Genomic DNA, 56,452 nt, shown 5'->3' with positions numbered 1-56,452 from the left:
TCGCAGAGCTTTTGAACTGTCTTGCTAGCTTTAGAAGGCTGAGAGCAGAGAATAGGAATGTATACAAATGGAAAGCTTAACTGCTAAATAAAATAAAATAAAATAATAAAATAAAACCTTCTCATTAAAGATGTTGGACAGTAGCCAGGCGTGATGGTGCACGCCTTCAATCCCAGCACTCAGCAGGAGGCAGAGGCAGGTGGATCGTTGTCAGTTCAAGGCCAGCCTGGTCTACAAAGCGAGTCCAGGACAGCCAGGGCTACACAGAGAAGATGTTGGATAGTGTTAAGTGCAGCATCTACAGGTCAAGCGAAGGATCTAGGAGAGGCCCCAGCCCCCGGCAGTATAGCCCACAGTGCATTCTGTTCTATGATCCACCACCACCTGCCTGGGCTTGTTGCATCCAGCTCAGTTCTCAGGACCAAATACAATAAAGGATGCTCATGGTGTGCTGATCACTCAAAGAATCACGAAGATTTGTTCCAGGAACTACAAGCAAAGACCAAAATATCTGCTTCTTGCTATGACTCACAGTATCGCGCTTTTTAAAAGCTGGGGTGGAGTGCGTAGATGCACCGATTTTCCTTAGCTCATCTAAAAGTCATTCACTGTCACTTAACTTCTATTGTTGCTACTGAGAATTTTGTCTTCGGGGGATCGAACACTAGGCACACGGCAGCCAAGGGCCTCTGTTGAGGCTCCCGGGCCTAACCCTGCTCCTTTGAAGAGCTGATACTTTTCTCTCTCATTCCTTCTGACGCCTTCGCTGTTCTGTCCTTGGGTCTGCTGGGGGACTTTGTAATATAAACGTTTGCATCTTGAGAGCTCCAAAATGCCAGCCACTGTCTCGTCGGTTGTAGCTCTGCCTCCTCGTATCCTCTTCCTCGCTCCCCCCACCCCCCGAGTCTTGTTTAGCCCGAGTTAGCTGTCCTCTCCTTGGGAGAGCATGAGGGGCTGGGTATCAAACCCAAAGCCCCACACAAGCTAAGCAAGCCCGAGCCACGCCTTTGCTTCCTGGTTAGAGGCTCTTCCTGTGCTTCCCTGGCCTCACAAACTTTGCTTTCAACTTTCTACTTTCCTCTGTCTACGCAAGACTTTATATAAGAGCTGTCTTCCTCCTAACCAAGCCTTTCTTCAGCCGTGTCTAAAACAGGCCATGAAAACCATCCATACCGTGTTTTAGATTTATTATATTTATTTTTACACGTCCAATTCCATCCTTTTTCAGAACTCCTCGGTCATTAAAGTTTCTCAGCCTTTTAACACAAAATCTTTTAATGTGTAATTCCGACACTAAGGGCCCCCACAAGACCTTCTCTGTGGTTTGCTGTTCCCATTGTGGCTCACTCGTGGTATTAAAAAACAAAAAATGTTTCCTGTAACTTGTGTTATGTCATCCTGTGAGTTAATTGTTTGCCTAAAAAGTTTATTGACACCAGCCAAAAACAATACAGGCCATAAACTTCAAACCCCTACCCTGATCTAGCCAATGGACAGGACATTCTCCACAGTTGAGTGGAGAGTGGGGTCTGACTTTCACATGTACTCTGGTGCCCCATATTTGACCACGTCCCCTGAATGGGGAGACCTGGGGCACTCAGAGGAAGGACAGCAGGTTACCAAGAAGAGACTTGATATCCTATGAGCATATACAGGGGGAGGAGGTCCCCCTCAGTCACAGTCATAGGGGAGGGGAGTAAGGGGAAAACGGGAGGGAGGGAGGAATGGGAGGATACAAGGGATGGGATAACCATTGAGGTGTAATATGAATAAATTAATAAAATAAAATTTTAAAAAAGTTTACTGAATGAAATCAATTTCTGAAGTCAAGGCATATTCCTTCCTAGAAGACCCACCCTCACTTCTACTGGGGGGCATGAAATGTCATGTCTAGTCTGGTGTCAGTAAAACTAACCATTCGCCCTTGTTTCACACATTTGTGAGTCTATATATAAGGACTGGCTGTGGTGCCAGCTTGATGTGGGTGGGTTTGCCTTTCCGGTTCCCACTAACGAGCTCGGCTATTTCCCCTGCAGTACTGAGGTGCAGTGTGGTGCGGTGCGGTGCGGTGCAGTGCTGTGTGGTGTGATGTGGTGCAGTGCAGTGCAGTGTGGTGCCGCGCAGTGCGGTGCAGTGCGGTGTGGTGCGGTGCGGTGAAGTGTGGTGCGGTATGGTGCGGTGTGGTGTGGTGCGGTATGGTGCGGTGTGGTGTGGTGTGGTGTGGTATGGTGTGGTGTGGTGTGGTGTGGTGTGGTGTGGTGTGGTGTGGTATGGTGTGGTGTGGTGTGGTGTGGTGTGGTGTGGTAAGGTGTGGTGTGGTGTGGTGTGGTGTGGTGTGGTGTGGTGCGGTGCGGTGCGGTGTGGTGCGGTGTGGTAAGGTGTGGTGTGGTGCGGTGTGGTGTGGTGTGGTGTGGTGTGGTGTGGTGTGGTGCGGTGTGGTGCGGTGTGGTAAGGTGTGGTGTGGTGTGGTGTGGTGTGGTGTGGTGTGGTGCGGTGTGGTGTGGTGTGGTGTGGTGTGGTAAGGTGTGGTGTGGTGTGGTGTGGTAAGGTGTGGTATGGTGTGGTGTGGTGTGGTGCGGTGCGGTGTGGTGCGGTGCGGTGTGGTGTGGTGTGGTGCGGTGCGGTGCGGTGTGGTGTGGTATGGTGTGGTGTAGTGTGGTGTGGTAAGGTGGTGGGTGGCACTGGGTGTGTCTCTAGGCTATGCTTGCTCTAGGGGAGGTTCACTAGTGTGGCGACTCAGTGGCAGAGGCACTGAGTTTCTGCACATTTTCCTTGACTCCGCCGTGCCTTGTCTCCTGGACATCCCTCAGAGCTACCCCGCACATACCCATGATCCTCATGGGCACATCTGACTGGGTATATATTCCAGCTTTGTTTCATAGCCAGAGCTCCCAGGAAGTGAGAACCAGAGCACAGGATTTGGCATGTTCCCCAGGTGGTAAGCTGACTGCTCACTTCCCTCAGCCCCCTTGCCCCTGGCTTTCCCCTGTGTATTTCTTGGTTTCTTGCCTGCTCACTGAAGCCTTAAGAAGGCTTTGATTTTTCAGCCTTTCAGTTATTTTCAACAGGAAGAGGGATCTGGGTAATTAGATTGCCATATTGCCAGGAAGCAAACCCTGCAGGGCTTGTTTTTGCAAAACATAAAGGGAAGAAAATGATATTAATAAAACGCACAGGTTGGTACATAGCAGTCTGCAATTCATCTCGTAAACAGGCCCGTCAATCACTTTATGTCCATATGCCCCAAAGGGGCTTTGCTTTCTTCTCAGGAGGTGCGGAATGCCGCAGGTCGCAGGTCGCTGATGTGACTTTCTGAAGAAGCCAGGGAAGAAGGATGCAGATGGCGGACTCGAAGGAGCGGAAGGGCTCTCCCACTTAGCACTGGGGCAGTCCAGGGAAAAGGCAATCACGCCTGTCAAACGGCGACCGGCAGGTGCAGGAACATGAACAAACAACCCTGAATAAATAGCTCACGTCCTCCACACCCCGCCTCAGCCTCATAAAAATAGAGCACCCGCCCGCCAGCTCCCAACTATATACATCTGAAGTGGGCTAAATTGAGCAGGGGTTCTCTTCTCTCCAATTGGGTATTTTTTGAGGGGAGGGTGGTAAAGTGTTTGCTACACAGCATGAGGACCTCAGTTTGAAAACCCAGAACCTATACAGAAGAGCTGGGCACAGGGGTGCGTGCTTGTTTGTTGGTTGGTTGGTTTGGTTTAGTTTTGTTTGTTTGTTTGTTGTTGTTTTTTTTGAGACACAGTTTCTCTGTATAACAACCCTCCCTTTGTAGACCAGGCTGGCCTCGAACTCACAGAGATCCACCTGCCTCTGCCTCCCGAGTGCTGGGATTACAGGCGTGCACCCTTGCCCAGCTGGTGGAGAGCTCTTACAGCTTGGGGAAGCAGAGGCACGGAGGACCTCTGAGGCTTGCTAGCCCGATGGCCTAGTGTGATGAGTGAGATTCAGGTAAAAAAAGGAGAGCCTGAGGAACGACCCCTAAGACTGGCCTTTGGTCCTCACGTGCGCACACGTGGCAAGGTACTTCAGTACAGGTGAAAAGACAAAATTCCTTTATCTAAAAGGGAACAAAGCACTTCACTGAGAGTCTCTTTTCCAAAGAGTCATGAGGTAATCCACACTCCCTCCAGTACTTACAGGTAGCTCCACCCCTGCAGGAGCACCCCACCCCACCCCACCCCACCCCCACACTCCCACCCCCACCCCAGGCTCCACCCTTCAAGAAAAGCAGAGAGATAAACACCAGGTTCCACTAGGCAGGCCCGGGCAGCCTAGGTGGAGACCAGGCCTTTCCCACAGGCTGCCCAGTTGCTAGCAAGACTGAGCCAGACCATGATGAGGGCCCTGCACACCACACAGACAGCAAGGGCGCTGTTTGCCCAGCTAGACCCATAGCTGCTCAGCGCTCTGGCAGAGGCCCGAACTCCTTCCTCAGATGTCTTTGTCACGTCCTCACCCGTCCTTCAGCCCACGAAGATTCTAGAGTGCTGTCGTAGAAACTCTCACAAGAGAGCAGGGCTGATGGGAAGAAACGAGATGACGCAGACACTGCGTGAGGTGACATGAGACCCTGCCCACCCTGAGCTGGGAGAGCAGCCAGAAGACAGGACGAGATCTGCTTTGTCAAACGACATTCCTGCGTTGGAAGTGAACCACGTCCCTCACTGGTTCATCTACTCAACCTCCAGCGCACGCATGGTGAGGCCGACGTTGCAGATGCCTCCGATCTGTGAGTCTCAGGGGAGCCACAAAATGCAGGCCACACACTTGTTCATGACAACACCGTGTCATGACGTCAGAAGGTTGGGTACCCCTGCTTCCTGCTGGTGTGCGGCCTTTACAAACAGTGAGAATAGCTCATGACTTTAAGTCGCTAAGCTCTAAGGTAAGTTGTTACACCGCTATAGGTAACACATACACTCATGACCCACATAGGGAACATAGTGTCTTTCCTGGGTAAATGTCAATCGAGGACTCGGGAAACAAACTCATGGGAGTTAAAGCCTCCTTGGGATGGGTGATCACCCATGATGATCGCCTAACCCCTGGGCCCAGAATCACCATGGCTACCTTCTGTTTGCCAATAAAGCTAATTGATCTTAGTGTCTGGCAGGGCTCCGGGGCCACATCCCACTTAGAACTGCTCCAATCCCGGAAGTACACATTGGTCCACACTTACTCTTTTATAGTAGAAAGGTTTTGTTGTTTGGACAGAGTTTCTCTGTGTAGCCTTGGCTGTCCTGGAACTAGCTCTGTAGACCAGGCTGGCCTCGAACTCACAGAGATCCGACAGCTTCTGCCTAAGGCTGGAATTAAAGGTATCACACACACACACACACACACACACACACACACACACACACACACACACACGGTTCCAAACTTACTCTTGAGAATCCGGCTGTGTCACGCAGTCCCACTGTCTTCTTCCTGTGCAACAGCAGGGACCTTGCTTTAGAGTTTGCTTCAATCTAAACAAGAAGAGATAGATGGGGTCAGTGCTGCCTCCACATTTGACCTCCAATACCGCGGTCCCTGTAAACCACGTTCACCCCATACCACGCTGTCACACCCACGCCCCTGGGATGTCCTGCTTCTAATCTCTGCACTTACTTCTGAAGCCCCAGGCCTCCCAAGGAGGCTTTAACTTCCATGAGTTTGTTTCTGAGTCCTTCACTGACATTTACCCAGCTAAGATACGCTCAATATGTGGGCCATACGTTTATGGGTTACCTACACCCCTGCAGCAAGTTACCTTAGAGCTTAGCAACTTAAAACCATGAGTTGTCCTCACTGTTTGTAAGGACCGCACACCTGTAGTCAGCTGGGTGATTCCCTCTCAGGGTCTCCTATGAGGAACTGTCAAAATGACAGTGGGCCTGGAAGCTGGGTCCCCCATATCCAAGGCCACTGTGTGACTGTGCAAAGCTCAGCTCTCTGCAGGCCAGAGAGCCTCAGTTGATCACCACAGAAGGCTCTCTAGCAGTGTCTGAGGAGGTAAGACATGAGCAAGTGTTCTCTCCCTCCTTCCGCCCTTCTCCTTTTCATGCGCGCGCACACACACACACACACACACACACACACACACACACATACACACACGGTGGAGCTGGGGGGAGACTGAGAAGGCAGCAGCACACTGTCCTTAAGCACAGTCTTGAACCTGAAGTGACCTATTGTCTGCCACACCCAACGTGGACAGCATCGTGACCAAGGGCACACAACCTCTGGGGTTCTCCTGGGTACCAGCCACACACTTCCTCTCCATATTCCAATATCTCGGAAATGAGGATACAGCTTGTGACCGATGGCAGGTCCCAGTTTACTTGGCAAAGTTCCCTGGCTTGGGGCATGTGAAGGTCTCAAGTGTGTCGTCAACGTCCTCTCCAGGGGACGTGCCCAGGCACCTTCAGGCCCTAAGATGTTCTGCAGACCCCAGCTACTTGTTCAGTCACACCTGCCCATGGCCTGTGGATGCTGCGATGACCCCGGGCTAGACACTAGGCAACACCTTCCCCATCCCCATTGCTCCTTCTGAGCGGCCCTCCTCTAACAGAACCGTAGCAGACCCGGCCCCACTGGGCACAGTCCTCTGGTCTCTGTGTCCCTGGCTCCTGTTGCTCTTGTCTATTCATTTGGCACTTACAGGCTCCTGGTGGCTTCTGGTAACAGACAAGTTCTCACGTGTGCAAATTCCTAGTGCACATATTGGATGTACATTCAACATGGACAGCATGTGTTGCTATGTGTACTTACAGCTCTGCAGTTTTATTTTGGTTTATTATTTTATTTTTAAACAGGGTTTCATGTAGCCTAGACTGGCCTTGAACTCCCTATGTAGCTGAAGATGACTTTGAACTTGCGATCCTCCTCCATTCACCCCCCAGGTGGTAGAATTCCAGATGTGTACCATCACACCTGATTTCTGTAGTCCTAGGGAATCCAACCGGCTCATGTGGCCCTGTTCTCTGTAATATCCAAGGGCTTATTGGAACGAGACCTCTGGATACTCCATTGTACCCCAGAATAGGAGGAGGGGTGACCGACATTTGTGAGATTTTTGTCTGGCAGTAGAGTTCAAAATGAAAACTCTTGTGAGTGGTTTAATGTGTTCTATTATCTTGGGGCTTAATTTAAACAGAAAAAGTGATTTGATCTGCAGAAGGCAATTGAAAAACTAAGGGAGGGGGCTCAGAATGCATGAACTTCAATTAAAACTAATTAGGAATCTAGTTGAGAATACAGCTAAGTTTAGGGATTTTCTCAGATCACTTTTCTATATCAAGTCCCCTCAGAAGACAAATAGCGCTGGACATTGCAGGGGTGCGTGGAATTGCAAGGGTGCATGGGCATTACAGGGGCACATGGGCATTGCAGGGGTGCATGGCATTACAGGGGTGCATGGGTATTGCAGGGTGCATGAACATTGCAGGGGTGAATGGCATTGCAAAGGTATATGGACGTTACAGAGGTGCATGGGCACAGAGCTCCTGGTACCTTCTGAGCTGGCTAGTAGCATCTCCGTCCTCAAATACACCTGCAACCACTCACAAAGGTTATTGAAAGTGGATGCAAAGGGCTGAGCAGTGGGCTGTCAACCAGGCCCTCCCTCTCAGTCCAAGGCAGGAAGGAGCTAAGCTGGGTGAGCACGAAATGGACACACTCTGACTCCAGTGTGTCTCTGTCCTCAGTCTAGGTGATACCTAGCTACAGAAATGACTTGGTGACCTCTTACCCTGACATCTAGCCGCACACAGGACAGACATCATCCAGTCTTTCCACAGAAAGGAACAATCTCAAGGCACCAGTGTAGGAGCTGTGTTTGGTCGTAAGGCTTTGGGGGACACATTAAGACACCTCTGATGGGGTCCCCACAGCCCGTCTTTGAACTGTTTGAGGATTTCTGATGCCTTCGCCCATTTGTTGCTCTTACACCATAACTCCACATAACTGCATAACCAACAGAGATTCCTACCTCACCATCCCAGAAACCAGGGCATCCCAGTGGAAGGGACCCACCCTTGTGGAAGCCTTCTTGCTGTGCTGCCCCCTGCTGGAAGGCAGAGGGCAAACCGTGCAGAGACAGAAAGACTGGTGGTTAACCTCAACTGTCAATTTGGCAGGATTGAGAGTCAATCGCCATGGAAACAAACCTCTGGGCATGGTGGGAGGGAGCGTCTACACAGGGTTAACTGAGGTGGGAAGGCCCACCCTATGTGTAGGCAGGGGTCCTAGACTGAATAAAAGAGGACAAGTGAACAAGAACACCAGCCTCTGCTTCCTGGCCAACCCACTGACCTATGGCCACGCCTTCCACACCATGGTGCATCTACCCCTTCCTAAGCTGTAAGCTAACTTAAGCCTTTCCTCCCTAACTTGCTTCTTGTCAGGTATTTGGTTGCAGCAATGACAAAAGTAACCAAGGCAGAGACTCAGCAATGTGAGACTAGAGCCCCAGGGCCTCTCCCCAGGCCCCACCCCCTCTCTCCCCAGGCTCCTCCCCTTCTCTCCCCAGGCCCCACCCCCTCTCTCCCCAGACCCCACCCCCTCTCTCCCCAGGCCCCACCCCTTCTCTGCTCAAGCCCAACCTCTTTCCTTGCCCATCCCACACCCCTTCTAGGCCCCACTGCACTGGGGATCACATTTGCAACACTTGCTTTCGGTGAATCAATTTGTGATCTGCATTTAGCCATTCACAGGTTATTTGCTGCTTGGAGTAAGGTGATGTGCCCGGTAGTTTAGTGCTTTAGTGCGGCAAGGCCTCCCACCCCGACCCCAGCTCCTCTTCTCTGCTGCCCTGGAGCGTGATGACAGGGGAGCATGCCTTAAATAAGGCAATCAAAGGACTCCTGCTCGCTAGGTCCCGGGGTGTCAGGAGAAACAGGGAAGCCGGCCTGTGAAGCACGCGGAGACCCCGGCTCAGCGATGCACAGACCTGCCTCTGTGCACCACGGGAAGCACTAATTGCACTCATCAGGGACCTCGAGGCAGGACACATATCATAGGAGGAGAACAGGAGAGAGAGGAAGAACAATTACAATTAACAAAGGAGCTAAAGCAATCGCGCAGACACCTGCTGAGAGCCGGCTGCAGCAGGATGGGGCCTCAGAAGATTCCAGAAGTCTTGGCACAGGTGAGTAGGCTGACGTCATTGGCAAGCAGAGGCTAAAGGAGGCCTGGTTGGCGGCATCCCAGGATATTTCTGAGACCCTCCACAGTTAGGAGGCCTGAAAACCCTGTACCAATATCCAAAACAAGACTACGGGAAAGAAGGTTGAAATCCTTCCAGAACTTTCTAAAAATCACAGCCCTGCTCAGTATTCCTTCCAGTGTGAGCCTGCTGCCCCCACTCTCCACAAGGTAATTCAGTCTAAGTTTCCTTAGCATATATACTCTGTATTTCAGTATAGTTTCCAGAGAACCTATGGTGTTTAAACTATTAAGACAATTTTTGTTTTGTTTTGTTTTGTTGTTTTTTGAGACAGGGTCTCTCTGTGTAGCCTTGGCTGTCCCAGACTCACTTTGTAGAGCAGGTTGGCCTCGAACTCACAGTGATCCACCTGTCTCTGCCTCCTGAGTGCTGGGATTAAAGGCGTGCGCCACCACACCCGGCTTCTATTAAGACATTTTAAAAGTGGCTGGAGAGGTGGCTCAGAAGTTAAGAGCACTGGCTGTTCTTCCAGAGGTCCTGAGTTCAATTCCCAGCAACCACAGGGTGACTCACAACCATCTACAATGTAATCTGATGCCCTCTTCTGGCGGGTAGGCACACATACTGGCAGAACATTGTATACACTATAATAAATAAATCTTAAAAAACGTTTTAGGGAGCTGGAAAGACGGCTGAGCAGTTAAGAGTACAAACTGCTCTTGTCTAGGGCCTGAGTTCTATTTCTAGTACCCATGTGAGAGCTCATAATGCCTGTAACTCCAGTACGGGGCGGGGGCAGGGGGGGTCCCATGCCCTCTGCTGGCCTATGTGTGCACTGCACTCACATGCACAGATACAGCATATGCACATCTTTTTTTTTTTTTAAAGAACAATTTCAGGAGGGGCTCATAAACCCATGTGTCACATTTTACCAAATCTTTTCTACTAGAACCATCAGGGAAGAAAAAATCATGAGCTTAGAGGGCAGGTGTCTCGATCACTGTCTGTCTTAATCAGTGTTAATTCTGTGAGGAGACACCATGACCACGGCAACTCTTAAAACAGAAAGCATTTCATCGGGGCTGGCTGATAGGTTCAGGGGTTTAGTCTGTTCTCATCATGGTGGGAAGCATGGCAGCATGCAGGTAGACACGGTGCTGGAGAGGGAGCTGAGAGCTTTACATCTGAGCCCAAAGGCAGCAGGAAAACACGGACACTGGCCTGCCCGAGCTTTTGAAACCCCAAAGCTCACCCCCAGAGGCACACATTCCTCCAACAAGGCCAAGCCTCCTAATCTCTCTCAAGTGGTGCCAGTCCCTGGTGATGAAGTTCTCAAGTATCTGAGCCCACGGGAGCCGTTCTGACTCAAACCACCACATTTCACACCCTCACCCCCATAGGCTTGTAGCCATATCATAGCACAAAACAAACAAACAAAAACAAGCAAACACACAAAAATGCATTGAGCCCAACCTCAAAAGTCCTCACAATCTCTAACATTCACAACCCTTCTTAAAAACCAAAGTCTCCTCTGAGACTCATGCAATCTCTTAACTGTAACCCCCTGTAAAATCAGAGTGAAAAAGCACATCACAGACTTCTAACTCACCATGGCACAGACTGCACGTTGCCATTCCAAGAGGACGGAAGGAACACAGAGAGGAAATACGGGATCCAAGAAAGACCAAAAAATCCAGCTGGGGACACCACACATGGGGCACCTCCAGGTCTGATGACGAGGTCCTCTCCAGACCTCCAACCCCTCCCTCTCAGCTTCGTGGGCTACAGCACATTTCTCTCTCTCTCTCTCTCTCTCTCTCTCTCTCTCTCTCTCTCTCCCTCTCTCCTTCTCTCCCTCTCTCCCTCCCTCTCTCCCTCCCTCTCTCTCTCCATCCCTCTCTCTCTCCCTCTCTCCCTCTCTCCCTCCCTCTCTCCCTCCCTCCCTCTCTCCATCCCTCTCTCTCTCTCTCTCCCTCCCTCCCTCTCCATCCCTCTCTCTCTCTCTCCCTCCCTCTCTCTCTCCCTCCTTCCCCCCCCCCCCTCTTTCGTGCTGGCTCCACACTTCGTCTGCAGCTCTCTTTGGCGGTGTCCCACGGCATCTCCGATATGCTGGCTTTCCCAGGGCAACCCAGGCTGCGCCTTCACAGCCTCTCACACAGGAGCCTCTCTGGGCCTCCATGCAGGGACACTTTGACACAGGTGGCCTCGGTGGCCATCAGCCTTGGAGGGGGATTCCACGGCCCTTTTCTTGTATCCTTGACTCTAAGGCCAGATCTGTATAGCCAAAGATGCCAAGATCTTCTGCTTTCGGGGGGGTGGTGGAACATGCCCCCTTGTTCAAATACATTCTCACCAGTTTTTTGTTGTTTTCTTCAAAGCTTAAGCTTTTCCCTTAATTCCCCTTCACACGTTGGGGCCTGCAGCTGATTAGGGTCTTGCCCTAGGTCACCGGTCTCTTTATTCTGTTCAGCTTCGGGCTTTCCCTTAACTCTTTATCTCCTTGAGCACTGGACTTGGCTCCATTGCCCTTCCTGGTGCTCCCTTTCTCCACAAACTGTACAGCATGTATTCTTTCTCCCTTCCCTCCTTCCTTCCTCCTTAACAACCAAGCAACACAGTCAACACTAGGCTTCTTGAAATCTCCTCTGCCAATGCTGTTGATGTAAAAGTCTTCGATTTAGTCTCAGGCAAATTTTTTGGACAAGGGCAGAAAGTAGCCAGATTCTTTGCCAAAATATCACAGGAAAGGTCTTCCGTCCACTCGCCAACATTCCTCTTCTCTGAAAGTTCTTGAAACAAGTCATTATATTCTGCGTTGCTCTCGGCACCACTGTCTTCCACACTCCGACTAGAGTGGCCCACCAGGCCCCACTTAAAACACTCAACATGTTTCCTAATAGAAAGTCCACACTCTGCCAACAAGAAGAAGCAAGGTCAGGCCCGTCATAGCAACACCCCACTCCTGGTACCAACTTCTGCCTTAGTCTGTGCTCTTTAGCTGAGAGGAGACGCCATGACCTTTTGGGGGATGGTCGAATGTATTTTGATGTAAATTACTGCTTGCTGTCTCTGTGGCCCACCTGGGCAGGGCAGAGGAGATGGAGGTGTGTGGCTAAGGATCCCAAGAAGGAGAGAGAAGAATCCTGGGAAGAAAAGGAGAGAGACCTGAAGGGAAGAGAGGAAGGCCGTCATGGGTTAGATGGAGGAGAAGCACATGGCCGACATGGATGGAAAATCCGGCCCAGATGAAGAACATTAACAAGTTTTTGGGATTATGGATGGGAGGTAACTTGATAGAAGGTATTAGGAGCAGATGGCATGGGATTGAGGCAGGGGTCCCATACCTGCCCCACTATGGGAAGTAGTTTAGAGGATTGATATCTGTCCTGCCCCAGGTTAACTAAGGCTATTTTAAAATATAGCAAGTGTCTAACTCTTAATTGATTGCCAGCTGGACATACTGATAATACAGATAATTTTAAAACAATAATGACCACAGAAACTCTTATGAAGGGAAGCATTTAATTGGGACTTGCTTACAGTTTCAGGGGTTTAGTTCATTTATCATCATGGCAGGAAGCTTGACAGCACATAGGCAGACACGGTGCTCGAGAAGCAGCCGAGATCTGAATAAAAGGCAACAGCAAAAGAGAGACACTGACCTAGCTGGAGCTTTTGAAAGCCCACCCCCAGTGACACACTTCCTCCAATAAGGCCACGCCTCCTAACCCCTCTCAGTTTACTGGATAACACACCTGAGAGTGTTGGTCTTATCGCTTTAGCAAAGAGTATATTTTTGAGACATTTGAAAGTATGTTAATGTGTTGTGTGATGGACTATGAATATAAAATAAGTCCCCGTAGCCAATCGACCTAAACAAAATGCCTTCTAGTTCCTACCTACATCCCAGTTGAGACACTGCAGCTGCCACCTTTTCGATTTTGGAGCCGCAAGGACAGATGGCTCAGCCTGATGAAAGGAGAGAAGCCGAAACTGCCGGGAAAGCCTCTTAGTCAGGGCGTGCTGAAGCTTTCATGGGGGCTGGAAAGATGTGAACAAACAACTCGTCATTCAAGACAGGGCGCCGCCACGGACCAAAGAAACAACTCGTCCAAGTCCAGCTTGGTGAACCAGTGAGGTCACTGGGGTAACTTGCAGAACCATGGGCAGTGCCGAGGCAGCCGTGCCACCAAAAGGCACACTTCAGGGCGCTGAACACACACACACACACACACACACACACACACACACACTGCATCCCTGGAGCTCCCTGGACAGCTAACGGGTGACTGCACCAGAGTCTCCTCTCCTCAGCAACTGTTATTGAGTTTATAACCTATTAGTAAAATGCTATCACTTGTTAACTTATCAAAGTAGACTAGGATCATGCACAGACATGGCTGTATTAATATCATAAGGGTAAAAAAAAGCTTGAGAATATATACCGAGTAATCTGACAAAGGGCGCCACACTTGGACCCCATAAAAAGGATACATAACACTGCAATGGTGTAGGGGTTGGAAAAAATGGCCCCCATAGGTTCAGGGAGTGGCACTACTACAAGGGATGACGTTATTGGAATAGGCGTGGCATTGTTGGAGGAACTGTGTCACTGAGGGTGGCCTTTGAAGTCTCAGATGCTCAAGTCAGGACCAGTGTGGCACTCTCTTCCCGCTGCCTGCCAATTGAGATGTAGGACTCTGCGGTTACTTCTCCAGCACCATGTCTGCCTGTGTCTGCCATGTTTTCTGCCATGCTGACAGTGGACTAAGCCTCTGAACTGTAAGCCAGCCACAATGAAAAGTTTTCTTTTGTAAGAGTTGCCTGCCGTGGTCATCGGGTCTCCTCACAGGAATAGAAACCCTAACACAAGTGGCAAGAGCGCCACTGGCCTGTCACTGAACCACCTGGGGTGTGTGTGTGTGTGTGTGTGTATGTGTGTGTGTGTGTGTGTGTGTGTGTGTGTGTGTGTGTGAAGGGACTGAAATTTTACAGATATCTTGGGGCTCTAGCCCAGTGTGGTCCCCACTGCTTTATGCACTCCACTGAATTACCACCCTTCCCTCCATCGCAGTCCCGCGCCTCCCAGGCTTGGCTCCTGCACCAGGCTCCCCAGGGGGTTAAGCTTGAAGTTTAAGTTGGAATGGGCAGAACTCGTGATGTCGGATATGCCAGAAATATTGGACTTTCTCTGAAAGAAACTGCAAGCCCCGAGTAAGCTGACTCAACGGAGAGGCAGCGTGTGTCAAAGGCGGTGGAGCTGAAGAGGCTAGCCAGCTGGGCTACAGGTGATGTCATTAGGAGCTCCTGATGCCAGGCGTCGAGCTGTGCAGTCTGGGTCTGTCCTGCTGGTCTGCAGCCTCAGTTTTGTCTGCTAGCCTGTGCTTCCTCCCTGTTGGAACGGGGACACTTGCTCTCTGTACTAGTGGACATTAAAAGGATGCGACCTTTCTTGTTTTAAAGATTTATTTGTTTTTATTTATTTATTTCTTTGTTTGTTTGTTTGTTTTGATCTTTTGTGACAGGGTTTCTCTGTGATAGCCTTGACTGTCCTGGACTTGCTTTTGTAGACCAGGCTGTCCTTGAACTCATGGCCTGTCTCTGCCTCCCCAGTGCTGGGATTAAAGGCGTGCACCACCATGCCCAGCCGATTTATTTTTAGTCGTGTGTGTATCTATGTCTGTGTTCTGGGTATGTATACAAGTGAGTGCAGGTCCCTCAGACATCTGGAATGGGGTGCCGAACCCCCTGAAGCTGGAGTTACAGGCAGTCGAGGGCTGCCTGACGTGGGTCTTGGAAACTGGACTCTGTTGGAGCAGCATGAACTGTTTGCCACAGGCCGTCTCCCCAGTGTCTGCAAGCGTGTGCCTTGGTTTTCTCCTAGAGCTCACGGTGAAGAGTTTGCCTTGAGTCATAAAAGAGACTTTGAGATCTTGAGCAGTGTTGTTGCTCTATAAAAAAAAAAACCTGGGGGGCTTTTAAAGGTCAGCTCAATGCATTTTATATTATGGAAGGAAAATCTGACTCAGAGTGGAGTGTTATCATTCCAAGAGGTATGTGAGTGGCAGCTGGTGTTGATAAGGGTGGGGCTTGTGGTGATTACTTTCCATTGTAAATTTACTTGGATTAAGAATTTCTTGAGGGCGGGTCTGGAGAGATGGCTCAGAGGCTAAGAGCACTGGCTGCTCTTTCAAAGGACCTGAGTTCAATTCCCAGCAACCACACGGTGGCTTACAACCACCTATAATAAGATCTGGTGCCCTCTTCTGCTACACAGGCATACATGCAGGCAAAACACTGTATATAATAAATGAATCTTTAAAAATTAGCTTAAAAAAAAAAAAGAATTTCCAGCTGGGCATGGTAGGGCACACCTTTAATCCCAGCACTCAGAGGCAGGAGAAAGAATCTCTGAGTTCAAGGCTGGCCTGGTCTCCAGAGTGAGTTCCAGGACAGTCAGAGCTACCCAGAGAAACCTTGTCTTGGGGGGTGGACAGAAAAGGAGGGAGGGGGAAAGGGAGGGAGGGAGGGAGGGGGGAAGGAAGAGAGGGAGGAAGGGGGGAAGGAAGGAAGGGAGGGAGGGGGAGAGAGAGAGAGAGAGAGAGAGAGAGAGAGAGAGAGAGAGAGAGAGAGAGAGAGATTAAAAACCACCAGCCATGAATGAAAGCACGAGGGTCTGAGTTTGGATCCCCAACATCCATGTAGGTGTGCTAGGACACACTTGTGACACTGAAGGGAATGCAGAAAAGAGCAGATAGGCCATTGGCCAGCCAGTTTAGCCAATCACTGATCTCTAAATTCAGGGAGCAGCCCCAACAGCATGGAGAGCAAGTGGAAGGCAGCTACCACCAACCTCACTTCCATATGCACAATCATGTGTGCATACACATACACACACACACACACACACACACACACACACACACACACACACTAAAGGAAGAAATGCCTGCGACATTACTGAGACACATGTTTGGGAGTGCCTAGGAGAGCATCCACAGATGGTCAGCTGAGGTGGATGTGGTTCTCTCCCACAGGGCTCCAGACTAATAAAAGAGGACTGTCCCTCAGCGCACTGACCCACTGCCATCCTCAGGAATGCTTTCCTTTTCTTAATAACGATTTCTGTTCCTCTTCTGAGAGGTAGCAGGGGTTGGGGTGGGGGTGGCTCTGAGCAGCATCACTCAGGCTGTTTCCTCATTCCCCAAATGCGAGCAAACACCCTCCCACTTCTCCCACCACAGCTGAGCACCTGCTCCTACTGCCCCACAGTCCCAGCCAGGACTGACCATTTCCTCAAACTGTTAACCAAAATAAGCTCCGCCCCCCATCCTCCATTGCTCCTCATCAGGGATTTGGCCACAGCAACAGGAAAACTAACCAACACTCAGCCGCAGCAAACAGTGATGGTTTGCCTATTTGTGTTTTTGAAGGTCCTTACCCAGAAGACAAGGAAGCCTTAGGAGGAAGTGAGTGACCTTAGGCAGAAGGACAGCAAAGGACACGTATTCTAGAATTGTTGTCTCATGGAGGATGAAGTGATGGAGGGAGAGACAAAGGCGGCAGATGGCTGGAGGTGGGAGGCTGACTGCAAGCGCGGAGTCACTTGGCAGAGGTGGTGCGCGCCCGCCCGAGCAGAAGGGAGAATGGGCCGTTGGAAACCACCAGGCTAATGGCTAGGCTTCTCACGCATTTATTTTAGAGTTTAACATTTTTTTTTAATGTCTAAAAATTAAAAACCAATTACATCTGGTGGTGATGACAGCACCATTGGCGGGCGGCGGGTGTGTGTGTGTGTGTGTGTGTGTGTGTGTGTGTGTGTTGGCATGGAATCTGGTTGGATCAGGCTGGCAAACAGGCAACTGAAGAACAAGAAAAGGACATCAAAGCTGTCCTCACCGTGTGGAAGGAGAACCTCCCCCCTTTTCCTTTGCTTTTTAAAAGGTCTGTTGGGCTGCTTTGTGGAAAATAGATGAGGTAAAGGCAGAGCAGAGACAAGGAGGCTGGACACTGTTCAACATTTGTGGGCACCTTACTGGGCGCCAGCTGCCATGCCGACGACAGAGGGGGACAAGTCAGCGCAGGGTCAAGGTGCTGTCTGGAGAAGCTTCTGTTTTATGGAGGTGTCAGACAGTTGGTAAACAGATACCCATCTTCCTGCCTGTCAATCATCTGTCTATCCATCTGTCCATCCATCCACCATCTATCTATCCCATTCTTCCGTCTATGTGTCCATCTGTCCGTCCATCCACCTATCTACCCATATATCTATTTACCTATTTATCTACCCATCACCTGTCTATCACATCCTCTGTTTTGTTAGGCAGTATTGGGTATCAAACCCAAGGCCTTAAGCATGTACATCTGAATGATGCCTCTAGCTCTATCATGTATCTATCCTGTATGCAGCTATCTGTATATATCTGTGTCTATGTATGTATATATGTATGTATGTATGCATGCATGTATGTACATATGTACGTACCTGAATATCTGTCTGTCTATTTCCTATCTGTCCCCTACCTCAGGAGTTGAAAGGAAAGGGAAACCGACTCAGAGGCAGAGAGGGCGCAAGTAGAACTGAGTTGGAAGTTTCTGCCACGCACGTAAGGTCCTAGGGAGATGATGCTAAGCCCTGATGACATTTGAAGGAGCACACCTCAGAGTGAGTGTCAGAGACAAGGCCAGGGAAGGCCAGTACATCTGATGACAGCCACAGAGGCCAGTGTAATACAGACAAGAGAGCCAGAGAGCCAGTGCTGCGAGGGGGCAAGAGAGGACGAAATGCCATGGAGGTCACGGCCCTGACTGATCCTCAGGGGGGATGCTTGAATCAGGTGAAGGCTGCCGTGAGGGATCAGAGAGCATCATCCTTCAGGCTTCTGTGGAGTGTTGGCTTCGAGGGCAGGAGCCCTTAGGAGCCTATGCATCTGCTATAGTACAGGAACTAGAGGCCAGGCAAGTTTTCTTCAGGGGACGTGAGCCAGCATTTCTGCTTTCTGACCTCCTCCAGAGGGCATGACCACACATTTCCCCAGCTGTGCTGATTCTAAATGTCTCCAGTCTTTGCTAAAACTCTGATGTGTGTGCATGTGTGTATGTATGTGTGTGTGTGTGAGACATCACGTGTGTGTGTGTGTGTGTGTGTGTGTGTGTGTGTGTGTGTACATCATCCTTAGCACTGCAGGAGCCAGAGTGAGGGTGACAGACAAGCAGCTTGGGAGGGGTGGGGAGGTTCCAGCTGTGTGTCCAAGCGTCTGTGGGACTGGGAAAAGAGGAGCGCCTGGGTGAGCAGGGCTGGGGTGGCTTTAAGGTTCTGGGCCCTGAGACACTAGAGAAACACAGTTTGTTTACCAAGGTAGGAAGGTCTAAGGAAGGAGCGATGGCAGCAGGAAGCCACAGGTCTAGCTGTGTTGTTGTTGTTGTTTTGTCTTTTTTTGAGACAGGGTTTCTCTGTGTAGCCCTGGCTGTCCTGTATTCACTTTGTAGACCAGGCTGGCCTCGAACTCACAGCGATCCGCCTGCCTCTCTCTGCCTCCTGAGTGCTGGGATTAAAGGTGTGTGCCACCATGCCTGGCTAGGTCTGGTTTCTAATGCATTAAATTTGAGTCGTGTCTTAAAGTCACATGGAGGAAATTAGTGGTAGCTAAATGTGCCAATCTAACTTCAAGGGATACCTAGGCAGCGTGCAAGCCACACTTGTTAAGACTGAGACAGTAAGCCAGGCGTGGTGGCACACTCTTATAATCCCAGCACTCGGGAGGCAGAGGCAGGCAGATCTCTGAGTTCCAGGTCAGCCTGGTCTACAAAGAGAGTCTAGAACAGCCAAGGCTACACAGAGAAACCCTGTCTCGGGAGAAAAAACAAACAAACAAAAAGGGCTGAGATAGTAGTCAGAGCTCAGGGACACCGCAAGTAAGGATGGAGTGCTGGCGACGTTCTTAAAGGGCCTTTTAAAATTTTTAAAGTATTTTTATCTTAAATTGTGGGTCTGTTTGGATGCATGTGCACTAAAGTGCAGTATCTGCAGAGGCCAGAGGAGGGAGTCTGGAGTCAGAGGCAGTTGTGAACCAGACAGTTCTGTCAGTCACTGAGCCATCTCTCCATCCACTAAGGTGGCTGGGCCACAACCTTTGAATGTGGACTGGACCTAGGGTTACTTCTAGAATATGCAAGGTGAGGATGCTTTTACACCTGTGCTTATGTGACCCACCTAGGATCTTCTCTGCTGATTGGATGAGGGACTCTCCATCTGGCCCTGAAGAAAAGACGGGACCACACCATCACCGTTGTGGAGAGGATGGAGTTGTAGGAACCACAGCTGTCTTAGAGGCTGCACGTGGATCCCAGTGAACAAAGACTCGTGGCTCAACCTGAGAATGCCAGGATGTAATTCTGACCACCCGAGTGTGCGTGGGAGCAGAGTCCTCCTTGACGGAGCCTGCAGATGAGGACACAGGCCAATGGCGCAGACCCCTCTGCCTCCCACGAGCTCCTGGTTGGAGTGGTCCAGTAAGCGGTGTGAAGGCTCAGGATGTGTAGGAACTGGGACAGGCAGTGAGTGTCAGCTTATGCTGCACAGCAGCAGCACACGAGAAACAGAAGTCTGGATACTCAGGGTGGAAGGCCACAGGCAGGACCCAAGGGGGCGGGGTTTCCGGCGCCCAGAGTGGAGCCAGAAGCTAAAGCCTGTTATCGCTGAGTCAGTGAGCACAACCAGAACACTGGAGTTCATGCAGCTCATCACCACAGACACCAGTGGGTAAAGGCAAAGACGGGAGTGGAATCCTTGAGTTGTGTTTCAGAGAGCCTGAGGTCCAAGAAGGTAGCGCGCCAGCACCCTACCAACTGCCTTCCACCTCCCCTCCAGCCAGCAGGCTGTATATGGGAGGGAGCGAAGGCTGTCAATCACTCATCATTCCAAAGCTGAGTCTCAGCCCCTGGTCACGTGGTTAACCCCGGGCTCTGAGGCTCATGTGCGGGAACTTTCCTCGTGTCTCCTGCATTGTGCCTTCGCTACTGCCTCTCACTTTATGTGTAGATGGAGCTGCACCGAAGTGCACGCCCCCTACTTGCAGTGCCACCTGAGAAGTTAACTCAGGACACACGGCGTGGTTAACACCATTCGTGTGCTGATTCTCTCCTACAATTAGAGACTGAATGTACTCTACTAGCACAGAACACAAATGTGTTCCTGCTGAGTCCTCCTTCCCAGTCCTCCTGCCCAGTCCTCTTGTCTCAGGACGGATGCCATGGGGTCTGTAATCAGGGAATAGATTTGGGCACCATGCTCATCAGCAATGCTAGGCAACAACCACTGTGGTACAGCAGCACACAGAAGCCTGGAGACAGCAACCGCTGTGCTACAGCAGCACACAGAAGCTTGTAGACAGCAACCGCTGTGCTACAGCACCACCAGAAGCCTGAAAGCTGTGCCTAGGTTAAAAACCACTGTCAGGTTTTGGCTGAGGCTGTATCTCGGTGGTAAAGCATTCACCCAGCGTACACCAGACCCTAAGTCCATCCTCAGCACCACACATAGGGTCAGACTCACCAAATATGAGGAACCATGAGGCTGGCTTCTGTTGAGTAGTAAAATCAACAAGACTCACTGACAGTGTAGCCATAGGGACAGAAAAGGGAAGCAATCACCTCAAGGGGCGCCTTTCACCACTGGCTGGGCTAGTTGCCACTTACTAAAAGAAGCACATTAGCTACTTTCTCCATTGTTGTAACAACATGCTTTACAAATAACTTAAAAGAGGAAGAGTTTGCTTTCCAAGGTATATTAACACATCATGGGGGTGGGGTGGGCGTGGCAGCAGGAGTGTGAGGCCGCTGGTCATGTGATCCACAGTCAGGAAGCAGAGATGGATGCTGGCCCACAGCTCACTTCCTCCTTCTTATTCAGCTCAGATCCCAGCCCATGGGATGGTACCCCCACATTCAGGGGGTCTCCCCACCACAGTTAACCTCGCCTAGAAACCCCTCCTGTGCTGAGGGCTTTGCTTCCTAGGTGAGTCTACATCCTGCTGAGTTGGCAATCAGGGCTAGGTAACACAAGGTTGAAAACAATAGTTTTAGTAAGATGATAAAGGAAAAAAATAATTTCATTGGAATAAAATGTTCCTAATATAATTAAAATTTTTGATAAGACATTGACAATCTATATTTCAATTATTTCATTTACTATACCACACTGACTCTGAAAATACATGGCAAAATTCCTATGTGTGGGTTTTTTCTACTGCATCTGAAAATACAAAACAGCTTGGCAGTCCCTCAAAAACGAACAAACAAAAATCACCATTTTAAATTTAAAAGGACACTGTCTATGACCCAAATCAGAGCGTTTCAACATTTGCCACCCAACTTTCAACCTGAACAAATCAGAGATGCAGAATCAAGGGCTGCCGGTAGTGACGTCGCCCTCTAGAGCCGGTTTCCGGGAACGCAGCCCCAGCTCATGGTTCGGTGTCAGCGGGAGGCATGAGCTGAGAAGAGCATCATTCCGGAGAGCGGGAGGGGCGCAGTGAGCATGGCTTGTTCTCTGGCACCAGGACTACAGATGTGACCCAGCTTCATGGCTGTCCGCTTTCCTGACAACCACACACAGAAGCTGACGTGCTGAAGTGGGACTCGTTTATCTATGCACAGGATTCTTCAAGAAGCTTGTAGGGACAGTGCAGTTTGGCAACTACAGCCTGGATATGTCATTTAGCAGTTGTCCTGCAAGTAAAGGGGCTGGGGGGCGGGGCAGGCAGAGGGAAGCGCAGTAGTTACTAGGGAAACATACAGGGTGAAGGCAAGTCTAATGATGGGAGCCCATACACCCAGCTACTTGGGAGGCTGGGGCAGGGACCTGACAAGTTCAAAGCCTGCCTGTGCTACTTAGTAAGTTTAAGGTCGGCTGTGGCAACATAGTGCAACTTTGTCTCAAAATAAAAAGCAAAAGGCATTTGGGAAGTGTTGGAGAGAGAGATGGTGGTTCAGAATGCATTCTTCTCTTGCCCCAGACCGAGTTCGGTCCCCAGGGCCCATGTCAGACAGCTCACCACTGCGTGTAACTCCAGCTCCAAGGGGATCGGATGCCTGCAGCCGCACTCTTAGCCTCAATGGGTACACACACACACACACACACACACACACTTAAAAAATACGCTAAAAAGTAGTGATAAGACTGGGGATATAGATACATTTTAGCAACAGAGCATATAAACTTATAGGGCCTTGATTTATCCCCAGTGCTGGAGTGGGTTGAAGAAAGGTGGGATCCAAAAGAGGGTCTTTTGTTTTTTAATTGGTATGTATACCGCGCTGTGCCTGCATATACACCTGCAAGCCAGAAGAGGGCATCAGATCACATTATAGATGGTTGTGAGCCACCCTGTGGTTGCTGGGAATTGAACTCAGGACCTCTGGAAGAGCTGTCAGTGCTCTTAACCACTGAGCCATCTCTCCAGCCCCCAAAAAGAGGGTCTTAAAATATTGATAGGATGCATCCTCAAGAGCTCCCCAAGGAGAGTGATCATTCCTTCCCCTAATAACCCTGTGTGATGGTTTGACTAGAAATGGCCACCATAGACTCACGTGTTTGAATGCTTGGCCCATGGAAGTGGTACTATTAGGAGGTGTGGCCTTGTTGGAGGAGGTGTGGCCTTGTTGTTGGAGGAGGTGTGGCCTTGTTGTTGGAGGAGGTGTGGCCTTGTTGTTGGAGGAGGTGTGGCCTTGTTGTTGGAGGAGGTGTGGCCTTGTTGGAGGAGGTGTAGCCTTGTTGGAGGAGGTGGTGTGGCCTTGTTGGAGGGGGTGTGGCCTTGTTGTTGGAGGAGGTGTGGCCTTGTTGGAGGAGGGGGTGTAGCCTTGTTGAAGGAAGTGTGTCACTGTGGGGATGGGGCTTTAAGGTCTTAAACACTCAACCTATGCCCAGTGTGGTACACATCCAGTCTCTTCCTGGCTGTCTTCAGAACTCTCAGCTCCTTCTCCAGCACGCTCCTGCCTGTGCACCACCAAGCTTCCCGCCATGATGATAGTGGACTAAAGCTCTGAAACTGTAAGCCAGCCCCAGTGAAATCTTTTCCTTTATAAGAGTTGCTTGGTCGCTGGGCAGTGGTGGCGCACGCCTTTAATCCCAGCACTCGGGAGGCAGAGGCAGGTGGATCACTGTGAGTTCAAGGTCAGCCTGGTCTACAAAGCGAGTCCAGGACAGCCAAGGCTAACACAGAGAGACCCTGTCTCGAAAAAACAAAAACAAAACAAAACAAAGAGTTGCTTGGTCATGGTGTCTCTTCACAGCGATAACTATGATATCCCACTTTGCCTGCTTTACTCTAAGGACATTGAGGTCAGGCTACACACCCAGTCTTTGGGATAGGTATACAATCCCTTGAAGACTGGGAAATTCTTGGCCATCAGCGAGAAGCAGGCCTCCTACTTCTGTGTGGTCATGACTATAGAGAAAACGCTCACATGAATTTCCCCGAGTGTGATATTTCTCTTCGCAATTTTTGAGTGTTCAGTTGCAAACATGCCAAAAATGGGAAAACTATAAATAGGGCAGAGTGGGAAGAAAGACACGGGGCTTGTCACGATGCCACTGGATGCGGGGAGATCGGAATTTTCCAGAGATCGCGAGTCGAAGCCGGATGACTGTTTACTCAGAAAGGAAGCAGCAGGTGCACGCTTCAGAAGACAGGAAGAGATCAAGGAATAGAAGAGACTTAATGAGACAGAAAACGTGTCAGCGTAGAGTCTCCTGAGGAAAGGTGTAGATCAGAGATGGGACAGGAAGCTGGGCACGTCGACCATTTTCCTGGGCTGGCACCGTTTGGTTTCCTTCATATTCACGTCCTAATTGCTCTTCAAGTACTGAGAGAGGCATCATTACTAGAGATGGTACTCGCGTTCATTAATTTTCCTGTTGGTGTAGCAAAATATGTCATAAAAAGTGACTGAAGGAGGGAGTTTGCACGTTCCGTCCATCCCAGGCAGGAAAAGTGGCAGGAGCAGGAGGCAGCTCGTCCCATCCCGTTCACAGTCAGAAAGCAGAGAGAGACAGATACCTGTACGTAGCTTGCTCTCTCCTCAGTTTGGGAGCCGCGCCTGTGGAAAGGTGCCATTCCCAATTGCGAAACCCTGGAAACTCTGCCACAGACCCGCCTGGAGGTGCGTCTTGCTTGTAGGTGATCACAGATTCAGTCCAGTTGACAATGGAGAATTAAATATGTACTTCAATATGGAGCAGGAGATGCGTGTCTGAAACGCAGGCACCAGGCCGTGGGAGGCTGGCATGGCTCCCAAATGGCTGCTTGCAAGCAAGAGAAACAAGGACAAATGGCAGGTCTGCAGCCAGCTCTGGAGAGAGGCTGTTCAACGACCTCTGAGGAGGTGCCATGTGCACTGTGGAGCACAGCAGACAATGGTCGTGCCAGCTGAGTGGCAGCCCTGAGTGGATGGCAAACCCGTGCTCTCTGGCCACGTCTTGTCTCCACCCCGTCCCACTGTCGTGGGGCTGCCTTCCACACCAAAGCTGATCTGCTGCTCTAGCTGGGGTGCGCTGAGACAGAATGGCCGTCCACATTACGAGTTCCAGGCTGTGCCTAACTGTTGGTAATTTAGAAGTATGGCTATGAGAGGAGGAGGAAGGAGAATCCCATGGGACAGGAAAGAGCCACGTGGGCCCAGAGGAGGAACTCTTAAAGTTCCCCAGGGAAAAACTTGGCCCAGATGAACAACCTCAGCCAGTATGTTGGGATTACGGATGGGAGGTAGCCGGATAGAAACTATTAGAAGCAGATGGCATGGGACGGAGGCTGGGAGATTACAGAAGGTGTCTTAGGAGGTAATGCGTGCCCTGCCCCAGGTGAAATAAGGCTCTTCTAAAATCTATCCCATGCCTGTGTCTTTATTGGTTGTGAAGCCAGGTAAATAATACTACCGTATAATTACAAGCCTAATAATGAACATTTATTAGGCCATGCTTTTACTTTTTTACTGTTTACCCAGAATGTATTGGTAATATTGTCATCTAGAGCTTTATCTAGGATAAGGAAAGTGCGTCGCCTAGTCTTTGGTAAAACACTCATCACAAACCCTCAGATGTGAGTCTTGGTCTTCCGGTACGTGTGAGATTGGTGCTTTCTCCAGGTCCCACGAGTGAGCACAGTTAGTAGGAACGTTCACTAGGTGACCCAATCGTATCTTTTGAGCAGTGAGCTGCTGGCACTGTTCTCTAGGAGCTATGCGGGTTTATTCCTACCAGATCTATTACAAGTGTACATTTTAAGCAAGAGCTAAAGGCTTCACAGCATTTGTACTTGTGGACTTCTCTTATCGACTGTACTAAGAGCCTATATAGGAAGTATGGCCCTGTTACATTTTTTTTACACATGCACAGAACGTAAATATTTTACTGTTCTTTGAGTTGTGCGTTTGGGACCAAGTTGAAAATTTTTCTACGTTGTCTGATGTTAAAAAAGCTTTGTACACCTTGATTTAAAGGCTTTGAGACATTTGGTATGTTTTTAGTGTTTCATTCCAGGATAAACTCTGCTATTAAGGTGTGCAAAATGGTAAGAGTCTTTGTCACTTTTTTTTTTTTTACATTTGTAGGGTTTGTCTCAAGTCTGAATTTTTGTGTTTAGTGTGAGTTGAAGAGCTATAAAGGCATAGCCAGGTTCTGAACACTTGCCAGTTTTTGTCTCATGTGTGAGTTCAATATTTAGTAAGAAATGACCAACAATTAGATTTTTTCCACATTAAAAAAAATCATATGTTTCTCTCTAACGTGAATTCTGTGGTGCCTAGTAAAGGAGAGAGATACTGAGATACTGATACAGAGAAACTTGAGAATGGTCGTTGTAGACTTTTCTAGAGTCACTGCCTCTGTAGGACAGTAAATGAATTTTTGACTATGTCTGAAGGATTTACTAGATTACTTACATTTGATGGTTTTACTTATATATAAATTCTCTGGTGTTTTCTAAGGTTTGAACCCTGACTAAAAGACTTTCAACATTCATTGCATTTGTATGGTTTCTCCCCTGTATGGATTCTCTGGTGTTGAGTGAGGTTTGTGCAACGGGGAAAAGCTTTGCCACATTATTTACATTTGTAAGGTTTCTCTCCTGTGTGAATTCTCTGGTGTTCAGTGAAAGATGAATGACAGTTAAAGGCTATGCCACATTCTTCATATTTGTGGGGTTTTTCTCCAGTGTGAATTCTCTGGTGTTTTCTTAAGCTTGAACATTGGATAAAGTAGGCCATACTTTTAAATTAACAACACCCTGACAAATCCTGGGTAGAGAACAGACACCGGCCCCTCCTCCATCCTCCTCTGACACTTGCCTTAGGGTTTCTATAGCTGCAGCGAAACACCATGACCAAAAAGCAAGCTGGGGAGAAAAGGGTTTATTTGTCTTACATTTTCAGATCATAGTCCATCATTGGAGGAAGTCAGGGCAGGGATTCAAGCAGGGCAGGAACCTGCAGGCAGGAGCTGATGCAGAGGCCAAGGAGGGGTGCTGCTTACTGGCTTGCTCCCCATGGCTTACGCAGCCTGCTTGTTTAAAGAACCCAGGACCACCAGCCCAGGCATGGCACCACCCACAATGAGCTGGGCCCTCCTGCACTGATCACTAACTGAGACGACGCCTCACAGCTGGATCTCATGGAGGCGGTTCCTCAGCTGAGGCGCCTTCCTGACCCTAGCTTGTGTCAGGCTGACACACAAAGCCATCCAGCACGCCATCCAGCACGCCGCTGAATCCTTTTTAGCAGTTCCAGGGTTATCACAACGTGAGAGCGACAAGTTCTAGCTCCAAGCTTCTAAGAATCAGATTTCCCAGGAGTCTTTGGGGTTTTTGTTTGTTTCTTTGTTTTTTCTGATGCCGCCACCGGGTCCCTCCCTTGGCGCTTCCAATTCGCCACTCTGGAATTACAGCAGGCAAGGGCTGAAGGCCACGTCTCTCAGTCCAATATCAGCAGAGAACTATTCGTTTTGTTAGGTGTGAAGATGATGTTTGAGTTGGCAAGAATGAGTTTTGCTTGTTCTTTTACACGAGGAGTTGATAAATAGAGTGGGGGAGTGTCCTACCAACAACTAATGACAGCCCCGACTTTGGTGGCACCCTGGGTAAACAGACCTGGAGACGAGCCGGGCTAACTGGATCGTAGTCAGTGCATGGAGAGTTCACGTTACCTAAACTTACATGGGTGAAAGACTTCGTCAGAAGAATAAAATATTAAAAGAAAACGGGGATTTTTTTTTTTGCCATGCACAAACAAAGATGTTGGGGACAGGCTACAGCCCACTTCGGGTTTCCTTTCTCACTCAAGTCTTCTCTACGCAAGTGGAGTCCCTCTAAGGCCACCCAGTGCAGGCTCCAGCGATAGGGTCTCTGAGTTTTACCCCCACAGTTAGAGGGATGGTTTCATGTTTGGGGTAACCTGGAATGCAGAGGGGCTATCTTCCTTTGATTATCTTTAAGGACCTTTTTCTGGAACTCTCCCTTAGGTGAAGCGTGAGACTGCAGTACCCCTCCCTGCCACCGGGGGCAGTAGCGCCAGGCTGCGAGCGCCGGCCTCGCGCGCGCGCCTCTCTTGTCTGTGCGCAGCCGCCCGCGGCGCGCGTCTATTGGCTGCCGCTCGTGGCCGCCATGCTGGCGGAAGCGGGGCCAGCGCGGCGCAGGGGCTGGGCTGCCGCGTCCCCAGCGGTGTAGCCGGCGTCCTCCCCTCCAGCGGAGTCTTGTCGCTGAGGGGCGGCGGCGGCCGGCGTGATGGAGAGGCGCAGGATGAACCTGCCCACCGGGCCGGACACGCTGTGCTTCGACAAGGACGAGTTCATGAAGGTGAGGGGCACCCGGCAGGTGTGCCGCGGAGGAGGCCCAACGCTGCGGTTCCGGGAGGCTCGGACGGGTCGCAGGGACGCGGGTGGAAGGTGGCGGCGGGGCTGTCAACGCTGAACTTCACTCTGACATTAAGTAGTGGGAGCCTGACAGCCTCGCTGTCCTGCCGCCCAGCAGTGACCCTGCTTATAAATCCATACCGAGAACACTTCACTGATAGTATTTGAGCAAGCTGCACAGCCTCGGGGAGGCGCGGGCTTTGAGAGGAAGGAGCTTGGCCTGCTAGTTGTTAACGCGTCCCCAAAACATGTTTACACACAATTTCTTAAGACAGGCCTTTGAGCTGTAGCCGCCCAGGCAGGTCTCGATCCTCCTCCTGTCTCAAGTCTCCCAAGGGCTGAGATTACAAATGTCAGCCAATAAGTCCTGCCGTTTCATCTCTTAAAGTTGAGGTTTGAGGGAACACTTCAAAGCTGGCTTCAAGGTTAGGAAGTTAAAATTGTGTTTTTCTTTGGCGCATTAAAATACTGAGCAAGTGAGGGTAAGTATTACAGGATAGCGTGTGTTTTCGTGTGTGCGCCTGCACGCACTTGTGCTCCACTTTCCTTTCAAGTGGTAATGTTCCCCCCTGACTTAATTGGCCTATCTCTGTTTTGTTATTGCATCCAGATTACATATTGGTTTTAATTTTTGTGTGTCTTCTTTACTGTGCCCACATACTTTTTCATGTACAAGAGCCTTATCTAGAGCCAGGAATGAAATGTAGTGACATTGCTAAGCCACTGTACTAAGTGTAATTTGAAGATCGGTTATGTTATGTGTATGTGTGTTTGCCCTCCTGAGTTGATGTGCACAGTGTGTGAGGAACCCTCAGAGGCCAGAAGACTGTTGGATTCCCTGGAACTGGAAGCAAAAGTGCTTTTGAGCTGCCATGTGGGTCCTGGGAGCCAACCTCTGGTCCTCTACAAGAGTAGTAACGCTTTAAACTGCTGAGCCATCTCTCCAGCCCCAATAAGTGAGTTCATTGCAACCCTTGAAAGAGGGTAGGAGACCCAAAGGCACGTGGTGGGGACTGGTGATGGGAGGACGTTCACCCGGGGATCGTGACTGGTTTTGATATTAGGTGAGAAAACAATGTGTTCACCGTTTAACTGTGGCCTCCTGCAGGCCTAGTGCAAGCAGCACTTCTGCCTCACTACCTGCTGTGTCTTCCTGTTCACACTGACACGATGCCTCTGCTGAACACAGTGTCAGAAAGTAGATGGCACCAAAGTGGGTAGTGAAACAGCATACAGCAAACTGGGGGATGAGCGGCCAGCAGCTCTGAACACTCCAAACAATCTGTAGCCATGCTGATGTGGCCAGTCCAGCTGCAGAGGAGACTCCACAGAGCAGCCATTGTGTATGTAATGTTGGTTTTCCAGGTGGAGCCAGAAGTCGGTGTGCTTTGTCATGTGTGCTTCCTTTAAAGGGCTTTTGATGAGTTGGTTTGGTGGCAGAGAAAGGGCAGGAGCAGTGCCTGCTACTCAGATTATATGTGTGAGTCTGTATCTTGTTCAACGTATTTTCCAGGGACATAGATTATTACAAGTTTAGGATAGAAGACACACATCAGAGGAGTTGAGACTACATGAATCACAGCCACTTGCTTAGAAGCTGCTACTAGGATGCCCACAGCCTGCCAGCGCAATGGTAGTTGTTTGCTCACCTGTAGGCATTCATTGGCCACCCTACTCTGTGCCAACTGCAAACCTCGAAGCGAAGAGACAAGGACAGAAAGGTGTGGTGTGGGTGCCTGGTCAGAAACTGTGCTTGGAGTGTGGAGGGATGCCACGTCAGGATCCAGGCTGGAAAGATAGGTGGGATGGGGTGGGGATTGAAGTGTGCCCCTGTGTCCCATGCAGTGGTCATCATGAAGCTGAGGTCCCCTTTAAACAGGACATTACAGGATCATGTTGTATTAGAACAAGCTGGTGAAGAAAACTGACATCTAGCCAATGGATGAAATGGGACAGAAGGTGTTATGCGGACAGAGATAAGTCAGACCTCACAAAGGATGGATAGTTCCTCTTCTTTTTCCCTTCTTTATTGTTTGTCATAGTCTATTGGCTTGAAATTTTACACTGAACATATACTATTTGTAAAGTTAAGGGGATAAAGCTGTTTCTGTTTTTAGAAGTGCTGAATTAGGTCATTTTAGAAATTGGCTCCTTTAGAACGAGGCCACAGCGAGATGGCCCTTGGCCCTCCTGGGCACCTGCGTGAGTGGACAGGCACCTCTGTCACAGCATGTGACGAGGAAGGCTCTGGACAGCAGACAGGCTTTCTGCTGGGGAAACGTCCTTTTCCTCCTGTCTCCGCGTGTCAGTAACTTGGCTTCCCTGCCGTTCAGGACGATTTCGACGTGGATCACTTTGTGTCCGAGTGCAGAAAGCGGGTGCAGCTGGAGGAGCTGCGAGGCGAGCTGGAGCTGTACTACAGGCTGCTCAAGACAGCCATGGTGGAGCTCATCAACAAGGACTATGCGGACTTCGTCAACCTCTCCACAAACCTGGTGAGCGTCGCCACAGTCCCTGCCGCCGAGGACACAGGCCCTCCTTCCTGTGGGTGGGTTCCTAAAAGTGCTGTGTGTAAGCCGGGCATGGTGGTGGCGCACGCCTTTAACCCCAGCACTTGGGAGGCAGAGGCAAGCAGATCGCTGTGAGTTTGAGGCCAGCCTGGTCTACAAAGTGAGTCCAGGACAGCCAAGGCTACACAGAGAAACCCTATCTCGAAACAGCAGCAAGTGCTGTGTGTGAGCAACCGCATAGTCCAGGGTTCGAGGTCTCCCTAACGTAAGGCACACAGGAACCGAACCTGAGCGCTGTTTTTGGTCTAGTTCTTGCTCACATTAAACTGTGCAGTCTTACTCTCTGGGCATTTTTGGTTTTTCTAAGATGGGCTTTTGTTGTTGTGTTTGAGGCAGAGTTTCTCTATACAGGCCTAGCACTCTGTATGCAGACTGTGCTGAAATTCAGAGACACACCTGCCTCTACCTCTGAGTGTGGATTAGAGGTGTGTGCTGCCATACCTGACTTTGTCACAGGATCCGCTCTGTCATCCTGGCTGTCCTGGAACTTACTGTGCAGCCTAGGCTGGCCACAACTCGCAGCCATCCTCCTGCCTCTGCCTCTGCCTCTGGGCTGCTGGATCACAGTGTGCATTGCTGTGGCCACTGTGGCCTGATTGTTCTGGAGTAGGTATTGGGTGTGCACTGTGACTGTAGGGAAGGGAGGGCCAGTGGGAGGCCATCTCTGTTAGGTGCTGACAGGGTCACAGGAAGTCCCATCAGTTGGGCTGTCCTGCCAGAGCACATGCCAGCTACTCTTGGGGAGGGTCTACTCACTGGCATGACAGCACGATCATCTGCAGGAGGCCTGTCTTCATGAATACTGAGGAGCTTGCCAGCTGCTTGTCTGAGCAGTGTAGGAGCGCTTGATTCTATACTCTCAAAGAGTTTGGGGTTTTGTTTTTTTTTTAAAGCCTTGTTTGTATTTTATTTTGCTTTTAAATGTTTGTCCAAATAAATGTAGTAGGTACCACCTCTGGGAATTTTAACAACCATGAAGATGAATGAGCTGTGTTTGCTTTGTGACTGTGCTGCAGTTACCAAGGTGACTGTTCCAGTAGACTTAGAAACTCAGAAAAGGTCATTTCCTTTTGTTTGAAAGAGTTATCGGATTTAGGTGAGATACTCTTTCTCAGACTGCCACCAGTCAGCTGAAAGTCATCATCTTCAGAGAACAGTCACTTCTGATTAAAACCTTTAGTCGTTGAACTTGCACTGGGCACCAGGGTCAGTGGTGAGCACTTGCCCTCAGTTCTCCCTCATGCCGCAAAACCACCAAATCATCCAAAGATACCTCTGTGTAGGGAGGCTTGGGTGCATCTGACTTCCTCATCCTCGTGAGTAGCTGCAGTCGTTTCTGTACTCTGCCAACGGTGACGTGGACACCTGCATCACACACAGGTTGTCCACTACATTAGGACTGATGACTTTGCGCTGTCATGATTTGCTTCTAGGTCGGGATGGACAGAGCGCTCAACCAACTTTCTGTGCCTTTGGGACAGTTAAGAGAAGAGGTTCTGGTAAGCTCCCCAACTCTTCATCAGTGGCTGACATGGAGCACAGTGATGCGCTTGTCCGCTTAGGAATCCAAGAGGTGGCTTAAAAATGGCCTGAGGAGGGAGGCTGAGGGTTCAGCCATTAGTGACAGTCCCTGGGTTGGAACTGTCTTGTATCCTAAGTGTTTGTTATTTTCTAAGTGTTTTCCCAGGTGATAAGTGATGTGTGGCTAGGTTTAAGCCCCAAGCAACTGAAGGAGGACGCCAGCCTAGCAGAGTACCTCCACATGTGTCATGCCATGCAGGGCAGGAGGCTGCTGGGGATGGACTTCTGGGTGAAAATGACAGGGGGTTTGGTGTCGTGTCAGTGGCTGGCGTCCTTGAGATGGGAGACCAGGAAGGAGACCTGCGGCATCACCTTCTGAGCTGGCTTTGAGCTCACGAGGAGTGTTTGGTGCTGGCACTTGCTTGAGTTTTCTGAAGCTCTTACAAGTCACTCTCCACAGAACTAAAGGGAGTGATTTTGTGTCCTCTGCTGGGTTCCACGTCCCTGTGACAACCTGGAGCCCCCAGAGCCCTGTCTCTCGGCTCTCTAGGGCTCTGCCTGTGGCCAGCTCTCATGCTGGCTTGTTCTTTCTTCCTTTGTCATCTCAAACCTTCCCTCTGTTTTCCTGTCTGCCTTGCAACCATTTCCTAGTCACCTTAGCCGAGCTCTGCTGTTTGTTTGACCCTCAGCCCTGAAGCCGGCCTTTGCGATCCTGAGAGCAGGGATTGACTGTTTGCCTTGTCGGGTGTCGGGATTGCAGTGTCTTGTAGCGTCTATTGACTGGGTGAATGTACTTTTCTACAGACTTCCGTGATTTGCCCACTGTATCCTAGTTTTCAGTGCCTTCTTCCTGATTGCCTGCCAGTGGCCTAATTGAGTGGCTCTGCATGTCTGTGTTTCTCACTTCCTCTGGCCTCCTGGTTCTGAGTCCCCCCATTCTTAGGATGCTTTATCCATATTTCTCAAGAAGCTAGTGCCTCGCCCCCAAGCGAAGCCTGCAGATGCCAGGATGTGCCTCACCCACCCTGAGTGGGGCTGTCCTCGTCCCTTTGGACCCCTAAGAATCGGCCCTGTACTTGTTTGCAGGTTTCCAGGTCTCCCCATATCTCCCCCTCTTTAAATCCCAGGTGCTCCCGGACACAGGCTCGATTGCCTTTTCTCCACTGCAGTGTCTGTGGTGTCTCGCGTGTGTTACTTCTCATTGGTGGTTAGTTTGCTGTGACCGTGGCTTCGTCTGTCCCTGTGCCTTCATGGCCTAGGTGCCTGACAGTGATTTTGTCTCGTCCTTTGTAACTGTTGGGGGTCTCAGTGTTGACCTGGGTGGCCTAAGTCTTACGAAGTAGAGTTGAACATGTCAGCTTTATAATGTTACATTTCAGTTTTGCAAAACATTTTCTTTATTATTTTCAAGAGTCTTAGGTCATCTGTCAGTGAAGGAATTCTGGCAGTGGATGAGCGAATGTCCAAACAAGAAGACATTAGGAAGAAAAAGGTACGCTGTGGTGTCTACCCGTGCACCTTGCGTCAGCCTAGTACCTTCTCATGCCGCTGTGGTCCACTCTCCCTGGTCCTCTGCGGAGAGGAGCACAGTGACGTCATCAGTACCTCTGTGCAGCTGATCAGGGCAGCGCCTGGGCTTCTCACGCCTGGCCTGGGACTGAGGGCGAGAGAGTAACATGCCTGCTGTAAGGCAGAATGCCACGTGCCACATCTGCCTCCCAGGCTGCTCGTGTGCATCAGTCAGCACTTCCTGAAGTGAGGCAGAGTCACAGGCTTGCCTGAGTGGTCACTAGGTTAAATGCATTAAATAGTAACACCCTGCAGTGAAGCTTAGCTTAGCATGCCACTTGTCCCCGGCACACAGGGTTTTCTTGGGCACTTGGAGAGACAGGAGCTCAGTGTCCGCCAGCAGCTCAGCCTTCTGGGGAGCCTGGGCATCATCTCATTGTCCCATGTCTCCCTTTGTCCCCCTGTGGACTTCTTGTCAGTAAGTGTGAGTCTTGAGTGCACTGGCACTTGGGTATGCAGGTGTGCCGTACTTGTGCAGCTAAAGAGCACATGAAAACATGAAAGTAAAGTTTAAGAAAATATGAGGGCTCCCAAGGCAGCGTACCATCTTACTTTGTGATAAGCTTATGGTAGAGTTTCAGAATTCAGTATAGGAAAGCCAGAATTGAGTTTATGTCCTTGGGAACGGAGGGTTATATAAGACTCTTTAACATGTATAGTGTTGGCCTTTGCCTCTCTGTTAGTAGAACGAGGAAATGAGGTAACTAAGATTCGGCATCCGGCCGGGTGGTGGTGGTGCATGCATTTAAACTCAGGAGACAGAGGCAGGTGGATCGCTGTGAGTTCGAGGCCAGCCTGGTCTACAAAGTGAGTCCAGGATAGCCAAGGCTACACAGAGAAACCCTATCTCGAAAAACAAACAAACAAAAAGATTTAGCATCCTGATAATTGTTCTTTTTTGTTTGCAATCCTTTTTATAGATGAGTGTGTTGAGACTTATACAAGTTATCCGATCAGTTGAGAAAATAGAGAAAATCTTAAACTCTCAAAGTTCTAGAGACACATCCCCACTGGAAGCAAGCAGGTAAGTGGTTTTGCTGAGCACTTCCTGTCTATGCTAAAACTGAGTGGCGCTCATTTCTGGAAAACAAAGAGAGAATCTGAGTCTGGTTTAGTGTTGAAAAGTGACTCAGCCAGGTGTGGTGACACATGCTGTAATGCCAGCACTCGGGAGATGGGTGCCACGCTGAGGGGCCGGCGGTCTTGCCTTTGCTCTGCCTGCTCCACACACCCTGCGGTAGTCCTCCCCAGCCTGTCCTCAGGCGGCACCTGACTCCTCCTTTGCTAGACCCATTCATTTGTGGCCCTTCAGTTCTTCTGTGCTTACTCATTCCTTTGTCAATTAGAATTCTCCAGAGCCCAGTGTCCAGACCCCTGTCCGTCTTGCTGGGCCCTTCTCTCATTTTCACCTCCCTATTTTAGCACCCAGTTCACTCAAAACACTCATAAGACAAGGAGAGGTGGCGGGGCCTGGAAAGTGGAAGTAAAAGTTAAGGTGGGGCTTGCTTGACAGAAAGTTCTGGCGTCTTGGAGACTTTTCCTCTCTCCTGCTCTTGAAAGTTCTATGTAGTTCTGAATCACAGTGCACAGACAAGACACAGAGAAGTTGCCACAACCCCCCTGACCTGCTGCTGCCATCGGGCCTGCGGACCACCTCCAGGGACAGAAGCTGCTGGTTGACTTGAGTCCTTTTCCTGTCAGGTTGTTAGGTTGCTGGTGTCAGGGCCAGTCCTTACCAGTATCAGTTGCTAGTAGGTTCCCAGTAAAGGTGCCCAAGGGAAGAGCGGGCTTCCTGGTCGTGAGCTGCACCCCTTACACTGCCAGCCTTGCTCTGGACCACCTCTGGGAGCTCAGCGTAGCTCAGGTCACTACCTGCCGCTGTGGCAAAGGGAAGGCAAGAGCATCTTAGTGAATGGTTAGGCTGTGGGATTTAGACACTAGACAGAAGCAACCCAGGCTCCAGGAGTTGTAGACACCAACAACAGGAGCATCTCCTGGCTACCTTTCTCTTTGTCCCCTACTCTGAGCTAGCTTTGATGGTCCAGGACCAGGCCATCCAATGGCCTCACTCTGGTGTTCCCCTGTCCTTATGGTAGGGACATTTTTCCTAGCTCACAGGCCTGTAGTAAAATGCTGTACTTTTTGCTGCTTTCCTCCTTGAATGGCATTATCCTTCATAGCATGTTTAGGGGACGTGTACTTTGTGGCAGATGCTACTTTGTGTTCTTTGTGTGCTGGCACTGTACTTTGTGGCAGACGCTCACTGGCTGCTTCTGTCTAGGGCCAGCAGCACACAGAGTGCTTTTCAGCTATGGCACGTACCTTCAGCTGTTAGCTAAATTGAGAGGCTTTACTTACTGCTACTAGAAAGCCAGAGCCGCTACCATGGCAGAAGGATCTGGTGTTTAAGAAGTGCTAGAGGTGTTTCAGAGGAAAGGAGATAAGTGGGCAAACAAGCAGGTGAGGTTCAGGGACCACACACGGAGAGAGGCGAAGCAGGGACAGCAAGGGCAGTAGAGTCGGTGAGGGCCATGCGGCACCCAGTGAAGCCCAGCAGCACCAGTCACCTGCACTTTGCCAGTGGCCCACTGCAGCTGGAATGGTCTGCGATGCCTTTAGAGAGGAGACAGATGGCACAACGGTTGGTATTGACCTTGTGGCAAGGTGGCCACCATCTCAAAGCCAAGCACCACTGTCTGAAAGCTGAGCGCCGTGGTGCGAGCCCGTATGGCACTCAGCTGCGTGTCGTCTGGGAAGCCAGCACCTCACGGTTAAACCCTCTGCTTGTTGTCTCTCCAGCCCACTCCTGACGGGGCAGGTTTTGGAGAGAATCGCCACAGAGTTTAACCAGCTGCAGTTTCACGCTATGCAGAGCAAGGGCATGCCCCTTTTGGACAAAGTGAGACCCGTAAGTGTGGGTTGGTGCCGGGCTGTGGGCTGCAGAGAATCTCGGCTGTTGGTTTTATTTAGCAGCATGCCTGGCATTGATGGTGAGTTACAGGATGTTGCTCTTAGGCTTGGGTTTTGGTTTTGAGGTTCCTGTTTTCCAGCTGTCACTCACTAAAGATTTCGTGAAAAGACTAAGTCACATTCTCTAAATCTGACACCATATGGCTCAGAAAACGGTGAATTTTCCAAAGCCCTAGACTGAGTTTTTTTTTTTAAACTGTTTACTGTGTGTCTGTATGTGTGTGCACGTGCGCACGTGTGTGCATGTGCACATGTGTCTACAGATGTCCACAGAGGCCAGAAGAGGGTGTTAAGTCTCCTGGAACTGGAGTTATACGTGGGTGTAAGTCACTCCGTGTGGGTGCTGGGAACTAAACTCTATAGATTTATAATCTATAATGTCTGTGCAAAACCAATTTAATTTGTACATTGAGAGAAAAATGACATTTCTTATTCTGACAGTCTCTGTAACTCTTTGGTAAGCCAGTGATGTCCCTGGAGCAAAGGTCATGGGAAGAGATGGCTGTTACCCCAGGCAGGGTCCCCTGTCTAATGACTACACACTGCCTTCTGTGTGGTCCAGCAGCAGTGTGTACAGCTCTTTGTAGTGAGCTTTCTGATGGCTTTCCACAGCGCATAGCCGGCATCACAGCCATGTTGCAGCAGTCTCTGGAAGGCCTCCTACTGGAAGGCTTGCAGACTTCAAATGTGGACATCATCCGCCACTGCCTGCGCACCTATGCCACCATTGACAAGACACGGGATGCAGAAGCTCTAGTGGGCCAAGTCCTGGTGAAGCCGTACGTCAATGAGGTCTGTGTTTCTGGTGTGAGGAACTTACACAGAGCCACACTGTGTCGCCTTGGCTTGGTGTGAGGGATGCATACATCAGAGATACAGGAGCTTGTCTCTGCATCTAGCTATAGGAAAGGAAAGGGTCCTGCCGCACAGTTGGCAGCTGGAGATGGGTGTCCATGGTGCAGCTCGAGTGTGGGTGTGGGTATGGGTGTGGCCGGGGTGTGGGTGTGGGCAGGGGTGTGGGTGTGGCCAGGGCTGTGGGTGTGGGCAGGGCTGTGGGTGTGGCCAGGGCTGTGGGTGTGGGCAGGGGTGTGGGTGTGGGCAGGGCTGTGGGTGTGGGCAGGGCTAGGGGTGTGAGTGTGGGCAGGGCTGTGGGTAGCTTCAGTTCTGGTGTTAATTCTACAAAGGAAGAAGGCATGGATCAAAACATCCTGCTCTGCTGATGTGGCCAGTTATGCCCAATGAACGCACTTGGAAACAATTTAACCACTGGTTTGGGTGGTGAAATAGAGTAAGCAAACAGCTGATACAGCAGCTACAGAATCCAGAGCAGTGAGGCATCCATACAGAAGGGAGGCAGGCTACACGCCCACGGCTCTTGAGGGGGTGAGAGACACTGGTGAAGGCTTGAGAAGTGGGGAAGACTTGTGAGGGCTACGAAGGTGGGAATGTTCAGATAGGAGGAACTGTCACATCTACCTGGCAGAGGGACACTTGGGAATGTCCTTCACCCGGCTGGGTCAGGCTTCAGGGTTTGTGTTCTGGTGGGAAATGGCTGGTGGATGTCCTGGGGGTGTCCTCCAGCCTGCCACTGTGCTCCTTTGAGATAAAGTACAGAGATTAATTTTAACCCTGGGCAATCTTAGAACTGCTAAAGTAAGTTTTCAGTTGCCCACATTCTTACCTTGTCTGAGGAGGGAAGAGCACAAACTGTCCTGGCACTAATCCGTAAGTGGGGCATCTCCGCTCCAGGTGCAATCCTGTGCGCTGGAGTGCTGAAGTAAGGGAGCGTTTGAAGTTTGTGGTATGTTGATTGACGTATTAGTTTCTTTCTGTCACTGTGGTAAAACACCATGACCAAAAATCAACATAAGGAAGAAAGAGTTTACTTTAGCTCAGAGTTCATAATGAGGGAGAGGCATAGCATGCTGGCAACAGCAGAAAGTGGCTGGTCACCCTTTTATCCACACCCAGGAAGCAGAGAGCAGGAAAGGAGGTAGGGTAAGGCTGTAACCCCTCAAAGGCCACCCAGAATGGAGTTCTTCCTCCACAGGACTCTGCCTCTGAGAACCAGGCATTCAAACCTGCGCCTGTGGGAGACACTTCTCATTTACAGATTCCATCGAGCGAGCTATAGCCCCATCTTTTAAAACTTACAGATTTTTGTTATATTTTGGCTTGTAATCTTAACCAAAATTAGAGTATTAATATGAAATATATTTTCATTTGTCTGCCGCATACCCTGTCCTAAGCCCAGAAGTGAAAGAAGAGGGCAGGCTGCGAGGACCTGTCACGGCCCTTGCTCTGACCTAGATCCGTTGTGAGGAAGCAGGCTCTTTAGCATCAGGACAGTTGCTTCCGCCTAGCCTCCTCCTCCCCCACATCGAGTCGGAGCTACAGCTGAACGTGGCAACTGCTTCTAAATGTGTCCAGTGTGGTTTTACTGTTAAGAAAATATACAGCTGCCGGGCGTGGTGGCGCACGCCTTTAATCTCAGCACTGGGAGGCAGAGGCAGGTGGATCGCTGTGAGTTCAAGGCCAGGACAGCCAGGGCTACACAGAGAAACCATGTCTCAGAAAAAAAAGAAAGAAAGAAAAAAGAAAATACACAGCTGACGTGTGTGTAATGGTGCACACCTTTAATCTACCAGCACTGGGGAGGCAGAGACAAGCCAATCTCTGAGTTTGTGGTCAGCCTGACTTCCTTAATGAGTTCCAGTCTAGCTGCCCAGTGAGCCCCAGCCTCAAAAAACAAAAGCAGACAGTAACAGCTGAAGAGCAGACTGGCCCACGTTTCCCCTCTCACCTTCGTGGTCTCCAGTTCGTGGCTTTCTTTTAAATGGTGTTCGGTGTTTATAGGTGATTGTTGAACAGTTTGCTGAGACTCATCCCAGTGGCCTTCAGCTCATATACAACAAGCTCCTGGAATTCGTCCCTCACCACTGCCGCCTCCTCCGGGAAGTCACAGGAGGAGCTGTGTCAAGGTGAGCTGAAGGGCTCGGCTGAGCTCACCCCAGGGCCGGCTCAGTGAGCAGGTCCATCATGGACCTCACGTGTCACTGCCCTCCCCTGCTGCGGGGAAGCGGGCCTTAAGTGCAAGTGTACAGTAAAGCCAGGACCAGCTGTGTCTCCTGACGGTGCCTCCATTTCCACTTTCTGAGCTGCCCTCTCCCCCAGTCGTTTCCACTGGAAGTGTGTCTTCATGCTCACATCCTGTTCCTCATGCATAACACTTGTTTTATGGTGCTGAGCTCAAACTCAGGACCTTGAGCATGCCAGGCATAGTCCTGCCTGCCGCTCAGCCCTCCTCAGTGTCCAGCAGTCACTTCAGCAGGGTTGTTCTGAGCCTTAAGCTGTCTTCGGTCCTCCTCCTTTTGGTCACTTTCCATTCTTCATCACATACTGGTTTGCTTTAACCGTCACTGTCTGACCGTTCTGTGGTCTGACTCAGTAGGACCCTGAGCAGGCTTCAGGCCTCAGGCCACTTGGTTCCAGCCGTAGACGTTCTCAGACCTGCCAGCTGCACCCTCTCCCAGTTCTCGGTACTCTGTGATGCCCTGGAGGAGGCCTGCACTGCCTGGTCCCACACTGCCAGTGCTCTCATCTCAGTGCCAAGTGCCAGACACTACAGAACAAAGCACACACATTAACATCAAGGTTTCTGTCAAAGATTTTACATGAAACATCATAGACTTTCAGCTGAGTCCACTTAGAGTGTGCGAAGCACAGATAAGTTAGTAAGCCTGCGTGCCTTACTTAGAGTGAGCATCTTGAATGCAGCAGTTACCTTTCTGTGCTATGAGGCTACTGGTTTTGATACCAAGTCCTGTTATGGAGCCCAGGCTAGCCTTGAATTCATAATTCTTCTGCCTCAGCCTTCTGAGTGCCAAGAAAGCTGGCCTGTGCCACTATGCTTGGCTTACAGCTGCTGTTTCCCCAGCTAAGAGCCTGGGTGACAGCCTGCGTGTGGCAGAGTTGTACCAGCTGTGCGCTAAGAGCCTGGGTGACGGCCTGCGTGTGACAGGGTTGTACCAGCTGTGCGCTAAGAGCCTGGGTGACGGCCTGCGTGTGACAGGGTTGTACCAGCTGTGTGCTAAGAGCCTGGATGACGGCCTGCGTGTGGCAGGGTTGTACCAGCTGTGTGCAGTGCCTTTGCCTTCTCCCTGATGTGATCAGGGAGGTGTGGGGGAAGGGGGATTGAGTGGTGGGGGATCAGGGTCAATGTGGCACTGAGACTCAGAAGTGAAATTGAAATAATCTAGACATAAAATATGACCTTTAAAACAGTTAAAATAAGGTCTAGGCTGAGGGTCTTCTAGTAAACATGGTGCAGTAAGTGCAAGGTGGGTGAACTGACTTATCTTGACTCTTATCCAACAGTGAGAAAGGCGCTGTCGTTCCTGGCTATGATTTCTTGGTGAATTCTGTGTGGCCAGAAATAGTTCGAGGACTGGAGGAAAAGCTACCCTCACTCTTCAATCCTGGGGATCCCGATGCCTTTCACGAGGTAATGTCTTGTCATCTCGGTTCTTAAAAAATGTGCTGTAGGGTGCTGGAGAGATGGCTCAGAGCTTAAGAACACTGACTGTTCTTCTAGAGGGTCCTGAGTTCAATTCCCAGCAACCACAGGGTGGCTCACAACCATCTATAATGTGATCTGATGCCCTCTTTTGATGTGCAGGTGTACATACAGGCAGAGCACTGAATACATAATAAATAAATAAATCTTTAAAAAAAGAAAAAAAAAAAAAAGAAAAATGTGCTCTAGTGCACAGTATGTTGGCATATACCTGGGAGGCAGAGGCAGGTGAATCTCTGTGAGTTCGAGGCCAGCCTGGTCTACAAAGCAAATCCAGGACAGCTAGGAATACACAGAGAAACCTTGTCTCAGAAAACAACAGCAACAAGAAAAAGAAAAGAAAAAGAAAAATGTCCTACAGTGTAGGGAAAGTCATTTTCATTGATGTAGCTTTGGTCTTCAGGCTAGTGAAAAACCAATTGGTGACCGTCGAGCGGGTGCTTTATTGAATACACGCTGCTTCCTTCAGTGTGGATGTGATACTGGGAGCAGTGAGAGTGCTTTCACTTTATGTTAAGATTTTGTGTGTGTGTGTGTGTGTGTGTGTGTGCGTGCGCGCGCGCACATGTACGTGCAAATGGGTATGTACACTTGAGTGCAGTATCCAGAAGGTGACTTCAGCCCCCCAGAGCTGGAGTTACAGTTGATCATAAGCCTCATGATGTGGGTCCTAGGACCCAAGCTCAGGTCCTCTGCGAGAGCCACATGCCGAGGACTGCAGAGATGGCGCAGTGCTTGGGAGCGCTGCTGCTCTTCCAGAGGAGGAGGATTAGATTCCAGCACCCGCATAGTGGCTACAACTGCTCACAGCTCCAGCTCCAGAGATCTGAAGCCTCTTTTGACCTCCATGGGCACCAGGCATGCAAGTGGCACAGGTACATGCATACACGCACGCATGTGCGTACGCGCACACACGCGCGCGCACACACGTGCAAACATCTATACCCATTAGAAAGGAAAAGAGCAGCTTGCACACTTGGCTGCCGAGCTGTCTCCAAACCATATTCTCATCTTTGCTTGTGATCCTGGTCAGTCTGGAGGCAGTTATGTGCAGAAACACACAACACTTTCTGCGTTTCCTTAAAAGTCCTGAGACTTCACAAAGCCGGCTTGTGTGAACCGTCCAACCGTGGCCTAGCTAAGACGTGGGGAAGCCTGAGAACCGGAGCCCTGGTCCCGCACCTTCACACAGGTCCCTTTCTGGTGTGTGACGCTGTAGAAAAGGAGCAAGCCTCAAAGATGGCAGGAGCCACTGTGTGCTGGCCGCTGGGTTGTCTCTGATGGTGCTGTACCACAGGTGTCTGAGCCTGAAGATGGCTGCCAAGTGCTGCCCAGGTGCCGGCTGCTGCGGCTCGGGGTGTCGGTCTTTGCTAATGAGCAGCATGCAGTTTAGTTCTGTGGTTTTTAGGGTTCAGTGGGTGCACTGGTCCTCTGGGCCCTGGCTTGCTTCCTTTTCTCCTTCCCTCTCCCTCTTTCTCTTCTTGCCCTTTTGTAATCTGGGCTTTGGGGGATTGTCTCCTTTGTGCTGTGTTTCCTTCCACTCTTTATTGTGTGTGTACAGGTGAGGTCACAGGGCAGGTGTGTCCTCCTCTCCTCATGTAACAGAGTCATGGGTGAGATCACGCTCTTTGCTTTCCTGTGCTGCTCCCTGGCACTTCCTATTTGGCATGTTTGAAGTTAGGCATTTCCTGGTTTTAGTAGGCATCACTGTGCAAATGGCTCCCGGGTTCAGCTTTTCTGCTGTCCATGTACTTCCTGAAGGACGTCAGCACAATCTTGCGTCTTCCTAATCTCATGCCTTGGAAGACCTTGTACCAGCAGTTCTCAGGCTGGTGGTTTCACCCTCTTTGTGGGGTTACATAGCGGATATTTACATTACAATCCATAACAAAGCTTTTCTTTTGGGAAAGTCATTTGCTAGGAGGACGGACTCTGAGCATATGGAGTTCTGGAGCCTGGTAGCAAGCCCGGTGCTAAGCTATCCTCTGTGCGGCTGGTAGGAGCCGTGGCTCTGCTATGTCTCCTGGACCTCTTTCTACTGTCCCTGGGCTCTGTTGGGTTCCCTGCAGTAAGGACGAGTGTTCCCACCCACTCTGGAATGCCCACCTGTGTTCTCATCTGCTGGTCTTGCCCCGTTCCTCCTCAAGCCCTGCCCCTCCTCTGCCCCCTGCTTTGGCCGCACTCCACATGATGAGCTCAGGGCCTTCCCCGTGGGCAGCAGCTTTGTCTTCAGCTGTGTCTGAGGGGTCTCCTGGGCGCTCGCTGTTAGCTCCCACTGTGGTCAGCTGTGGTCGGCTGGGTTCCAGGGTCTCCTCTGACCGGCTCCTCCTCCTCCTCTCTTTCCTCATTTCCTTTTAACAGATTGTGCTTTGGGAGAGGTGCTCAGGTCTTCTGCTTACTCGCCTGCCTGTGGCCCACGTGAAGGGCAGGGCTGCCCGCGCCTGCTGTGTCATTTAGAATGGCTCCAGGTGGGCTGTCCCCTGCGAGGCCTGGGCATGGCTGAAGCTCTCAGGAGCTGGGAAATCGGAGGTTAGCCAGCTGCAGCCTGGCTCTGTGTGGAGCTGTGCTGTCTCGGCTGCAGTTTTAGCCCATGCTCCTGACTGTCTAGCTGGCTGACGGGGCATATCCCGCCCTTTGTTCTTGCTGTAGAAATACACTGTAAGCATGGACTTTGTGCGGAAGTTTGAACGGCAGTGTGGATCCCAGGCCAGTGTGAAGCGGCTGCGAGCACACCCTGCCTACCACAGCTTCAGCAATAAGTGGAACCTGCCTGTGTATTTTCAGATAAGGTCAGTCACTGCACCCCACCTGCCCTCTGCATACACCTTCTCGTGGTGGAGGCCCAGTCTTGCCGTGTAGCTCAGGTGGGCCTTGAAATCACAATCCTCCAGCCTCAGACTCCCAATTACTGGGATTATAGGTGCCTGCCACCACTCAGCTCACTAGCATTTGCTGGTTAATTAACATTTAACAAGTATTATTAGGGCTTTTAAAATTGGGGGGTTATTACTCCAGTAGCAGCTCTCTATAGGTGGCAGAATTAAAGTGAGATGTCCACAACATGCATGCTGAACTTGCAAGAAAAGCCAGTGTTTCTGGTAGTGGGAGTGGAGAGAAACTGGACGTGGAGTGAGCTGGGCCCCCACTGGCTTCACTGCCACAGTCCCTCTACATTCGTGATGAGGAGCACTTGATAGCAGTCACTCTGCCCTCTTGTCACCATCTGCTCCAGTCCTGGGCCTGTGTGTGGCTCTGTGTCCCACCTTCAACTTGTGAACAGCAGGTGCTTATTCCACCCCCCCCCCATGACTTTTGTTTCCTGGCCTGGAAGACAGTGAGTGACACTTGCCTTTCAGATCTTACGATCTGTCACCTATGTCAACAAGCAACTCTGTAGAATGCTGAGAAATTGAGACAAATCCTCAGCAGCTTATTTCCCCAGAAGCAACCAGAGCAGAACAGCTGTCTGTGCAGTGTCTGAGGGAGGTGGGCAGAACAGCTGTCTGTGCAGTGTCTGAGGGAGGTGGGCAGAACAGCTGTCTGTGCAGTGTCTGAGGGAGGTGGGCAGAACAGCTGTCTGTGCAGTGTCTGAGGGAGGTGGGCAGAACAGCTGTCTGTGCAGTGTCTGAGGGAGGTGGGCAGAACAGCTGTCTGTGCAGTGTCTGAGGGAGGTGGGCAGAACAGCTGTCTGTGCAGTGTCTGAGGGAGGTGGGCAGAACAGCTGTCTGTGCAGTGTCTGAGGGAGGTGGGCAGAACCGCTGTCTGTGCAGTGTCTGAGGGAGGTGGGCAGAACCGCTGTCTGCAGTGTCTGAGGGAGGTGGGCAGAACAGCTGTCTGTGCAGTGTCTGAGGGAGGTGGGCAGAACAGCTGTCTGTGCAGTGTCTGAGGGAGGTGGGCAGAACAGCCGTCTGTGCGGTGTCTGAGGTGGGCCAGGTTAAACAGCATGGACCTGTTTGCATGACCAGGACTGTGACAGACAGTGCTGAGTCCCCGCTCTCCTGTCGACTGCATCTGAACTTAGAGGGCTTGTAGTACTTTCTCGCCACCTAGCACAGCACATCCCAGCCTCCCAGGCCTGCCTACTTGCAGGTGCTGCAGAGCCCTATGTCTCCAGCTAACAGAGCTAAACTGTGCGGAAGCTCAGCCAGTCCCTGCAGTACCATCCAGTGTCCCCAGATTTGCTGAGGCAGTCGAAGAGTTAGCCTTTGTAAACCATTTCATTTAAAAATGTAAGATTATGTTTGAATTATAAAGTGTAGTGCTTTTTAGTTCTCTTGTTTTTTTCATCCAAGAGATAATGCAAATAAGATTTTACAGAACTTTTTTTTACTGGGTGTTGTGTTTACTCTGAGGAATGACAGAGCTGCCAACATAGCTGGTGTCAGTGTGACACCATCACTGCAAATACTTCAGGACCATTTAAAGCAAACTTGAGGCGGGATGTGGTGGTGCACACCTGCCCCCCAGCACCTGTAGTTTGGGGTACAAAGATTCCAGACTGAATTACTCTGGGAGACCCTGTCTAAAAAAAAAAACACAAAAGGATTCTGATACAGTAGGAAATGCAGGTGCCAAGCCAGCTCTCTGGGGGCTTAGTTTGGGGCGCATCTTTGCTGTGCTGTTGCTGGCTCAGGGGTTTGGAGATCGCACTGTGTGGCCTTGGCTGTTACTACAGAGTGGAACTTAGGGGACCCTCTCAGAAGGGCTTGGAGGACATGTAAGTGAGACTAGCTGCAAACCACAAAGAAACCTGCAGAATAGTGGCTTCATAGAGGAGTTGACTTCTTACACAGCAGGAAGAAAAAGGGCATCTTGTACATCCTTGAGAATATTGGGTGTCAGTGGGCAGGAAGGAAGTAGGCAGGGGGAGGTAGGCAGGGGGAGGTAGGCAGGACAGGAGGTAGGCAGGACAGGAGGTAGGCAGGGGGGAAGTAGGCAGGGGGGAGGTAGGCAGGACAGGAGGTAGGCAGGGGGGAGGTAGGCAGGACAGGAGGTAGGCAGGACAGGAGGTAGGCAGGGGGGGAAGTAGGCAGGGGGGAGGTAGGCAGGGGGAGGTAGGCAGGACAGGAAGTAGGCAGGGGGGAGGTAGGCAGGACAGGAGGTAGGCAGGACAGGAGGTAGGCAGGGGGGAAGTAGGCAGGGGGGAGGTAGGCAGGGGGGAAGTAGGCAGGGGGGAGGTAGGCAGGACAGGAGGTAGGCAGGGGGGAGGTAGGCAGGGGGGAAGTAGGCAGGGGGGAGGTAGGCAGGACAGGAGGTAGGCAGGACAGGAGGTAGGCAGGGGGGAGGTAGGCAGGGGGGAAGTAGGCAGGGGGGAAGTAGGCAGGGGGAGGTAGGCAGGACAGGAGGTAGGCAGGACAGGAGGTAGGCAGGGGGGAGGTAGGCAGGGGGAAGTAGGCAGGGGGGAAGTAGGCAGGGGGGAGGTAGGCAGGGGGAGGTAGGCAGGGGGAGGTAGGCAGGGGGGAGGTAGGCAGGACAGGAGGTAGGCAGGGGGGAGGTAGGCAGGGGGAGGTAGGCAGGGGGGAGGTAGGCAGGGGGGAGGTAGGCAGGGGGAGGTAGGCAGGACAGGAGGTAGGCAGGGGGGAGGTAGGCAGGGGGGAGGTAGGCAGGGGGGAGGTAGGCAGGACAGGAGGTAGGCAGGACAGGAGGTAGGCAGGGGGGAGGTAGGCAGGGGGGAGGTAGGCAGGGGGAGGTAGGCAGGACAGGAGGTAGGCAGGGGGGAGGTAGGCAGGGGGGAGGTAGGCAGGACAGGAGGTAGGCAGGACAGGAGGTAGGCAGGGGGGAGGTAGGCAGGGGGGAAGTAGGCAGGGGGAGGTAGGCAGGGGGGAGGTAGGCAGGACAGGAGGTAGGCAGGGGGAGGTAGGCAGGACAGGAGGTAGGCAGGGGGAGGTAGGCAGGGGAGCTGCAGACACTCACCTAGGTTCTTCTTCCTCAGGTTTAGAGAAGTGGCAGGATCCTTAGAAGCATCCCTCGCAGCCGGGCTGGAAGACGCCCCAGGTGAGCTCAGAATGGAAACAGTGGCGTGTGGGTGCCCTGAGGGTGCGCCTGCCTCCCTCACTGCACTGTGTCACTGTGCACTACTTGTGCTGTGAGGATGCTGGCTTTGTTGGTGCACTGCTGAACGCAGGCCCCATAACATCTGGGCAAGCGCTCCACAATCAGTAAATTCTCAGGAGATTTGTGTGAGTACAGCAAGTAGAAGGCAGGCTTCCGGTTCATTGAGTTCCTCGCTTTCTAGAGCTGATGACAAGGGACGCGAAAACGGCTGTACCCTGTGTGGCTCACTGTACGCTCCAGGTTCTGTGACCAGCTCTGTTGAGATTGGGCACCTGCAGCGTGGAATGGCTGTGGACTCAGTCAGCTGTCTATAGACTGGCAGTTCACACACCCTCCTGCCCCCAGCTCAGCTATGTGAAGGCTGCACGTGGGTCTGCATGCTCCTGTCCCTTTCTGAGAATGCCTCAGTTGGAGCACAGACGAGGCCTCCTGGGACTCTGGGCTGGTGGCAGCTGCAGGCGTTCCGTCTCATAACACACTGTTCTTGATAGCCACTGAGGTACATGGATTTCTGTGCCCCACGGGTTCCAGGGTCTCCTGCCTAAGTGCCTGCTCTAGCTCAGCCAGGTCTGTGTGCAAAGGTAGTCATAAGGACTGTGCGGTAGTAGGCAGGTGGAGGTAGGGAAGAGAGTGAGAACTGAAGTTCAGCCGGGCAAGCTGCCGCTCACCACTGTGTGTGTTGCTGTGGTGTGCTGCACTGTTAAAGACAGCTCGGTGTTGTGTTTGGTGCTGTCTCTCAGGCTTGGAAGCAGGATCAGGTGAGCTACCCACACACAGCTCTGAAGACACGTGGTCTCGGGCTGTGGTAGCATTGCAGTTGGCTGCAAGTCCACGCTTGCCCTTTATTTGCCTCGAGTTTATGCCAATGCCTAGAGCTAGGCAGCAGCTGTAACCGATGATGTGCTCTGAGTCCGTGGTTTTTCTCCAGCTGGAAGTCCGTATTGCCTTTTGGCTTCTCACAAAACGTGGAGCAGCCTGGAGAAATGTTGGTCCAGCGAGATGTTCCTGCCTCTGTTGGCGCATCGTCTGTGGAGACTCACACTACAGATCCTGGCCCGGTTCTCCGTGTTTGTCAGTGAGGTGAGTGCCTCGTGCAGCTCCTCTCTAAGCAGCCAGCGCTGGTAGGACTTGGAGGGGCACATGGCCAAACACCCACAGGATCTGCCAAATGTCCTGTGCTGTCAGATCCAGCCTTGGGCACCTGGCCGCATGCTCAGGATTACTTACTGAGAAGTCCCATCCTAGGAAGTTTGCTTCTCTTCTCAACATCAGATTGTAAAGCACCCTGAAAATAAAATGTTCATTTTAATGAAAAGTATTAGAAAGGAAAGTAAGTAGGTTTAAGTTTGAACAGTCACATGATCATCTGGTCATAGGAGCCTCCGTCTTAGCGCTCCTCATCTTCTCCGGCCGCTCAGATGCGTCCATTCTCCGCACACTCTGCTTGGTTATTGGTACACAGTGAGCCCGGCTCTTGTCCTCAGGAGCTTAGCACCAGACACGAAGAGCGGAGCACCAGCTTTAGGTCCCTGCAGATGCTGGCCTTTGAGCCACCTCAGGGACACCTCAGTCAGACACGCAAGCCAGTCCTCATGGTGCAGGAATCTAGAGGAGATCTAAAGACTAGAGAGATGGTCTTTTAAAAAGAAAAGCACTACAGGGATGGAGAGATGGCTCAGCGCTTAAGAGCACTGGCTGATCCTCCCAGAGGACCCAGGTTCAATCCCTTGTAACTCCAGCAGCTGACACCCTCACACAGACATGCAGGTGAAACACCAGTGCACATAAAACAAAAACAAGCAAATTTAAGAGGGGGAGCACGCCACAAAGAAGGCAGTGTAGTAACAGGCACAGCTGCTCCCGGCAGCAGACCACAGGTACACAGCACTGTGGGCCAACACAGCTCTGTACCTTTTCCCTGTGGACTTGGGACATTAAGCACCTTGAGTCTCTGGGGTTTTTTGTAACTTGGCCAAATGGCTTCTGTAGGTGGCTGTGGTGAGGATTTGCTGTAAGCTGGGGTGCCAGGAGGAATGGGGGCGCTGTGAAGGTCAGGGTACCTCTCCTCCCTCCCCTCTGCTCACTGACTTCCTCACACTCTCCTACCTCACTGGCTGTCTCAGAAGACACAAATCGAAGAACTTCAGGCCAGGACCTGCCTGGGGTAGACAGGCTGTCTTTCTCCTAGTGTGTGTACTGTAGAGTCTGCAGCTACTGTGTGCACAGAGCTCCTGAGTGTACAAATGCCCCGTGTCTTAGAGTGAGTGTTTGATCCTTGAAATCCTTTTTCAGCTTTCTGTCAGGCCCATTGCTAATGAAAGCGTGAAGGAGACTAAAAAACCCTTGGCTGGCAGCAAAGACCCTTCCGAAGACCACGGCAGCTACCCTGCAGAAGCCGCAGCAGTGTCCGCTTCCAGCACTCAGCTGGTGTACATGGTCTCAGACCTGGACAGGCTGCAGGAGTGGGTGAGCTTCACTGTACTGCTAGGTACATGGGCGTGTGAACTGCTGGGTTGTGGGCCCTGGACATTGTGCCCTCCTGAACTTTTCCCTCCACAGTCAACCTCTGATGTGCCGCATCTTTGCCCCCTGCTCCCTGCTGCGCTGCGCTCTGCCCACAGCTCCTTGCTCTCAGCACAGTCAGGTTCCTCTGCTCCTTCATCGCTCAGCTCTGCGCGGGCATGGCTGCGGAGGCTGGACTGTAGTTACTGTTAGCTCACTGCCCCAAATGTTTGAGCGTGTTGATAGAATGAAAGTTTCCCGTCTGTTTTCTCTGTCGGGCTCCTGTTGCTCTCTCAGCATTCAGAGAACTTGACAGGACACACTCAAGAGTTTACACCCTCAGATAAATTTTGCTTTCCACAGATTATATTCTGTGTGGTCTATCTGCTGCGAGCAGTGTTGGTGTCATGGAGAGCAGGAAAATGGGTCTTTGCTTTCCTCCTGCCTTCAGTGGCCATGCAGCCGGGGGTCCCGTGCTGTGGGCCTCTGAGATGCAAGTGTGGCCCCCGCGTGGTGGGGACCGTCACCTGCAGATTCTGACTTAGCTCTCAGCACTGGGTGGTCAAGTCTGAGTTATGGGTGCAGAGCTGCTGGTTCTGATCAAAAGAAGAACTAGTGTCCAAAATGTGTGTTTCAGCTTCCAGAACTCCTGGAGACAGCCAAACCAAAGCTCGAAGCCATTGGCTTTAAGAACTTCTCGTCTATCTCAGGTAAAAAACAAATTCAGCCTCAGAAGCTCTGAGTAAGAAATAGCGTGGAGTATGAAGCCACAGACTCAGGATGCTCAACATGGCGGCTCCAGCCGTAGGGCGTCCTTAGGTGTTCTGTAAATGAGGCTGTTATTCTGTCCTAATGACCTGATTTACTAGCACACTTTAAACACCACGATGACATTTTAATGACACTTACTCTAGCTGGACCAGTGACTCACCCCGCTGCCCTGTGTCCACAGCGGCCCTGGAAGACTCCCAAAGTGCCTTGTCTGCCCACGTGCCGGCTCTGAGCAGCAGGATTGTCCAGGGCCTGAGTGAGTCTTGCTTCAGTTATCTCAAGAGTGCCCTGGAGGTCCCCAGGCTCTACCGAAGGACCAACAAGGTCAGTGCCACCTGTGGAGAGAGCTGAGTGGTGTGCGGGGCCAGGGAGACGTGGGCCACAGGCAGGTCGGAGGGTGCACTGAAGTAAGGGACTCAGGGGGGTCTGGAGCCAGCTGCCAGCACAGCCCGCAGTGTGCGCTTGGGCCTGTGGGCTTTGGCTTTTAAGGAAAAGTACTTTTTTGTATGTGTGTGAGTCCTTACTGGCCTGGAACTCACTGTATAAACCAGAGTTGCCTCAACACCACAGAGATCTGTTTGCCTCTCTGCCTCTGTAGGGCTGACATTAAAGTTGTGTATAATACCTGGCTGGAAAAGTACTTTCCTAAAAATGAAATTAAATTTTTTTTTACTTAATGCACATGACTACTTTCCTACATGCTGGATCCAGGGTTACAGATGGTTGTGAGTCACATGTCGGTGCTGGGAATCAAACCTGGGCCCTCTGCAAGCTCTTACCTGCTGGGCCTTCTTTCCAGCACCAGGAAACTACTTAGTAACATTTCTAAGTCCTATGTATTTAAAATTCATTTTTGTCTTCATGTAGCTCTCAGTTTTTTAAATTAATCTTACTCCTGCAAATTGTTCTTGGAAATACCTGATTTTCCTTGTTCTTTAGTGAAACAGTAGAAAGGATGGTATATAGAATGTGTAGGTACGGGTAGGGGTGCTTGCTGCCCAGCGCGGGCTGACTGGTGCCAGAGCGACTTTCTGGCACTGGAAGAGTCCCTTGGGGATTCTCTTTCCCAGCTGGATGCGCACCCCCTGCCATCTCGCCTTGTACTCGCTCCCAGGGTTTGTTTCTCCCTCTCGTTTTCTTTCACAGTCAGGGTTGTTTAGAACATTTTAGTTTACTGACTTCCCAGATGCTCAGGAGCTAAAATGACCATGCCCATCTCCTGTTAGCATTGCTCTTCCCATTTGTTGCAAGAGTTTTGGGGTACAAGAAGTGACTCCTTGTTGCTGGGTGACATTGAGCACAGTTGTCTGACTGGATTCTTTTCTCTTGATTGTTTACTGTTGCCACCACCATCATCACCATAGCTACTGTCGTCATCACCATCATCTTCATCATCATCATCACCATCATAGCTACTGTCATTGCCATCGTCTTTTGGAGTCAGGGCTTTCTTTACTTTGTAGCCCAGGGTAGCTTGGAATTCATTGTTACCCTCAAACTCATTGCAGTCCTGTGCCTCAGCCCCTCCTAAGTGTTAGGGTGACAAGCTGGGTCGCCATGTCCAGCTGCCCCTTTTAGTATTAAAGTTTGGACTGGCAAAGCCCGGTGCCGTGGCCACACCTGGAATCCTGGCACCTGGCTAACAGGAGGATCAGGGGTGACGTGACGTGGCGTGACATGGAGCTGCGACATCAGCCCACCTCAGACATACAGAGCAGAGTTAGATGAGCAGTACAGACGCCACTTGTAACAAAGCATCCTGCTTGGCTGGGAGGGGCCTGTGCACGTTACCAGGTGCTTTCCTTTTCCTTCCGTTCTATGGGCGTCGTAGAGGTGTGTGTGTGTGAATATGCCCAGCACATCAGGTCCCTGGGCATCTCCTGGTGGGAGGAGTCAGGACTCAGCCCTAAGCATCCTTCCTCAGGGTCAAGCCTGACTGGAGCAGAGGGCAGGGTCCTCTCCTTGATTTCTCTGGGCTCCAGTTACTTCCTGGGAGGGAAGGAGCTGTTAGCGGACGCTGATGTATGATGATTCGTTTTCTGTACCCTGTTGATGATGGCGTTCCAGGAGGTGCCCAGCACAGCCTCCCCTTACGTGGACAGTGCTCTGAAGCCATTCTACCAGCTTCAGCATGGGCACGGGGACAAGGTGAAGCCAGCAGTGATGCAGCGCTGGCTGCAGGAAGCTCTGTCTGAGAGCACACACAGGTGAGCTGCTGTCTGCACCCTGCCTGGATTACACAGAGAGACCACAGTGGGCAAGGTGTGAGGTGTCAGTTGGTCCTCACACCCATTTTGCAGTAAAGTTTTTTCACTTGGGTTCAGCCCCAGCCCCCACCTTGTGCCTAATTCTGTGGGATTTGTGGGCAAATAAGTTCCAAGTGCCACACAGCCAGCTTGCCACCCAGGCGAAATAGTGACTGATTTGTAATGTTACATTGAAAGTTTGGGTGAGCTCTTGGCTTCCTTTGACATGCTGCGGAGGGTCCTGCACCTGGACAGGACACAGGGAGGCCACAGCTCACTTCCCAGTGTGGTCTCCCAAAGCTCTCCACCTTGTTGAGACAGGGTCTCACTGAGCCTCCAGCTCACCAATCAGCTGTGCTGGCCAGCCAGAGCCCCAGTGAGCCTCCTGAGTCTGCATTCCAAGGCTAGAGCTATAGGCACGCATCACTGATAGATACTGGGCACTGAACCCAGGTCCTCATGAAGGCTAGAGCTACAGGTGCACATCACTGATAGATGCTGGGCTCTGGGCACAGGTCCTCATGAAGGCTAGAGCTACAGGCACGCATCACTGATAGATGCTGGGCTCTGGGCACAGGTCCTCATGAAAGCTAGAGCTACAGGCGCGCATCACTAGTAGATGCTGGGCTCTGAACCCAGGTCCTCATGAAGGCTAGAGCTACAAGCGCGCATCACTGATAGATACACAGCAAACTCTTTACCTTTTGAGCCATCTCCCGGCCACAGGACTAATGTGTAAACAAACACCTGCTATCAGAGAACATCATGCTGGAGACTGAGCAAACATGACGACACACTTCCCAGTTGTGAGTGTGGTTGCCATCTCAAAGCCAATCCCTGTCTGGTGTCACTGGTGTTTGTCAGTTACCAAGCCTTCGTTGCCACCTTGTGCCCAGGTACTTTGAGACCGTGTCAGATGTGCTGGACTCAGTGAAGAAGATGGAGGAGAGCCTGAAGCGCCTCAAACAAGCCAGGAGGTCCCCAGCCGCCAACCCTGTCAGTTCCAGTGGGGGCATGAGTGATGACGACAAGATTCGACTGCAGCTGGCCCTGGACGTGGAGTACCTGGGAGAACAGGTACCAGCAACGTGCACCCGGCTCTGAGGGCCTGGCTGTGGCCAGCGCTGGGGTGTCACCTCCCTAGGGCTGACAGTAGAAGAGTCATGCCTGGCTTGCTGCGAAAGAGAGTGCGTGCCAGGACGAGGCAGTAGAAAAGGTCACAGAGCACCCACACACACACACCAGCAGGTGCCTCTGGTGCTTCAGCCCCTGCTCAGCCTGTCAGCATGCCTCCCCGCAGCCTCCCGCCACGCGCCCTGTCATGGTGGACAGCTGATGGCAGCTTGTAGAGGGCGCAGTGACATCTTCATGCCACCGAACTTACAGCATAGGAAGCTGCCTTTCTTGACGACAGTCTGGGTTCATACACAGCGTGTCAGTTATCCCAGCATTTAGAATGCCTAGGCAGGGGGATTGCCATGAGTTGGGTTATAAGGCCCTGTTTCAAAACTAGAAAGACAGACAAACAGCCGGCAAACATCAGCTGCCATGTTTAGAAATCTAAAGTCTCCCACAAGCAAACAAGGGCAGAGAAAGCCAAGTCAGAAGGAAGGACAGACATGCTGTCCCCGCTGCTGTTCTGGAAGGACACTGGTAGCCACAGAGCGCTGCCAAGCCGTCACTCTCTGAAAAGGGCGCTGAGAGAAAGGAGGGCTCAGGGAGAGCTGCTCAAACTGAAGAATAGTTACTCTCTCGTTCTCTGCACGTGGGTTTTCTCTCGTGGCATTTTCTAAAGCCCAGAGTCTGGTGGGTGGGCTGAGGGATTCAAACGTGCTGGCCTCTTAGAATGGGGAGCTGTGACCCACACCATGGGGTCCTGCAGGAAGCCAGTCCTTCGCTCTCCTTTCTCTAAGAACTCTTCTGCTGATGGGGCAGGCTGTTTGTCCTGACTTTAATGGCGGCCTCTTTCCACTCAGCTCTCACCACAGTGACGACTCTCTCTCATGCCTTTGCAGATACAAAAGATGGGCTTGCAGACCAGTGACATCAAGAGTTTTCCAGCCCTGGCGGAGCTTGTCCTCGCTGCCAGGGACCAGGCGACTGCAGAACAGCCCTAGGCATCCTGACAGGATCTGCAGTGGGGAATAAAGCGCTTGTCCTCTGAGTCGCTGAGCAACAGCCTGTACCCTGCCCAGTGTATGTGGACATCTTTCACCCAGAAAGAACCAGAAGCCTTTCCATTGTATGGAAGACAGTTGTTATGATATTTGAAGCTTTTTACTATAGTTTACAGAACAAATTGTTTTATTTTTATTGTAAATCTTAGTGTAGACAGGATGATTTCTACAGTAGGGCTAAAGTAAATGTGTAAGTGTGGCGGGGAGGCTGTCCCGGCTCTTCAGGGAAGCGCTGGGCAGCATGCCGCAGCACTCTCCAACCTGGGAGACACTGTCAGGCCTGCGCCTCCTTAGAGCTGCAGCGTGGCCGTCCCATCTTGACACGTAAGAATAGCACTTCTGATCTTGCCATCCACACCTCTGTCAGGGGCCAGAGATGACTAAATAAAAGAAGGTATCTGCTGCAAGTGTGGACATCATGAATTCAGTCCAGGAGGCCCTCAGCACGCACAGTCCTGTGGCACAGACGGAAGGGTCCTGTCTGTGTGGCGCTCCCTCCAGCTCCTAGAGTCTAACACGGGCCAGTCAGCCCCATCTGTCTGGCAGGCTGCTACCGATGCGTGGTGTGGGCCTCTCCCGAGGAACTAGAGGTCATAGCTGTGTCTTGAACTCACATGCTTTCATACCCGAGGAGCCCTGTACATCCTTGTCCACGATGGCTCTGTCACCTCATCCCAGACAGGAGAGAGCAGAGTCCCCAACCCCACTCCGCATAGCTCTCCATCCCGCAGATAGGTGACTGACAGGTGGCATCCAAACCCAGGCAGAAGAGCTGCGAACCCAGGTTGCCAGCCTGTGTGCTCACACACACAGCAGCCTCAGCCCAGAGAGTCAGCGCTCCACAGTGGCCTGGAGGCCTGAGCTCTTACCCTGCTGGCTCTGATTGGACCATTGCATTCCAGCCTCCCTGTCACGTTCTGTGCTTGAGTGCAGGGTGTTCTGGCAAAAACTAACAGTTTCAGACTTGCTTTTAGCTCCTCAGAACAGCTCCCTTCCAGCTTTCACTAGTTTCCCGGTGACAGTGTTTTATTCAGTCAGGTTTAAAGTTGAATTAATACATTCTTTCCAGCTCGAACATACACACTAAAAATCTGACTCCATTGCAGTTGACTGCTTTCTGGTATAGAAGAGGCCTGTAAAGAGGGGGCCAGTCTGCCATTCAGGGCCCTGCAGCCACTGTCTCCCTCCTGGGCAACCAAAGGGGATGTGTTCATTTCTCAGGCTGTCAGTGGCCGCAGATAGGGCAGCAGAGCGGGGAGAGGTGCTTCTGTTCCGGACGCAGACGTTAAGAATCAGTGTGTGTGGCTGCGTCCCTCTGAGACCTGTGGATCCTCATGTTATTCTGTCAGGAGGACCCTACGCTGTATCTACCACACTGCAGCCCATGGAGCGCTGGGTGTGGAGTCGGAGTGGGCTGGCCTAGCTG

The 56,452-nt window shown here is 51.1% G+C and overlaps 1 protein-coding gene across 1 annotated transcript; it reads left to right on the top strand.

Annotated features, from left to right (window-relative positions):
- The first annotated feature begins 27,819 nt into the window (after window positions 1–27,819).
- COG2 (component of oligomeric golgi complex 2) lies at window positions 27,820–55,433 on the top strand. Its single transcript, XM_084755957.1, has 18 exons — window positions 27,820–28,014; window positions 30,404–30,565; window positions 32,074–32,139; window positions 33,573–33,653; window positions 34,651–34,754; window positions 36,530–36,638; window positions 37,313–37,492; window positions 39,557–39,681; window positions 41,078–41,204; window positions 43,926–44,065; window positions 47,209–47,270; window positions 48,259–48,410; window positions 49,623–49,796; window positions 50,470–50,542; window positions 50,785–50,927; window positions 52,671–52,810; window positions 53,746–53,926; window positions 54,865–55,433. Exons 1-18 carry the CDS (start codon window positions 27,943–27,945, stop codon window positions 54,964–54,966), a joined length of 2,193 nt encoding a protein of 730 aa, XP_084612083.1. The 5' UTR covers window positions 27,820–27,942; the 3' UTR covers window positions 54,967–55,433.
- The last annotated feature ends 1,019 nt before the right edge of the window (window positions 55,434–56,452 follow it).

The sequence above is a fragment of the Acomys minous genome (assembly GCF_964271855.1).
Source record: "Acomys minous genome assembly, chromosome: 14".
Taxonomy (NCBI): domain Eukaryota; kingdom Metazoa; phylum Chordata; class Mammalia; order Rodentia; family Muridae; genus Acomys; species Acomys minous.
Note: the sequence above shows the minus strand (reverse complement) of the source record. Positions and strands in the feature narration are given on the sequence as shown.

What these genes read in the sequence shown, in the direction of transcription:
- COG2 (XM_084755957.1), top strand. Translation starts at nt 27,943, where the DNA reads ATGGAGAGGCGCAGGATGAACCTGCCCACCGGGCCGGACACGCTGTGC. An exon ending in ATCCCGATGCCTTTCACGAG is followed by an intron (nt 41,205 to 43,925) that starts GTAATGTCTTGT and finishes TTCTTGCTGTAG; the next exon opens with AAATACACTGTAAGCATGGA. An exon ending in CGGGCTGGAAGACGCCCCAG is followed by an intron (nt 47,271 to 48,258) that starts GTGAGCTCAGAA and finishes GTTTTTCTCCAG; the next exon opens with CTGGAAGTCCGTATTGCCTT.